The 72,089-nt window shown below is 33.9% G+C and overlaps 1 protein-coding gene across 1 annotated transcript; it reads right to left on the reverse strand.

Annotated features, from left to right (window-relative positions):
- Positions 1-17,261: 17,261 nt before the first annotated feature.
- LOC113690182 (putative calcium-transporting ATPase 13, plasma membrane-type) lies at positions 17,262-22,943 on the reverse strand. The gene is made up of 2 exons (XM_027208008.2): positions 22,782-22,943; positions 17,262-20,555 (listed from the first exon to the last, which is right to left on the reverse strand). Exon 2 carries the CDS (start codon positions 20,547-20,549, stop codon positions 17,451-17,453), a length of 3,099 nt encoding a protein of 1,032 aa, XP_027063809.2. The 5' UTR covers positions 20,550-20,555; positions 22,782-22,943; the 3' UTR covers positions 17,262-17,450.
- Positions 22,944-72,089: the final 49,146 nt, after the last annotated feature.

Genomic DNA, 72,089 nt, shown 5'->3' on the forward strand with positions numbered 1-72,089 from the left:
ATTTTAAAGCAGAATAACTATCATAAAGTTACAAAAGTTGAAGGAACAATTTGTTCGCCAAATTGAACATTATCATCCACCTGCTCTCATAACCAGATTCAGGTTTTCAATTCTTCAAATGAGTAAGAAGAAACATAACCACCATTTCTCTCCTTTTAGAAACTATAAGCAACCTGTTATAGTCTAGCTTTGTCAAATGTTACTATTTGACTAGCCATCATCCATCAGCCAACAGCCAAAAAATATAAGTACAAGGGAAGAAATTAGGTCCACACATTATGTGCGCATGAGAGAAGTATATTCACTACTATATAATCTGGAAGTATATTCACTACTATATAATCTAGAAGTATATTATCAACTCAAAAATAAATTAGAATGGCCATGACTGTTGTCAATTTTCATTGGAAGAGCCTTAGTATGTGATTTTGTTAATGGCAGTAATGACTGAACTCTTCCCTATTATATTTGGTGCCTTAGAAAATCTATCCCACCCATTGTACCCTTTCTCTTTTCTTCTGCGAGGCAGCCAATACAATCAAGAAAGGGAAGTAAACTTAAGGTAATCCTGAAGCTCGCAAGAACTGTCAAAATGCAGATTAAGGGAAAACTTAGAAATCTCATCTAGCAGCAATAAGAAACCAGTCCCAAGCAGATATGCTTGAAACAAAAAACCTGAAATTAAGTAGCATTTCTGCAAAAACTCTCCGTGCCCTTCTATAATGGAAGTTACATTATTTTTGCCATTAGTTCACATCAATTTACTACTAACAAATGTTAAAGACTATATTATATCAACTATTCCACAGAGAGCTTCATTTTTAAGCATTGCAATAAGATTCCTGATACTAACTGCAGTGGCTTACATAGCTTGAAACACCTGAATCAGACAGCTCCTTCGGCCTAGGGACTCAAACAATGGCTCAGGTCTTAAGGCAAAAGCATCTTAGGAGCAACAGAAAATTATTGTGTCTTAGGTATTCAGCAACACTCATCATAACAATGTTTTATCAAAGTTAAATTTATGCTCGTGCAATGTAAGGTGCATATTTGGCCTCATTCTGGTTGTCCACTGGTTATTTAACTTCCACGAACATGTCCAGTAAAATGCTCCAAAAACAATTCTAACTTTTAGTATTTGATCAAAAATTTTCCAAGAAACAATTCATGGCTAAACCAATACTTGTCTAAGAAGGTTTGCGGTTAACCAAGCATCAAAGCATGGAAAACTTTCATTAGAGATGACTAACTTAGGTAGATGTCTGTCCTCAGATTCATCTGGACCTGAGGCGTAAAGGCAGTTATGTAGCTAATAGGGTTTTAAAAAGGCAAGGGCTGGTCCTTACTTTGAAATGGAACTGGATATTCTGAGGTAACGGAGTTGCCAAAGAACTAGTTCTGGCAGTGAGTTAGAAAGTGATTTCCAAAGAGTTATAGTTCTGGCAGTGAGTTAGAAAGTGATTTCCAAAGAGTTAAATGGAGAACAATTCAAAAAAGGGCAGAGCCATATAAAAGAGGTTTGACACAAAGATGCAGGGATGAACCTGATTCATAAGACTAGAAATTACTAATAAGACAAAATGATAAAACATCTGATAGCCATCTTTAGGGGAATTAAAAAATAGTAGAACACCTGAAAGCCATCTTTAGGGGTTTTGGGCATGGCATTTTATCTCAGTTGAGGTAAGGTTAAAGCACCGAGTAGGGCATTAAACCAGAATTTTCTTTTTAAAAAAACAATACCAGAATTTATTGCAATGCAACTGAAAATATTAGACAAAATAGACCCACTGAGACTAGAGTCTTGGTTGCTGCTAATTCACAAGAACTGGGCAGTGGACATAAATGATTCCTTCGTCCATTCCCTCAATTTCTGTCCCCTTTCATGGCAACCTTATCGGATAAGGGGATATATACCCAAGAAAACGAAAAAGATTTTGGTCACGGTTACACCTAACTCTCAACCAAGACATGTATTACGTAATTAGCAATAGGGCCACAAAAATTTAATATATCAGTATTTCCAACGACAGCAAACCAAAACCATGGAAGCTCAAAACTTCGCTTACTGGGTAAGCCTACAAAAATTAATTGCGCTGTCAATGAAATAACCTTGAACTACTCACCTAATTGGCCAGTTATTTAAACAAAACTCGATCCCTTCTCTCGGAATGCCCAACATAGGCTTCCATTCCAATTTTCAACAATTCTGTCTCCTCCCTCTTTAATGCATTTCAGAAAATAAGGAGCACTGGCTCCTCGGACCATCCTAAACTACCCTAACCTGTGGTCAGATAACCCGAAATATTGAAGCTAAAACAAGTAGCTACACAGCTTAATCCGGGCGACTCAGTAGCGATAACAAAAAGGATCTTACATATTAGGGATTTGGAAAAATTGGGGAAAATGTATAGGAGAGAGAAAACGAACCTTTCCACCTGAAAACCTTGTACTTTAATGCTGGACAGCCATGGTGATGCTAGTGAGAAGCCAGAGAAGTGTGGGTGAAAGTATCAGGCCGTGCGGAAGCTCTGTTTTGTGCTCAGTGCGGAAGCTCTGTTTTGGTGCTTAGTGCAGAAGCTTTTGTTTACTTCAGCTCGGTGAAGGTTTGTCTCAAGTGTTCCGTTGCTTTGGATATTGCTTTGGTCTTGCTTTGGATATTGTTTTTGTTGCGCGGCACTTTCACTAATGATTTGATCAAAATTTTGACTTCACTCATTTTCCCTCCATTTGATACCAAAAATCATGTTTTTTTCTAGATTTGTAATATGGTTTGAACCATAGATTTTAATGCTATAGTATTATTCTTTATTTTTTAGCAAAAAATAAAAATTTTCATCAACATAGGTGGCAAAAATTGTTAATTTCATATAATTGAAAATGTACTTTTATAATTTGCTAATATTTTATACTAATTTCTTATAATTGCAGCACTAAAGAACATCTTGTAATTGAAAATAATTAAACTCAAATTATATGGTTATAACATAGTTTCAATAAAAATAATCATTTTCCCAACATTTGAGACCAATCATCATGTTTTTTTTATTTTTAATTTGGTTTGAAGCATAGATTTTATTGCTATAGTATTATTCTTTATTTTTTAGTACAAAAACACAAATTTTCATCAATATAGGTGGCAAAATTTGTTAATTACATATAAGTGAAAATATACTTTTATAATTTGCAAATATTTTAGCCCTGCAATTTTTTATAATTCCAGCACTAAAGTACATCATTAATTGAAAATAACGAAAGTCAAATTCTATGGTTATAATAGACTTTCATTAAAAATAATCAAATGCTATTAATAAGACATTATTGTTAAGTCAAAATCAAAGAAAATTTAGTGATGACATAATGTTATCACTAATTTATTCAAGATTATAATGACAAGAAAAGTCGTCACTAATTAAATTGCTAGTTTTTAATATTTCTTTTTTTTTTAATTAAATTGCTGTACCCTATAATTTCTTTTTTTTTTTTGCTTTCACATATTTAATTAATGTTAAATACAAAACCTACCAGTTTCCCTTTCATAAAAATATTAGTGCAACACTTTTTGAATTTTACTTACAAACATTTATGTATTTAACATAAATTACATGATTCAGAGTGAAATACCCATAAAGAGCAAAATATTTGTTCATGTAAAGGAAACCCACAAAGAGTTGGTATTTTATGGGCCATTTCTTTTTTTAAAAAAATTTAATTTATGTTGAAGAGATAACCTGCCAGTTTTCGTTTTGTAAGAAATCAGTGTAACACTTTTTGAATTTTACTTACAAACATTTATAATTGGGATAATTTCAGAAACCTCCCCTGAGGTTTCTGACAATTTCACTGACCTCCCTTGAGGTTTCCACAATTACACTAACCTCCCTTGAGGTTTCTGATTTTGTAACAAAATCAGCCCATGACCACAAAAGTAAACATAAAAAAGTGTTTTCAGGAAAGAGAGGAAATTTTGTTCCCATAAATGCCCTTAAGGTAGGTGTACAAGTTATATTAGTGAATTAATGAAAACTAATAAAAATCAGAAATAAATAAGAAAAAGTGAGGGGATGGGTATGGGAATCATAAAATTTTACTTATGGATATAAACAATTGGGTAACGCAACCGACCCAATTAACCCATCTACCACCACTCAGGTCATTTCACAAATACATTCATCAGACAAAACTTTCCTCTTGTCACAAAAATTCAAAGCAATGTGGCACATGTTCACAAGCAAGCAGGTCAAAATCCCGCCTGCATAATAACGTTGAAACCCGCAAGCAAGATTCTGTGTTTTTTCTATTTCAAGGTTAGCTCGCATGCGGGTTAATGTTATATTTGAGCGCGAGAAGAAAAAATTGGTAATTAGGCTCTTTGGGCATTATAAATAAATATTTAAATTAATGGCAGTTTTGTTACACCAATATTATTGTATTATCATTATTATGATTATTGTATTATTTCTTAGGCAAATATAACATTTAATTATTTAAATTTGATTTTATTTTTACAATTTATAAAATTTTTATCACTTATATAATATTTTTAAAACCCTAATACATCTAAATTTGATTTTATTTTTCAAATTTATAAGATTTTTATTTAAAAAAATGGGATACGGATAAGATATCCGGTTGGTTCGATTTGCATAGGTGCATATGAGAATATCCGAATACTCTTTAAACCCGCATGCGGGTTTAAGGAGATTATGGCAACTCTCTGACACACTAGTTACCCGTCCAACTTGTGTGTATTAAAATATATTTAAATATTATATTTCATATTTTTGTTATTTAGAGTTTAACAAAACATTAATATTGGGTAGATTTGAGGGATATGCATAATTTTGCATATTTGTAGGAATATTAGAAAATGGAAAATTTGGATAAATTCCCAAAATTTGGAGGTAAGGTGTAATCCAAGAACTAAAACAGTCATTTATAAAACCTTAACAGTAATAAGGTGCAAACCAAAACTGCAATCCAAGAGTAATATCATTACAAATTTCATAACCATACATTAAATAAATAGAAATGCAATCCAATACTATCCAAAACACCATCTGCCTTATCATATTTTAGTCTTGGGTATAATAGTAATTTTGCATTAAATGATGTCAGCAATTGGGTCCCAAGTTCTGCCAGGGGAGGTCAGTGTAATTGTGAAAACCTCAGGGGAGGTCAGTGAAATTGTCAGAAACCTCAGGGGAGGTTTCTGAAATTATCCCTTTATAAATTTATCATAAATTATATGTTTGAGAGTAAAATGCCCATAAAAAGTTGGTACTTTGAATAGATAATGCTCATTTGCCCATAAACTACACTCCCTGAAGGCTATCTTGTTAATTACTTTGTAGTACTTTGTTATTCTTTTGCTAATACTACTTGGCATGTAGTACAAAGGATAAATCTGACATAAATTTCTTATTCCATTGATAAAAAGACCTGCCTGCCTTATAACTATTGTAATGAAAGATATATCTTTAGAGTTTATAACAAATTATTACTTAAGTTTGAGAAAATTATAAAATATTTATGCATAGTTTATCAAGATACCATTCGCAATTTCCTAATAAAAAAATAGGGGCTAAATTGTAAAAGTTAGGGTGCCATAATAGAAATAATAAAATTGGTGTATTACATATGGGGGTTAAATTGCAAAAGTTAGAGTGCCAAAGTAGAATTAATGAAATTGGTAAATTACATATGGTGCTAAATTACAAAAGTTAGGGAGTAATAATAGAATTAAAAAAATCGGTGTACTATATATGGGGCTAAATTGTAAAACTTAAGGTATCATAATGGAATTAATGGAATTTTTTATAACATTTGGGGCTAAATCGCAAAAGTTAGGGTGGCACAGTAGAATTAATGAAAGTGACTTACAAATAAGTACTTTAAATAGTGACGATAAATTCTTGTCACTAAATCTGAATCAAGAGAGTGACAGTGACGATATTAGAAGTTGTCACTGAATAAATCATTTTAGTGACAACATTTTCCAAGGTCGTCACTGAAGACACTGTCTATTTGAGCAATTATGACAACTCTACTTGTCGTCAATAAACATTTAGTTGCTTTGATGGAATTGTGACAACTTTAGGTGTCGCGACTAAAGAATCCCCTTTTGTGACGAAATATTGTCATCACTAAAAAATGTTGTCACTAATAACTTTTTTAGTGATCAGTGACGACAACAAAAAGTCGTCCGTAAATAAGCCATTCAATAGTGATGATGTTCTTAATGTCGTCACTATTGTATGTTCTAAACACTCCCGCCTTCTTGCTAAATCTTGACGGGAATTTACTAGTGACGACTTTTCTAAGTCGTCACAAATGAGTTGCCTCCCATTAAAGGTTTGTGACGAGATAGAAAGTCGTCAATAAAGGATAGACTTTTGTGACAACTTCTTTTCGTCAAAAATAAAAGTTGTCACTGATGACCAATTGTTGTTGTCACTAACTACACTATAGTTTTATTGACAAAAATTGGTCGTCAATAAACATAAACAGTGACAACAACGAAAAGTTGTCAAAGAAAGTGGTAGAATTACTGACAACTTTTATCAAGTCGTCACTATCGCAAAACTCGCGCCTTCTAAATCCCATGGCGCGAAGTAGTTTTGTGACGACAATTAAAAGTTGTCACTGAAAACTTAGTTGCTTTGAGTCAATTGTGACAACCTTCAAAGTCGTGACTAAACAACCTCATTTTGTGACGACTTTTTGTCGTCACAAAGAAATGTTGTCACTAATGACCTTTTTTCTTGTAGTGCTAGAATCACTTATCAAGGACATTTGATGATGGAACCTATTGCTGTATTAGACAGGTGCTTGGTCAAGAGAGGAAGAGTTGCAGCTACTCAGGTTTTGGTGCAATGGAGCAACAGCTTTCCAGAGAACTTCACTTGGGAATTTTTACAATATTTGCAAAAGCAGTTTCCCAATTTCTATCCTTGAGGACAAGGACCATTTGGAGAGGACTCCACCTGGGTATTTATTGCATTTGATTTTAATTGATAAATTTGATTGCTTATTTTGTATGCTGTATTGACCAATATAAAGAGTAATTAGGAGAAAGTTGTTGCAGTTAGTTAGTCAGTTAGTCAAGAACCTTACTGACATCAGCAATTAATTAGTACACGTCAGTAGTTAGTTAGCAGCAATAACCAACTTGCTTATAAAGCAAGAAATGTAAAAAGGAAGAGGAAGCTTTTGGTTGATGAATTGAATCCCTATTCATTGAATAATCTCCTTGTATCTTTCTCCTAATCAATGCAATACAATACATTCTTGGTCCTCGAACTATTTCTCCATCAAATCTATAATTCCTAGATCAAAAATTTGGGATTTCCACTGTTCTCTGTATCAAAGGCCAAGTTGCCAAAGAAAGGTAAAGGGTAGAGGTGAGAAGACAGAGCACAGAGAGAGAGAGAGAGAGCAAAAATGACAAGTGAGGAAGGAGAAGCCAAAATGGGAATATGGTGAACAGGGATTGGCTAAAGAGAAAAAGCATATGTTGGCGTAGCTGCAATAATGGAAAGAGTAGTTGGAGGGAAATTGTGGATGAGGGAGGTGATAAGGATTTTTTTATGCGAGGGAGTGATGAGGATTAGTACATAGATGGTAGAAATTGGAAAGGAAGGAGCGCATGTGAGTGCCGCTGAGATGAAGGGATTGAGGCGCATGAAAATTAGCAGTCGGAGTTGCAAAGAGGCAGGGATTTTTCGCTTCTAATCTTCTGTCCGCAAATTAGTCTTTATCTTCTCTGTCCCTTCTTTATACAGTTGCCACGCTGCCTCTAACTTTTTGATAATCCAAACTCAAACAAACCGATAATAATCAGTTAACAAGTTTACTCAAAACCAATTAAAATGGAGGGCAAATTATCCAATTGGCCCTTTAACTCTTTGTCTAGGTAAAATTAAGCCCCTCATCTATTTTTTACTGACTTTAAGCCCTTGAACTTGTAAAATGGGGAACCCGTGGCCCTTTTAGCCAGTTTCTCCGGTTTTGCAACTGGAGGACCAATTCACACGAATGCCAGTGTGCTTCTTTCAAGGGCATTTTTGTCCTCATATTCTAAGCAAAAAGGGCACACATAGTCCACCTTTCTATTTGATTTCCCTCACCTCCCTTACTCTTCCCTGCGCAACCCCCACGCAATCCCATGGCCGTCTCTGTCGCCACCGCAGCAGCCGAGGCCTCCCAGAAGCTTTCTCCGCTTACAACCCCTCCTCATGACAAGCCCTTCTGCTCTTCCTTCTCAAAAACCCTCCTAAAACCCTGCCACCCTATCACCCACACCCGCAAAGTCCACTGGACCGGTGTCTCGGCCGCTTCCAAGAATCATATCTCCGACGTTGTCTTCGATGTCTCCGACGATTATGACAACAAACCCAGAGAGGAGTGAGGCGTGGTGGGCATCTATGGTGACCCCGAAGCTTCTCGCCTGTGCTATTTAGCCTTCCACGCGGTCCAGCACCGCGTCCAAGAAAGCGCCGGCATCGTCTCCGTCCATGACAACGTCCTCAAATCGATTACTGGAGTTGGTTTGGTTTCTGATGTCTTTAACGAGTCCAAGCTTGCATCTTTGAGGATATTGGTTTGGTTTCTGATGTCTTTAATTTCTGGTGAGGTATTGGTTGTGGATAAAGACGGGGTTGGACCCCTTTGTCTGATGTCTCATCTGGAGCCTAAGTCTTGCATCTTTGAGAATATTTATTTTTCTTTACCCAATTCAGTAGTTTTTGGGAAGTCCGTTTACGAGTCTAGGCGGGCATTTGGGGAAATTTTGGCCACTGTATTCCCCGTTGATTTCTAAGCCAGTGGAGGGAAGGTGGACTATGTGTGCCCTTTTTGCTTAGAATATGAGGACAAAAATACCCTTGAAAGAAGCACACTGGCGTTCGTGTGAATTGGTCCTCCGGTTGCAAAACCGGAGAAACTAGCTAAAAGGGCCACGGATTTTCCATTTTACAAGTTCAAGGGCTTAAAGCCAGCAAAAAATAGACGAGGGGATTAATTTTACCTAGACAAAGAGTTAAAGGGCCAATTGGATAATTTGCCCTAAAATGGATAAGTCAAAACTTTTTATTTTCTTTTTGAACAAAAGAAGTCTTGTTGGTCGTAAACATGAAAATCAACTAAAACTCTTCTTTATTTTTTACCCCAAATCATCTTTTTCTTAAACGCTAACAAGTACTTTGACTCATTCATTATATTTTTAATCTTGCAACAAAAATGCTCAAAGGATCAACAAGCAATAATTAGTTTCATCTTTATCCAGGTAAAGTAAATCACCCTTTTTCTCAACATTATAGAGTCCATTTCAACATGTTTCTTGTCACCATCGCCTACTTCATCCAAAGAAAATCTCTATACCATCAGTAGAGCTGAAGGCACTTCGAATTGCAGATGCATCTTTGTCCATAAAAATGGTTTTAGCTAAAAATACATTCAAAACTGGAACCAAACAATATGTCAAGCAGTTGGTGTGCACCTTTATACAACAAAAATAGTAGGCCCTCACAATTATCGTGAGTAATTGTGGGAGTAAATGACATAATCCAACATGGTACACAGAGTTAAAGACAATGATATCACAAGGATTTGGTGAGCAATTGAATCAAAAGGATAAGTAGTTCGAGGATCAATTGATGGATGTAATGTTGCAGACTTGCAATCTTCTTCTTCATGTAAACTAGAGTTGAAGGAATTCTAATTAAGGAACCACCGCGATTTATCCAAAGAAAAAAACAGTTTTGAGTTATCAGAATCACTTTATTTATCCAAAGAAAAAAATTTTGAGTTATTGGATGAATTGGATTTGAGTAAACTTGTCAACCGATTATTATCGGTTTGTTTGAGTTTGGGTTATCAAAAAGTTAAAGGTGACGTGGCAGCTATATAAAGAAGCTAGGAACAAAGGGGACAGAGACTAATTTGGGGACAGAAGATTCGAAACGGGAATTTTTGTTGTCAATAGATCCTTTTGGGTTGGACAAAACTTATGTTTTGAAACTCAAATCGGATAGCAACTCGGTTGAACTTAGAGGTCAGAGGTCAATGGATTCAACAGGTTAGATTAGGAATCAAATCGGATGATGTCATAAATATATATTAATAATATATAATCAAAATAATATACAAAAGTTATCCTTAAATTGATGGTTTACAACTTTATTTACATATTTGATAAGTTTATATTTAGTTCAAAAGGATTCAATTCAAAAATTTTAAAACTTATAGGTAAAAATGAAACTTGAAAGATATATTAGGTTATTTTACACTTTGTTAAAATAATGAAAGGCTTAACATAAACTTTTAGGGTATTCATCAATGCTAACAAATGTCAAATCTAATCCATCTTGTTCCTAGGGATGGCAATTGGGTAAAATTCTTCTCATATTGAAAAACGGGCCAGGACATAATTAAGTACTAGTGTTATGGCCCCATTAAATTCCTTCTAGTGTAAGATGCTCAAGGCGGACATGTGGACGGTGGATAGGGGGGCTACGTGTCGTCCATCTGAAGGATGGATGGTCAGGATTACCTTGGGTAAGAGGACAAAATTGAATTTTGAGAAGTTGGGACTAGGATTGCAGAGCACTATTGTTGGAAATTACTAATTAAATTTTTACTGACTATATATTTTTATTAATTATAAACTTTTTGCGGGTGAAAGAGGGCGGGGGTATGGTTGGGCAACGAGGTGGGGGCTGGTGGAAGGGTCCCCTACCCTATTGCCATTCCTCCTTGTTCCTTCTTTCTGGCAGTCAGTTCCACCTCCTAATCTCTCTCTCTCTTTCTCTTCTTTTTTCTTCGTCTTTCTCTATATCAGAACTCTATTTTTTTCATCACACACAATAAACACCCAAGAAAACTTTCTATTTTCTTCATTATTTTCTTTTCCCCTCCTCTCTCTTCTCTTCTCTTTTTCTATTTTTCCTATTTAATATGAAATCTTTCAAGAACTTAAAGAATTAAGAGAACAGAATTTTTCTCTTAATTTGGGTTCTTAATGAAACATTTCAAATTCAATAAAAGAACAAGTTTAAGCCATGAATTGATCTCATATTCAAGCAAAGAAGAAGGGTTCTCCTCCTTTTCCTCCATATCCTATAAATGACAGCAGAGTTAAGAAGAAAATGATGTATGGCCATGGCGTAAATCATGCTACAATGTGGAGAAAATGTTTGGCTACATTAAAGATTTGAAGCCAATTCAATTGTCCAAGTGAATTGCTTGACATCCACCATTTCATTTCGATTTTTCAATTGTTAGAAAGTTGTAGAGGTATGAAATTCTTTATATGGTCAAAAAGTCAAAGGAAAAAAAAAAGCCATTAGAATCGAAAATGAAAAAATCAGGTTTTAGCCGGCTTTATCAATTTTCGTTCAAACCCTAGTTTTAATGTGATTTAACAGAGTTTTTGACAACCGACTTTCGAGGAAAACTCGGACCGAATGCCTGGTCGGTTCGCGATTCGTCCATCAGACTGATCAATCCTATCTGAGTTTGGAAACATGGGATAGAACCAAACAATTAGCTTTTTCAGATAAGAAAGTAAATATTTTACAATAATTGAAAAAGCCATTGCAATTCCTTTACAGTTAATCAAAAGTGCCAAAGTATGAATTGTGGGAAAAAAAACATGAAATAAAGAAGACAACAACAACCAGATCTTTGACAACGATTGTTATTATTCTATCATTTTTCGTTATGACAATCTTCATAAAGGTCGAGCATAATTAATAAGAATTTGATTTGGTTAAATATCCAATGTGAGGTTGTGTAAGTTTAATGATGAATGTAGGAAGATATGAGTGAGATGAGAATAATAGACCATTCAATAGTGCCTAACCATCTTTTACTAGCATGGTAACCAACTTAACTTGGTTCCATGAATTGGATGTGATGTGTAAGAAAAAAAAAAAGGATCACGATCTCTATTTTGTTTTAAAATTACGTAAAACGTAATTTGATAGACATTTTTTGGTTCTTAAGAATACATATACTACCAAGGGTCAAAAAAATAGAAATCCAAATAACCATTTGCAGTCCTAATACATATGATACACATCTATCTTGCATGAAAAGAAATATTTATAATTCCATGGCGATTATTTATTTCCATATTGTTGAAATGTATAATTAAACGGTGAACTATACAAATATCACTTTTCTATTCACTTTGTTGATCATGCTATGTCTAAATGCTCTGAATTAGACCTTGATTAATAACGCACTTTACATATTTTTCTTTAGTATGACAAACTTTTCTTAGTCAACTTTATTTTATATCAGTGCCTATACAAAAGTTTTTGTTATGCAAATGTTATCTTCTTCTATTGGTACATTCATTTGGTATCTGGTACAAGTCTTTTTCTAAATTAAATATTTTTCATTAGTTCATGACAATCGAATAACATCAACTCTGGTACCCTTGACCATTTTAAAGTGAAATTCCATTTACACATATTACATAATGATAAGTGTGTATTATATATGATTATTACTAGGATTATATGTTTATTTTTGGTACAAATGAGGAATTTTAAGGTGTAACTTGCTCTCCTAGACTCTAAATTTTATGAGTTTCATTTGAATAGATTAATGTGCAATTTTGGCTATAATTGCTGGATTTGAGACATAATATATGCATTGAATCAAGGCAAATTCATTTAAGCGCCACTAGTGCATGATTCAACAACAAATTGGAAAGGAAATAGAGCGTCACATGCAAGTATTATCGGTAAAATGCATGAGCATCAACATGGACATCTTGGTTGTGATCTTAGAGGTGAACTGGACAGAAAGGAAGCAAAAAAACGAGCCTGAAGAGAAAACACACCCTCAGAATACGCAAGCTCAGGTCACGTATTTAGAAGTTGTGTATTGGCTTCTGTTTTTCTACAACTTGCCCTATTTTCACACTATTTTCCAGCTCAATTCCAACACAGAATTTCAGCTGCACATGCTTAAGAATCTCTAGAATAGTGCAAAGGAAGCTTTATGTCATATCATTAAGTACTTTCTGGCTCTCTTAACACTATATATGTAAGAATCATTGGAAAAGAAAAAGTTCTTAGTCATTAGTTAAAAGTCTTAGTTTTTCTAAAAAATAAAAGAGGTTAGTTATAGCTTATTCTTATTCTCTCTAACTAGGAACTTGTAAGAAACACTTGGAGAATCCATTGTACAACTCATTTTGTTGAAGAAATAGAAGATCTTGGGAGCTTGTTCATCAACTTGGCTACGCTTTCCCTAGCTATCTTTTATTTGTGATTCAATATGTGTTCATGCAATGAACTTATGTTCTTTCTTGCAATAGTTGCTCCTCGTGTGATCAACACGATATATGTTTTAAACTACTATTTGATTTGTATACTTGCAGTCAAATGGATATATTTTCGATTTCAAGTTGCACTTGTACCAAAAGCCCGTCACTAGCTCCTTTTCATTTTTTTTAATTAGCCTTTGCTGAAAAGTATTCTCTTTATTAGCTTTTCTCCATTTCATTTTTTCAAATATACTTCATTGAGTTTTTGAATGATAAATACGAAAACTCTGTTAAAATATCTGTCTGCCATCAAAACATTAAAGTAAAAGTATATATTATGATATTTTGATTCTCTTGCTATTGCTAAAACTGAATACTCTTACAACTTGTAGTATTTAATGAAATTGATTTGGGCATAGTTTCAAACAGTCTCCACTATCAAGTCTTTAGTTGAATATTTGCACCCATGTTGCATATTTTCTATTTGTACTTGATTTTAATTCTTTGTTATAAGTAACTAGTTATTCATCCGGGCATTTGCATGGGCGCTTTTTATGCTCTAAAATTTTTATTTTTTGAATGAAAATTGATATAAAACAACTAAAAATACTATTTTATAAAATTTTATACACAAATTGTAAAACAAGAATTTAAATTAAATAGACAAAAAATAGTTAATAACAACTTAAAAATTAGTTTCAATCAAATCTTACCTCATGAAACAATTATGTTTAGTCTAATTAATGGTGGTATGTCAACATATGAGTAAAGAGATATATTAGGAAATAAATGCACTTAATATTTAATTCTTTCACGACTAAAAAGAATTTTAAAAAGAAAACTAATAGATAATGAACTTATTATTTGATCAAATTATTAAAAACTACCAAAAAATTAATTTGGGAGAACTTTTACAATTCCGTGTTTATATGGATATCAGTTTAGCTTAAATTAAATTCCAATGAAAAGAGAGGATAAAAATGAATAGAAGTGAATATTTAAACAATTTAAGTGGATTTTTATGAGTAAAATGTTAAAGTTGGGGAATATAAATTCATTGAAAAATGAACATTTTCAAAACTTTAGAATTACAAATAAATAATCAAGTAAATAATAGAAATATAGTTAATGTAATTGAAGAAAATTTTAAAAAATAATGATGACTGATTAAAAAAAGAAAAGCATATTCAATGTAAACATATATAAGGTAGGAAATTAATAGTTTTGAATTTGCTATAAATAACAAGTATTAGAATGATAAAAAAATGAAAGTTCATCCAAATTTTAATAATGATAATACATTATCAATTCAATAATAGGAATAAAGAATGTGATTATAGAGAATTAAAAAAGGAAAGCTATTAACAAAAAAATAAATGAGGCATAAATTATGCAAATGTATATAAAGTAGGTAATTAATTGATTTTTTGAAATTTATTATAAATAAAAAAATAATAAATGACTATCATTAGTTGTTACAAAAAAAGAATAAAATCCACCAAGATATATAAGCAATCATAGTATTTGTCTACATGGTGAAAAGATAAAACTTCCATTTGGCAAAAAACCAGAATAGCTAAAGTTTTTTCTTAGTATAGCCAACTTAGTAACCTGCAAAGAGGAAAAACTATCTAAGTGAGCATTAATATTGCATATTTTATCTAAGTTTTAGCAATGGTAATAAATAATCAAGCCAGTAACAGGAATAGAAAACGTGATTGAAGAGGGTTAAAAGGAAACAAAAAAAATAAAGAAGATACAATTAAGGGTTATTATCACTTTACCCCTTTAAACTATATTACTACAATCAATTTGATCATTAACGTTATCTTTTAGTCACTTCACCCCTATAGGTAATTCAATTCAGCACATTGTCTTTTAGTTACTTCACCCTCATAGGGCGAAATTGATAGTGACACCAAATGTGTTAAGTAGCTAAAGTAATAATAACCCTACAATTAATATAAACTTAGATAAGGTAGGTCATTAGTAGATTGAATGAAATTGACTATGAAATTGACTATAAATAAGGAACTGAAAAGGAACTATGATTACTTGTTGCCAAAAAATAAAGGAATAAAATCCACAAATATATAAATACACGTACTTGTTTTTACAATGTAATTTGTCATGTGGCATGAAGACAAAATGTCCACTTGACAGAATATGAGAATAGACAACTCAATAACCTATCAAAATCGAAACTGAACATCATTTTATATATGATTGTAACCTTGACACATGTTTACCCGATTATCTATGTGTCCTTAGAAATCTAAACTAAATATCATATTTATTTAGAATGTAGGATTTGGGTATTACCAAACTACTAATGACTACAAGATTATCAAAATCTTCCACATCTATGATTATGATTATTGGTTTGCTTGTAAATGGAGAGTCGAAATTTACCATCTCAATACTGATTTTCGGAGAGGATTGGACATCATCATCCCGCGCATCATGCTATGGGAATGTAACCGCCTTATGGAACGGATCCTTGTATTGCCGTGCCTCCTAAGCAGAATGTCGTGAGTAGATCCTTTCTTTTGACATCAGCACTCAGGCACTTAGAAATTAAGTATCCTGATATAGATGTAGATATCAGTGGCAAACGACAAACGCTTGTTCTCTTGGACTAGTCACTTGCCTTGATAATATTCCAACTGCCAGAAGAATACCTTGGTGGCCATGGAATAGACAATTCAGGCCAAATTATTCATGTATGGTTGATGATGGACAATGGAGCGGAAAAATCTTGGATTAAGAGATATTCAATAGGGCCTTTTTCAGGTATATGCCGTGTAATTTGTTCTTGGGACAATGATAAACTCCTTGTTGAAACCAGCAATGGACAGTTGGCCTCATGCACTCTCTTGGATAATGAATGAGGAGGTGGGATTAAAAAGTACAATGTTTATGGTCTTCTGAATTCGCTACATGCCTTAAATTATGTTGATAGCTTGGTATCTCTTACTGGAAGGACTGATCAACGATTGAACTGATCAGGCGAGGAGGAAACGTATGAGGTTCATATCGTTTTAGATCTGCAGAATGAAGGGCAGTTGTATTGATTAACTCTGTCGGTCTCATCTCCGTATTTTGTTTCCTCATATGTTTATCTTTGTGTCTTCTTTCTTCAGTTAAAAGACTTTGTTAACAAACCAACCACCAGCCGATTGATATCATTTTAGCACTTATCCACCCTTTTCCACTTTATCAGATTAGGTGGCAACCTCTGTATTTCTTTTCCACATTTCTATTGAATTTTGCAATCTTAGCATAAATTACCAGAAATTGGTGTGGGAATCAATTTAATATTTATCTTGTAGTAATATTTTAGCTGCCAACGGTTTCAAAGGACAGAAGGAACACAAGTATTACCAAGTCTAGTAATAATGTGAAAGCCATTCTTGTAATGAATGCAGCAGCCATGAAGCCACAGGTGAAATGAATGCATGCCAAAATGATGCCATTTTACTATGAATTCAGGCCTACTATGAACCTTTATAATTTTGTTTAACAAATTTTTGAAAAATCTGCACAAAAAATCAAGAATTCTGTTCCATTATACAGGATTAAGTTATTTATTTTATGGTGCATATTTTCTTACCTTAATTAGGTGATGGTTTGAAGTCTCTTTCCAGCTAAATTGACTAATTGGAAATAAGCTTTGCCTTGTACTTTTTTTTTCTCAACCTTATCTTATCCAACAGAGAATAATATTCATAAAAATCTTACCACAAGAGGCCACTTGTTTTGCAATAACCATTTCATTTTCTTACGTTCCAACAAGTTGATTAGCTGATATTTTACCACAATAATGTATCTTTTACCTAATGTGAGTAACTCATTATTTCCGTATATTTCTTTCATTTTCATTTTTAAACTTGCAAGAAGGAGAAACTTTTGGAAAATGATTCTTGTACGGAGGGGCAGTTACATAAATAAACCAGCAAGTCACCATAAGTTTCCGTGATAGTTTTAACAGAAGTGAAAACAAATTTCTTGTGCCAATGATAATGTAAATATTGACCTTAACAAGAATGAACTTCAAAAGTACATTACTTCAAACACACTAAGAAATATTTTTCTTTGAAAAAGAAAAGAAAAGAAAAAGAACCAATAAGAAATTTTTGATGGAACGTTGAGCAAACTGCTGATCATACTACATTCCTTTCAAGTTCTTCCACATGAGATAACTGAACACTGGTCTCTCTGGAACAGGTATGCACTTAACAATCCAGCCAATTGGCCAAGAGGCAGCTGCAATTCCTATGCAAGCTCCCCATTGCCCCCAATTCAATCTCTCTGTATTAGCAAACCTCTGCAGAAATTCCACCATCACCACTTGAAGAATAATTGTCACCCCAATAATTCCCAAGAACAACTTGTTCCTATGTATCCCCTCAAACACATTCTTCCTCTCAAGCTTCCTTGCATTGAACTCGTTGAACACTTGGCAAAGAACAAAAGTGTTGAAGATCAAGGTATTGTTTACCTTTTTGCTGACACCAAAGATTGATTCACCTCTGAACTGTAATGTCAGAAGAACTGCAATCTGATACAAGGCTTGAGAGACTAAGTTCCTCCACATGATGTTGGTGATGAGGGGCTCGGTACGCCCAACTGGAGGCTTGTGCATGAGATCCTTCGTTGGCCTTTCTGTTGCTAGAGCTAAGGCGCCAAGAGTATCCATGATGAGATTTACCCACAAGAGTTGAACTGCTGTTAATGATACTTCTCCGGCTGAAAATGCTGCTACAAAGTTGATCACCAGAGCTGCCACATTCACTGTCAGCTGGAACTGAATAAATTTCTGGATGTTGTTGTATACACATCTTCCCCATGTAAGAACTGTGGCAACAGAAGCAAAATTGTCATCCAGAATGACAATATCGGAACTCTCTTTAGCAACTTCAGTTCCCTGAATCCCCATAGAAAGTCCTATATCAGCCTCTTTCAATGCTGGTGCGTCATTTGTTCCATCTCCAGTCACTGCTACAACATGACCTTTAGCTTTTAAACAATTCACCATGAGATGCTTGTCAAAAGGAGATGATCTTGCCATTACAACAATTTTATCAACCTTTTCCATCCTTTCCTCATCTGTGTAGTTGCGAAATTCCACACCTTCCACCACCAATCCTTCGTTGGCCTCTTGATTAACCTTAAGTATCCCACATTCAGTGGCTATTGCCCTTGCAGTGAATACGTTGTCACCAGTGATCATTTTGATCTTCACACCAGCATATTGACAATATTCCACAGCTTTCTTCACGCTGGAGCGACAGGGATCTTTCAGGCCTACAATACCCAAAAGGATCAAGTTCTTATCTTCTAATGATTGTTGTATTTCTCCAATGTCGCCACTAGTTTCTGATATTTGCTTGTAAGCAAATGCAATACATCTCAGACTGCTGGCGCCCATGCACTGAATTATTTCTTCAAATTTCTTTCTCTCAAGATGATCTAGTAATTTCACTTCTCCTTCAGCATCATAGTAGTGCGAGCACATTGCTAGTATCATTTCAGCAGCTCCTTTCCAGTGGACATTAATCAAATTATCTGCAGTCCTCTTCATCAAGACGCCACTTCTCTTCTTATCTGAATTGAATGCTTCTACATGAAGAATTGAGCAATTCTGTTTTATTCTTTCCATATCCATATTTAATTCCATCACAGCCCAAGATAGAATTGCTTTCTCAGTAGGACTTCCTGAGAACTTGAGGCCCTCAGTTCGTGAACTAATTGACCCAAAAACACTTCCTGTGGTGTTCAGGCTCACTGCTTCGTGTAGCAATTTAAGAACATTGGTTGAGATGGAAATGTAGCTATCTTTGTCCATTGAATCTTTTCCCAGCCAAAACTCCGTAACTGTCATTCTATTTAAAGTAAGAGTACCTGTTTTGTCTGTACAGATGGTTGTAGCAGAGCCCATTGTTTCACAAGCAGAAAGCTTTCTCACCATTGCCTGATCAGCCATCATTCTCTTCATCGAATAAGCAAGTGTAAGTGTTACAGCCAGAGGCAAGCCTTCTGGAATTGCAACAACTACAATTGTTACTGCTGCAGCAATAATTTTCACAACAGCATTAATCACATCATCAGCCTTCGTTTTGCTGCCATTGAACTCTTTATTTCCATATGTATCCTTTGTATGACCTGTAAAGTAGCGAACCAAAAGCACCACAAGAACTAAAAAGGCAACTGCTAAGCCAACTTTACTGATTGCTGAAGTGAGCTTATTGAGGCGAGATTGAAGAGGGGTTTTCTCATTAAAATCGTGGCTAACACAGCTCATCATTTGCCCCCAAGTTGTGTTCATTCCAACAGAAGTAACAAGCATTTGACCATATCCATCAGCTACTTTAGTGCCAGAAATCAAGAATGGATTCTGACTGTGATTTACTTCAAGATGATCACTTTCTCCAGTCATGCTTGATTCATCAATGCGTAAGGAATGCCCCTCCAAGAATAATCCATCAGCAGGTACCTGATCACCAGTCTTCAAGTAAACAACATCTCCTACAACAATTTCAAAGATTGAAATTTGCTGTCTCTTCCCATTTCTCACTACTTCAACTGGGATATTGCTGCTAATCTTGGAAAGCCTCTCAAATTGTCGATTCTGCCTAAAATTACTGATTGCTGAAACAGAAATAACAAGAAATACAGCAACAAAAATACTTCCACCATCATACCATCCTTCTTTTGGACCATTCTCTTTTATCCCAAAACCAAGAGACAATGCAGCACATGCCAAAAGAATGGAAATTGTAGGATCTTGAAAAGCTTCCCAAACAAAAGGGAAGAATCCCTTTTTGGGCGGTTTACGAAATGTATTGCTACCAAAAGCTTCAACTCTACGTGAAATATCTTCGTAATCATTAAAATTTAATCCATGCTGAATTTTTGTATTGAGAGAAGTAGCTATACCTAGAACACCACCTAATTCGTTAAGCTGATGAATGCTTTTCTCCTTGACAAGCTTTGTGAGGCTTGGCTGATAAGTATTGTAAAAGTTGGGGTAATCTTTGACATTGATTATCACATGGTCAGAAAGGCTTGAAATCTTGGTTGTTTTCTTCGTTGCTCTTTGTGATGGAATAAGCAAAACTTTGCTATTTCGAGCGGCGAGAGCTTGTTCAAAGGCCCTTGAACAACATATGGTCACAAAAGCTGAGTGCCATCTCCTTCTGTTCAGTGCACTAAGTTGATTAACAAAGCTCTTGCAAAGTAAGTTTGCATCAATTATTGAGGACATATTCTCCTAAAAGTTCAAAAGAGGGAAAAAAAAAAAGAGAAACATTAATGATATCATACAAACTCATTAAATTCCACACATGTCCGGCATTACAAGAAAAATACTTTGACTGAATGTGATAATGACAATTGTAGAATTAGCAATCTATCGTTTCTTCAGAAAATAAAATTAACATTAAAATCTCAAAAAGATGATATTAGACAACAGCAGCATTTAATTTTAGACAGATTTGTTTTTTGCCTTAAGGATGTAGACACTATAGTAAGGTAAATTACACACAACCTCCCTATGGGTTCACCTATTGCTAACATGACTTTCTTAATGTTTTAAAATATCCACTTCATCATTTATGATTTCATGTAAAGTGAAAACTTGATAGAAAATAGACTCTATAATGTCATCACTTGAAATACTAGTAGTGCTTCTACTTAAATACTGAATTGTCCAACAACCATAGAGGGATTATAATACCCATTATGATACTTTTTTTTAATCAAACGGTAATATCTACTCTATAGATAACTTTTTTTTTCTGGAAAAACCACATATAATGACACAATGATGAGAGACAAGATTTGAACCTTTGACCTCCTACCCTATTAAAACTTAAAATCTTGGATGGTGGCCAATAATCCAAAGGCTGTTGGTTATATTATTGCTGTTTGATATAATGAAAAACCACAGATTGAGTATATATCTGCATCACAAAAGGATATGTTGCTATAATTATTATAATTATAGCAACAATTACATTTGACGTGCATATATTGTGAATGTGTTTCTTGAGTATGTAATGAAAATAAAGGCTAGATGTAACTAATAATAGTTTCTTCTGCTGTTGCGGTAATGTAGGCCAAATTGCTAATTCCTTGATTTTTCAACATCCCGCAACGGACCCATGATTTTAGGATAGGAAGGCGAATGGTCAAACATATAATAAAAAAAATGTTATACCAAACAAAGCATAATAATAAACCACTGGGCCAATGGCTCAGTGGCCACCAGGGAGGGACTTAAGTCCCTCTTTGGGCTGTTGGTGAGGGTTTGAACCCTCACCAGCAGCGAAAAAAATTTAAGGGTTGTGCCACTAGCTTAGGCTCCTTATGCTCTATACCCAAGTCTGTATACCCACTAGCCCCTACAACAGCCTCCTTAGACTCCCCCTCCCCCTAGATTAGGATAGAGCAGGTTGTACAAATGTATCGTTGCTGACAAAAAAAAAAAAAAAAACAAAGCATGATAATAAGATATTTTTAGTTGTAAAAGACAAAATACAAAAAAAATATATAAATATTAGACTCTCTAGTCATTTTATTTCTAATATGCCAGTTGTCGAATTAACATAATTTGCTTGAATTATTTCTTTTTCAATGTCACATGATCTATGTATGTGCAAAAACATCATCATTAAAAGTCTAAGTGGAATTGGCAATAATGGATACTTCATAATACGTCGAAAATCTATTACAACTTGCGTTTGTTTTTAATTAATAATCCTGCTCTTTTTTTTTTTTAATCCAGGTCAATCTTACATTTTGGAGTTAGTTTTCATAGTTTTTTTAATGGGTTCGGCTAACTCGTATCCCGGAGGCGCTTGTTAAGATAGTTTCATGTGCTAACTTTTTTTTTTAATAAGACCCGAACTTATCCGAAGAAGAATCTGAATACAGGAGGTCAATAAATGTGAGTGTGTGTATTCATGTGGTAAGTTAACTGTCTTATTGAGTATCCTTACATTAAGAAAATTCCTTTGTTAATTCAAGTCAAAACTTACATTAAGAGTTGCTTTGTTAAAGACACTTGCATAGAGGCAAATTATTGTTTTCTTGATTAGTTGCTATTTAATAGCTATACTAGCTACAGATGATTGTTTACTAACATTAATATTAATACCAATCACAAGAAAAGTTGGCTAATCATAGGATACATTTAATAAAGAAAACTTGCAGGGGCTAAAGAATAATTTATTACAAAATTGGGGGACAAAGTAATATTATTTTACTTAAAAACAAATAGGCCCGATAGAGATTTTAGAAAATTTTGGGGGGTGGCTGCCTTGCCCCCCCCCCCCCCCCCTTCGGCCTACAGTTTCTTGAGGAAAAAGAAAAGAGAAAAACTCTAGCTTAGTTGAGTTAACCAAGGATTGCATACTATGTATATACTTAAAATTGAAAAGAAGGGGAAACAAAACATACTTGAGAAAAAAAAAGGTGAAGAAATGGGAAGACTCACAGTATATGACTGACTGAAAATGTCCAGTCCAGCCTCCACGCTCTCTTTTACGGTGCTTAATGTAAATGCCTTCCTAGCTAGTTCCTAGAGAAAAAGTTCCTCCTCCTGAGAAAAAAAGTGAAGAAGTGGGAAGACTCAATCAGTTTATTGCGTGAAGTTGATGATCTGAAGAACAATTTGATGGTACAGCAATTCGGATTTTGGTCGCATTATATAAGGGATCCAAAAAGGACTTTGCTGCAACGACTTTGCTGGGGCGTGGGTCCATTCTTTTGTAATTTCTAATGTGAATATTAATTACTTGAGATGGAGGAAAAGTACAGATGCTGTTGTGAGTGTTATTTCATGGTAGTTCATGCACCAATTCTCAGAAGGATAAGGATGTGTAAACAAAGAATTGGGAACGCAAGATTGACTGCAATCCGTTTAAGTTTAACTTTCTTGATTATGATTATAAATAAGGTTGATCCTTAGCTCCAAAAGTACTCTTGACTTGGCCCACTAATCGTTCTACGCGCAGCAGATAGTAACTATATAAAGATTTAGAATCTTAACTTATTTATATTCTATATGTAACTTATTTACACCTTATTTCAACATATTTATACTTAAGAATAAACTTGTGCAAAATGAAACTTGTGGGGCTCATTCCCCATATATGGTAGAGAGTGAGTGAAGTTTCTTAAAAAAAGAGAGAAAGAATAATCCAAAAAAGTGAAACTTATTGGTACCATTTTTTATGGGCATAAAGATTGGATAAGCTGCAAAAGAGAGAGCGGAATCGAATGTATTCTATCAGAGTATTGAGAACATTGGTTTTGTTTGCAATCATATGGCGTTATTTGTGAAATAACTTTCTTGTTTATGTAATTTCTTGATTGATAGAATCCGAAGGATTTAAGTGATATAAGTCGAACAACTCAGCATACGCTTTTTTATTGGAATAATTTCAGAAACCTCCCTTGAGGTTTCTGACAATTTCACTATCCTCTCCTAAAATTTTGAAAATATCACTTACCTCCCCTATAAGTTATTTGGAGTTCAATGCTTGTCTCATCGATGGTCAAATGACTTTACTATCCTTACAACTTAAGAAATATTACATATTTATATGGAAAGAAGCAATTGAGTCAATTGTACCACATTAACCATGATTTAGAATATAAAAATTTTGAAAATATTGAATATTAAATTTTATAACAATAATTTTTAACATTTTAAAATTCTTTTTTTTTTGTAATTTTGTAGTTCTTGTAATTTCTTTCTCCTAAAAAAGATTAAAATTCCTATTAAAATATTATTATTTCTTAAATTTTTCATAAGAATAACAAGATGAATATGAAAATATGCAAAAAAGAGGGTAAAGTATTAAAAATATGTTTACAATTAGATTTTATTAAGTTATGGATAAAATGTAACTACACATAATCTATTCTTTTCCAAAAATTAAGTTTAATTTTCTTGATTATAATTATGAGTAAAGTTGATCCTTAGCTCCAAAAGTACTTTGACTTGGTTCACAAGCCCTTCTATGCACAAGTAGTAGCCTTATAAAGATTTAGAATCTTAACTTATTTATATTCTACATATAACTTATTTACACATTATTTCAACATATTTATATATGTAGAAATAATTTTGTGCAAAATGAAACTTGTGAGGCCCATCCCCCGTCTATGTTAGAGAGCAAACGAAGTTTCTTAAAAAAAAAGAGAGAGAAAGAATAATCCGAAAAAGCAAAACTTATTGGTACCATTTTTTATGAGCATAAAAGTTTGGATAAGCTGCCAAAGAGAAAGAGGAATCGAATGTGTTCTATCGAAGTAATTGAGAACATATAGCAGGTTTTGTTTGCAATCATATAGCATTATTTATGAAGTAACCTTCTTGTTTATGTAATTTCTTGGACATTTCTTGATGGATAGAATCCTAGGAATTTAAGCGATGTAAGTGGATTCAACTCAGCATAAACTTTTTTCGTTTACGGAAAGCAAAATCAAAGTAGAAGATTGCTTTTAAGGGAAAAAGATCATAGAAATGGTAACTTTTCTAAAGAGTTTAGAATAATATGTTATCCAGACCGAAAGCATAATAAATTAACTGTTTAATATACAATATAATCAGTCATCATGAAACTGTCAAGGAACAGTAAATTCTAATTTGTATATGGGAACGGGATAAAATTTAACACTCCAATTAAGTGTAGGTGTTTTAAATGGTGCAAATATTGGAAAAACAGCTACTCTTTCTTAATAGACTAATTTTTATTGGATGACGTGGTGCATTGATTTTGTGAATAATTTCTCAGTTTTTAATACCTTAAAAGCATGTTAATCAATATTACTCTTTGATGTACCAATTTTTAAAACCCGAGACAAATTGCAATTTTGGCTACCGAACTTGGAAACTTTTTCTGGTCACTTTTCTTTCTTTTTTTTGGCTGCTAGTTCTGTCGCAATCCCATCCTAGCCTTTTCTCTTCCATTGCATCGTCAGGGCTGAGCAAGCAGATGAGAAATTGCCAATATAATCCTACTTTCCGGTTCCTTAATACCGACGTCAATGGATAGTTCAAATTCACATGTACCAATAGATGCGTGTTAATATGAATATACTCAAAAGTTGATTCTCACACATATACATGAAAAATTGTTCTTAGGGAAAAAAATCAAAAAAATAAAAAATACATACAAGTAAAATTTAAATCCAACACTTTAATTTCAATCAGTGGCGGATTTACACTGGGGGGCAGTGGGGCCCTTTAAATTCTTATGATACCTATAAAATTTTGATATAATTTCAACTGTGCTCCTGGAGTTTTGTGTATCTATTGGTTAATAGGCCCCCACTGTCCCCCTTAAATTTCTATAATATCTATAAAAATTCGATGTAATTTCAAGTGTGCCCCCTGGAGTTGTGTATCTATTGGTTTATATGCTTTTAAAGTTATTTTTTATTTTACCTGTTGTTACAACTACCGTAGAAAGGGTTTTTTCAATAATGAATATAGTGAAGAATCAGTTACAAAATAAAATGGAAAACACTTGGATGAATAATTATTTAGTTACTTATATAAAGAAAAATATATTTCGTGAAATTCAAAATGAAATAGTTGTAAACCGTTATCAAAATATGAAAACTCGTCATGAGCAATTGTAAATGGTTTAGTTTGCTTTTGAAATCAAATTATTATTACATTAATAATTTTGAGTTTGTTTTTTGATATTTTTCATGAAATGTATGCATCATTTGTACTTGTTGATGAATATTTTTTCCTTAAAAAACTAAAAAAAGAGTATGTAAAAAATTTTAGAGTTGTTTTTGCTCCCACTGAAAAATTTTTCTGGCTCCGCCCCTGATTTCAATTGCTTTTATATGTGGATAAGTTGGGTTTTTAGTACAATGAGTTCATAGCTAACTTTTCTTTGAGCGTATAGAGTTGTAGGATTTGACTAACGCATGCTTACAAGCATCTTGTCAATGTTAATTTTTCGAAAAAGTGAAATTAATTTTAAAAAACTTAAATGTAGGAATCTAATAAATGTGGTGTGTGTATTAATATGATAAGTTAGTCATAGATATACCAACGAGTGTAAAACTCCTATTAGAAAAATTCATAATTATATCTATTACTTCCATTGCATTTAAATACTTAACCCATTTAGCTATGTGTGAGTGAATACATGCAACTCATAGTCAAGCACCAAGTCAACCCTGATTCAATAGTTGATTTGACTGAATGAACTTTTGGGTTACACTGCATAGGTCTCTTCCAAGAAAAATTTTCTAAGGATTTTTTATTCCTGATTTGCGTTGGCGTTACTCCTCAGCTACTTCATGAAAAGACTGAGACTCTTCCAAGAAAAGGGCTGATTCTAATAGTGAACTGTCTCCACGCCAAGGCTGCGATTTCTTCGAAGAAAAATTTGTATGGATTTTGTAATACTGAACTGTCTTCCATGGCCATGCATTTCATTTCAAATAAAGTTTTTTAGTTGGTTGACCCATTGACTTGCGGTTGCTGAACCACTCAGCAATGTCATGGATAATGAGTCATGAGAAAGTGAGATGACAAGGCATCTAATTCTATTCTACGAGCACAACTTCCATGGATTTGCACGATAAAATTCTAGCTGAGATAATCCAAAATGGATGAGACAGACCGCAGTCAATAAGTTATTTTTGCACAATTGCAAGACTCATGACTTGTTGATTTGGACAGTTGCAGAGTCCGGAAAGAGGATTGGGATATCAAAGTTAGATAAGAGAAAATTGAGATGTTTTAGCGAATTTGAGAAAATTGCAAAGGTGTTGGAGTATCCAAGATGAAAGAAAATAAGAAGATGAACAAATTAGCAATTTGGCATTCGATATGTTGCACAAATACTCAACCAAAAAAAACAAGTAAATTATGACATTGAATTAAATTTCATAAAAGATTAGTGAGATTATACTATCTACTAGTAATCATTAAATAGCAATATCACAAAAGCCACCACATTATTCTTTTTTTTTTCAAAAAAAGAATCAATAGTAATTCTTTACTTATTTCTTGATGAGTCGAACTATGATCTCTCGATTACAATATTGTTCTTTTTTTTTTTTATTAAGGATCAATAGTGATTTCATTTCCCCCTTTAATAATTCAAATTCGTGACCTCTAGGTCATTCTAAAGAACTTTAATAAAAAAAAAAATTTGATGACTAGACGTCTTAACAAAGAAATAAAGAAAGAAGAGTCAGTTGTTGTTATTTTTTGGGACTGAAGTGTTGGTAACGTTTTCGTCAACTCCAAGGATTCAAGTCTAGCACTCAATTAAAGCCGTGAAGACTTGTCGCGGAGACAACGTTGCTGACCGAAGATTAATACCATCAGCATGACGACATGGCAATCCATCAGCATCGTGACCTTCTAATTCTGAGCCTAATAAGGGGCTGCATAAGCCGAAAACAAGACCTTGCTCATCTACTTAGTTATATCTGTTGAATCTGAACATTAGATAATTTCTTCTTATGATAGTTCCCCCTCCTGGCATGTAAAAAGTCTGCCTCAGCAATGAGAATGAGTGCCGCTGAGACCAATAGACTAAGATTTCAGATCTAATTAAAGACAACCTGTTCTTCATATTCTAACACCAAGTATTTCTCTAAGATAGCAGCGATCTGCGCCTAACAAGTGCTGCATTTCGTAAAAGTATTTCAATCACTTCTATACAAGAAAATCAACATTTTGTAGCTCTATAGGTGCTGTTAGATGTCCATCCCTAATAGCCTGCAAATCCCTGGAGTTGCCTGCCAAGTAATTTCTCGTGAAAGCAAACGTAATTCCTCCAACAAATCTCCACATGGGGTCTCTGGACTCCCCATTTTTATGCAAACAATATGCGACCTTGCCTCGAATCCATGAAATATCGTCATCTACCATGTCAAGGAGGCCATATTCCTTAGCTTCTGTTGGGTCTGTTCCCGCCATGCTGTATAATTGATGCAAATGCTATGCGAGTGAAAAAAGATTTTGAGTCAAGGGATGAAAGATCATGATTTCATGCTAGTGTTACAGACAAATGCAGTTTTTAAATTGTTATAAGAAATGTTTCCAGTTCTAGCTGAAAGAAACTCAAAGATGATGATACAGGCAGCAGGCCAATACAAAATCTAGATGATGATCGCATTCCAGTTATAACAATAATTTAGGCCGATATTCTTACGTCCACAAGGAATCCCAATATCCAAAATGTAGTAGAAATGTTAATGCTATTGTAATAATTGTGTATTAGAAGTCTACAGAGAAACTTATGTATGTGTTGAGTGAATAGGGGTAAAAGAGTGATAAGCATGGTTTAAAGTCTCGGCCGCTCGGGGTAAAAGAGTGATAAGCATGGTTTAAAGACTCGGCCGCTCGGCCGAGACGAGACAATTCGGCCGAGTCGTCCCAGAATGGGGCTTTCCATTCCGATATTGGAACGAAATAATTCCAAGACAATGGATCGTCGAGAATTCAGTTGAAACGTCTTCGAGACGAATAAAAATGACTGAGTCATTTCAAATCAATTCGAATTTTTATTATTTTTACTAATTTTTTTTAATTTATCATATTTTTTACAATTTTTAGACTATTAAATGATTAAAAAGTTTGTGTCTCTTCAAGACCGTAAGCGATATGTCAAGACCGATATGGAACGGTCCGATCCATGACCGCGACTTTGAACCATGGTGATAAGTGAGATGCATTAGGTTTTGATATCAACCATTGGACCGCAAAATTTCGCAATGACGATACAGCCATGAGAACCAATATGTTGCCAAACCTGGGAGTGGAAACAGTTGTGGAGAAGATAGCCATGAATGAACAACAACACTGGGAAAACTCCGTCTTCTGATGGTATGCTAATTAAGAGTGGCTTTGGAGGACAAGGAATGCCCCGTATAGCATTACTGATGCTAGTCTGCAGTTCAAATTTTAGCAGCTTATATATGTACTTTCCAATACCAAAAACGTTTCTGGAGATAGAGGAGGCGACAGATGAAGATTGTGAAAGGAAAAAGACTATCTTCACGTTATTCCAGAGCAAGAACAGCAGTTCTTTTTTCCCCTAAAAGAATAAAAAAACTCCAGGCTTTTCAACTTTTTTTTTTTGGGATTATCCAGTCAACATTAATATTGGATATGCTTTTGGAAAGTGTGCGATCGAGGTTGTCTTCATTAAGACTTGAGAGCATAGTGTGTGTAGTAGTCCCAAAGACGTGGGTTGCATCTGCACTTTCCAAATTGACCAATAATGGTGTTGCATGTAACACCTTTACAACTGGAAGGTCCATTTTCTTATTATTTTCTTATTTATTGCACATTTTTCCATTTTTCTAACTGCATTATTTTTCAAGTATACATTATTGCGGATGCATGTTGGACGATGCCATTAAATTCATGCTTGTGTTTACTTGTCCAAATTTTTTCTTCTTTCTTCCTTATTTTCTGTTTTCTCACGAAGAAACACATTCTGATGAAAGTCGTGTGCTTTAGTGTTGTTTCACTACTACAAAAGTGTCCTTTTATGACATTCAAAAGCGTCATTATAGATCTATGTCATGACGTTTAGGCTCTAATGACGCTCTACTAGAAGCGTCGTCCATTCTAGCGTCACGATAGGTTTATGACAGTTTTAAGTGTCCCAATTTATCGTTATTATGACACTATTAAATGTCATTATCTATGCATATTATGACACTTTCAAATGACAAGAAATGTTGGGGTACAATAACATATCATGACACTTTTTTAGTATAAGTAGATAGAAATATTATGACACTTTTGAAGAGTAACTAGATCAGGCTTTTATGACATTTTCTACTTGTCAGTGTAGCATCTAAATTAAAGTGTTCCAACTTCTTGCTGCATATCATATGACAGCAGAAACCACATTTCATCCTGCCATACAAGCATCTCCAATCCTAAATTTTGAAGGATTGTAACGTAGCTAGTACAATAATATAAAGGGAAAAGAGTTCCAATGGCCCTCCAACTCTCACTCAGATAAAGTTTTGACCCTCCAACAATTAAAGATACGTTTTTGGCCCTCGATCTAACAAAATAGCATATTAGTGGCCCTTCTGTCAAATTCACCAGTTAACTATGACGGAAAGCTTCATCTCGTGAGACGCGACACCAAATATGAAGGGCATTATGGCCTTTACATGATGATTGACCAAGCAAAGAGAGAGTAAAAAGGTTGCTTCTTCTCTTACCTCAAGTTAGAGCAACAAAAATCTCCATCCAACAGATTCATCCATCCATTTATTAGGACTACTCCGTAAAGCAACTGAACGACAGAAACTGTTTTGGTGGTTTGTGCTTTTCTCGGTTTTCACAAATCTGCTGGCTATGGCTATGGCTGTGGCTGTGAGAGGAGGATGAGATGAGGCCTCTTTCTTTACAAAATTGGATGCGTGGGGATGCTTTCACCGCCGGGCCGAGAGAGTCCAAGAATTCTTGGAATCAGACAATAGAGACAATAAAAAGTTAGCAGAGAAACTGACTTGGAATCAGACAACAGAGACCGTTTGCCCGGGGTCTGGGGTGGATTTAACCCATTCAAATTTTTTCTCCCAGTTATGCTTTTGTACGCGTCCAAAGAATCGGCAGCGAACCCAGAAAAAATGAAAATCGATGCTAAAAAACAAATCAGAAGAAGCACCGAAGAGAACTTCATCGGCGATGTCAAAACTTGAAAGAGAACAAATCGGGTCAAAATATCATCGGGGGCAAGAGCTTCGCATAATTTATGAGGAATAATCAAGGAGGTAGATTAAGGAGGAGGAAATCTACGGGAAGGAAAATGATAGGCGGAAGAAAACGGATATTCCAAGCTTCCGAGAATAGCATTAAAGGCGACGGATTTCTCGGAGTCCGACGTCGAGGAGGTGGTGGTGGTGGTGGAATTCAGACTCTTCAGTGGTTCTCTTGCCCGGCCTGCCTAGTCGTTCCTTAAGAATTAAGACTGACGTAGTCAAACTTCGATCGTGGGTTGTCGTCGATTAGTAGGACTTGAATCGTTTTGATTGGTTGCATTCAAATCACGCATATGAACTTTCAAGTAGATAAGATAAGAAGCAACATTTTTACTCTCTAACATGAGGTAAGATAAGAAGCATCATGTAGAGACCATAATGCCCTTCATATTTGGTGTCGCGTCTCACGAGATGAAGCTTTCCGTCATAGTTAACCGGTGAATTTGACAGAAGGGCTACTAATATGTTATTTTGTTAGATCGAGAGTCAAAAACGTATCTTTAATTGTTGGAGGGCCAAAACTTTATCTGAGTGAGAGTTGGAGGGCCATTGGGACTCTTTTCCCTAATATAAAAGAAGCAATACAATCATCCAAACTTGTGCAAAAGTACATCATCCAAACAATCCACACCAAAAGTGTCTACAAATTATATACTAATTTAGAATAAGGGAAGCCCTAAAGATGGATCAGAAAATTTATTATTTGAGCCACCAGCAACAGCACCACTAGTGCCACTGCCATCGCCACCAACGGAGGGCTGAGACACCATAGGTGGCTGCACCTGAAGTGAGTGATCATCTTCATCCAAAGACAATCTTTCATATGCTACATTAGTGAAAGAAGCAGCAATAACAATCACAGGTCCAGAAGCAATCAAAACTCCCACAACATTTCCTCCAACAACTTGACCGTATCTTCCAGCCAAATATATGGTCAAATTGGTGGCACCCGGTGGAGCTGGTGGTGGAAGGAAGGAGCCCGACAATGATAAAATTTCGAACCAGCCATGTAACGTCATGACTGAGCCGGGAGCAGCCAGTTGCCTCAAGCTCACATTGTTGACCGTGCCACTACTACTCAATATGCAAATACCTCTTTGCCTTTTTCTAACATATGTTGCAGCTAATTCAAACACATCACAGCCGCTGCTGACCTCTAATTTATGTGCTCGGAGCGTGTTGGCACTCTCTTGAGTGATTATCACCGGGGGTTTAGGATTGTTTTTGGAGCTAGGTGGCCGGCCTCTTGGCCGACGAGCTACAACATTGCCTGAGCTTGTGTTTGATGTGACCAGCTCTATATAGACAAAAACAGCTAAATATCTCAAACAGAAAATGCATGTTCAAACTAAAGATCCGAAGAGAAAACATAAAGACACATTCAACCATGTTGCAGTATTTCAGTTCTCTATTCAACTCAAGATTAGTTTATAAAATAAATTTCAAAAAAAGAAGGCAGAGCCTTGGCAAAAAACTAAAGGACATGCTGCTTGGAAGAATTGAGTAAACTAGAGAGCAAATCCATTTAGCAAGCAATGAAAAGCTCGTTTAGTCAATTTATCAAACATGTGGTGGGTCACAGATGCTACCAAACTGAAGCTAAAGAAGGCTATAACATTTACTTGGAATCTTTCGACGGTATCCATTTAGACCTAAAGTTAAAATTATCTCTTAAATACAAGAAATCAAAAAGAAAACAACCTTGATGTTAACAAAAAATTGAATCATTGATATTCAATAAACTAAACAAACATCTTAATCATCATACCTCCATCGGTGGGATGAATCCTAGTTGCTTCCTCCTTGAAAAATTAGCAGATTGGCAAGAAAATTGGCTAAATCTACCCTAAATTGAGAGAAACAAAAGAGGGAGGGAAAGGTCACAGTACAAAAAGAGAGAGAATGCAGCGGGTGAGGAGAGATGTGATGAGATGTGGTAAATAAGAAAAGGGAGGAAATATTAGAATTTTGGGTGAAAATAATCACGCGCTAAAACATAGAGCCAATTTTCAAAATTAAGGGTGATACGGTGTAGTTTTGTCTATTTTTGGCACCTTTTTAATGACACTCCTTACTGACTGTCATGTTAACACCCTATTATGACACTTAGGAAAAAATGTCATAATACAAGTGTCACTAAAAGCTATTTTTCTAGTAGTGTTTATATTAATTTTTGGTGAAAATCATCACCTATTAAACTCAAAATTTTTATGGTGACTATTAAAAAATAAATTAATAACAAAATTATAAAAACGTACCTAGATTCATGTTGATTAACTGGTACTTGAATTCTCAGAGATTTTTTGGATAACCTTTCAGATCAACACGTATTTGCTAATCGCTTAAGTGAACTCTTTAATTTCTCTCTAATATCTGACGATAGGATATCAGGAAAAAACTATTTTTTATGATACTAAAAATACGACAATAATAATACGTGTGACTTGAAAACCATAACCCTATTTATAGATAACTTTTCAATTACCTTTTGGATTCCTATTTCAACCCATCATAGAAATAGAAATTACCCTTAAATTTCTATACATTAAAGGCCCACATCTTATTAGATGCATTAAAACCCAAATCATCATTAATCACTTTAATTGGATTTAACCTTATTTGACAGTCTGCAACATATAATTATTCACATATAAGTCAAATGTTGAATTAAAGATCCAGCAATCTCTCACTTGAACTATATGTGTAACTTTATAATTATATTTTGCAATTAACCATATGAAATAAACTTTACTACCATTACTAAAATATATTTACAACCAATTCGCTCCATCAATTATACCAACATAGGATCAAAATGACTTTTGTTACAATTTTGTAACTTGACCCATCAATAGTTACATATATTGATACAATTAAATGATTTGAATCATGATGTTGATGTGTACCATGAAAATTTCATGCAATGTGATCATAACATGCTTATTTCTAATTGGTCCACCTTAAAATTTGTGAGATCAAATCATACCAAAATCAGAGTGTAATAAATCGAAATCTTATTTATATATAAAATATCCTTAAACATTAAAAATAAAAAAATACAATATCATAAGAGTATTTAAAATAACAAATTCTCACTAAAACTAAACATCATTTAATAACATGACACCCATACAAGCAGTATGCTCATGTAACACTTTGGATGACAATTGCTTAGTAAATGGATCCGCAACTAGAGAATTTGTTCCGATATGCTTTATCGATAACTGTCCATTCTGTACTCTTCTTTAACAGTCAGGAACTTGACATCTATATGTTTAGATTTTGTCTAACTCATATTTTTATTGGAATATAGGACTGCTGACTTATTGTCACAAAATAATTTGAGTGGTCTTTCGATACTATCTACTAAACGTAATTCTGTGACAAAATTTTGCAACCAAATTTCATGATTGGACATCTCATAACAAGTTATAAATTCTGCAACCATAGTGGAAGAGGGTATACGAGAATGTTTATCACTATTTCAAGATATGTCACCTCCAACTAGGGGTGGCCATCGGGTCGAATTCGGGTTGACGGGTCGGGTTGAGACCCGACCCTAATAGAAAACCTGCTAACTCAAACTTGACCCGCCAACCCGAAACGGGTTAGGATACCTGACACAAACCTGAAAATTTCGGGCTGACGAGTCAACTCGAAATGACCCGAAACTTAATTTTAATTTATTAATTTATCACTGTAATTTCTAATAAAATCAATTTCTCACAAAACTAATTACATAATCAAGTAATAAAAATTTAAATAAATAATTCCAAACCAAATCTAAAATAAATTAAACACCATAAAAGTGTTTTATCCCAAACAAAATATAAAATAAATTAAAATAGTATAAAAATAAAAAAATAATGTAATATATTATTTATCCAAATATAATAATTTCGACTTCACACAAATTAAATAAATTCATTTAGGATTAAGTAATTAATGCCTTTGAAAAAAAAAGAATAACTTAGTTCACTTAAATAAAATAATTTTTATGTTTATTAAATTATTTTTAATTCATAAACGGGTCATATCGGATCATATCAGGTCACCCACGGGTTGACCCGAAATCGACTTATTTTCTTTTCTGGTTGATCGGGTTCGACCTGATTCTGACCCGAACCCCCGAAACCTCAACCCAAACCCATTAATTTCGTATTAAGGTCGTGTCGAAAATTACCACCCCTACCTCCAACTAACAAGTAGATACAGTTTGATATTGATTTCATACTATTTTGTCATCCAGTATAATTGGAATCAGTATACCCAATGATTTCGAACTTATCTGACTTCCAATATGTGAGCATATAGTCTTTTATTTTCTGTAAATATCGCAAGATCCGTTTGATTGTCTTCCAATAATTTAATCCAGAATTACTTAAATGTCTACCCAAAATTTCAATAATGCACATAATATTCGGATGCGTACAAATCTAAACATATATTAAACTCCCTGCTGCTGACACATTAGGAATCTTTTACATTTTCTTTTTCAAAAGTATTCTTAAAATATTAATCGAGAAAAAACTTATCTCTTTTAACCACAGGGGTTTCACCTAATTTACAATTTTGTATGTCATATTTTTTAAAAATCTTTTCGATATACCCCTTTTGTGATAGTTTTAAAATACCCTGAAAACGATTCTGGTGTATCTGTATGCCTAACACAAAAGATACGTCACCAAGATCTTTCATCTCAAAATTCATAATTAGAAATTTTTTGATTTCATGCAACAGATCTATATCGTTTTTGACAAGCAAAATGTCATCAACATACTATATTAAAAAAATATATTTGCTCCCACAGGACTTATGTTATATACAATCATCAACTAAATTCATCTTAAAACTAAATGAGATGATCATTTGATGAAATTTGAAATACCATTATCAAGATGATTACTTAAACCCATAGATGAATTTTTTAAATTTGCAAACCGCATTCTTTGACTCTCTCGATGCAAAGTTTTTTTACTGTATCATATAGATCGTCTCATCAATATCACCATTGAAAAACGCTGTCTTTACATCTATTTGGTATAACTGAAAATTAAAATGCGCCACTAATGCCATTATAATTCTCAAAAAGTCCTTCAAAAAGACTAGAGAGAATGTTTCTTTAAAATTGATACATTTCTTTTGTGTAAAATTCTTAGCAACAAGATGATTTTTATATCTTTTCACATTACCTTACAAATCTCTCCTAATTTTAAATATTCATTTACAATCAATGGGTTTCGCTCCTTCTAACAATGGGACAAGATCTCAAACATTATTATTTTTCATGGATTTAATTTTTTCATTTATAGCATCGATCCAATTTTAAAAATTTGAACTTTTTATAACTTTACGGAAGTTAATTGGATCATCTTCCATCAATCCAGTGTCATACTCATGTTTTTGAAGAAAAATAATGTAATCATCTGATACTGCACTTCTCCTTTCTCTAATGGATCTTCTTAATGGCACTGGTTCTTAAAGAGATGGAGTTTGCTAATCTATAACAATTTATTCTTTGATATTGTCTTGATTTATTGTGTCATGATCAAGATTAGGAAAAGAATCTTGAACAAAATCAATGACAACTGTGAAAATATTAACATATTCCTTTTTAAAGACAAGATTTCTAACATCATTTTCTCCCCCAAACTCGACATCTTTAAAGAATTGAGCATTTTCAGTCTCGAAAATCGATTTATTAGTGGGATCATAAAATTTGCAACTTTTGTATCTTTCAAAGTATCCAATAAAATAATAACTAATCGTTCTTGAGTCCAATTCTTTTCATTTGGCCTATAAAGTCTTGCTTCAATTGGACATCTCTAAATATGTAAATATTTCAAACTAGACTTTTGTTCTGTCCAAAACTCATAAAAGGTTTTGATAATTATTTTAGTTGGAACTCTGTTAAAAATATATGCTGTAATTTTAAATACTTTTTTCCAGAATGAGTCTGGTAAAATAGAACGATATATCATATTCCTTACCATGTCCTTAAACATTCTATTTCATATTTCAATTACATTGTTCATAGTGGGTGAATCCGATATAGTGTACTATGGGACGATACCGCATTCCTCTAAATATTTAGTAAATGGTTCTAAACATTGTTCACCTAAACCGTTACATCTACCATAGTACTCACTATCACGGTCAGATTTGACGCTTTTGATTCTTTTGATGAGTTGGTTATCAACTTCATTTTTAAAAATTTTAAACACGTCCAATGGCTGTGATTTTTAAGAAATAAGATATATGTAACCGTATCTTGAAAAATCATCTATGAACATTATAAAATATTGTTGACTGTTCCAAATAGATATAGGAAATGATCCACAAATATCTGTATATATAAATTCTAAGACGCCCAATGACCTATTGATTTCAAATTTCCTTTTATTAGTTTGTTTCCCTTTTATAAAGTTAACACAATCATCAAAATCTATAAAATTCAAGAGATTGAGAATTTTATTTGATACAAGTCTTTCCATTTTTCGCCTAGAGATGTGATCCAATCTCTTGTGCCATAATGCAATCAAATTCTCATTGATTAATTTTTTTTTCTCCTTTAGTACTCAAATGCAGAGATTCATTAAATGAGATAATTGTATCAATTAAATAGAGATTATTGTAGTGCATTAAAGAACCAGAATCAACCAATTTTCAATCATAAAATAATTTAAACTTTTCATTTTCAAGTGAATAAAAATAACCAAATTTATCCAAAGAAGAAATAGAAATCAAATTCCATCGAAAAGACAGTACAATAAATATTTCATTAAGATTCAAATAAAATTCGATTTTTAACAATAATCTAAATACTCCTATTGTCTCAATCTGAACTGTTTTGCCATCGATTACATAGATATATCTTTTATTATCATTAGACTTTTGGCAATTTAGATAACCCTGTATAGACACATTGATGTGAGTTGTTGCATTAGAATCTAACCACTATATGTGTCTAGGTATCGAATTTAAATTCAAAACAAACTAAATTAAGAAGTATACCTTTTTTAGCATGCCAAACATGATAGTTGGTGCAATGTTTTTTTTTTATGCCCTTCAACTCCACAGAAATAACAACTATTCTTTCCCGAATCAGCAGATTTCTTTTGTTATTTCTTTTAAATTGTTGTACCTGCAGTTTTTTTATTCTTTATTCTTTTATATCTCTTACTTTTATTATTAAAGGTTGAAATAAAATGAACACTTTCTACTTGATCTTGCTTCAACTTTTTCTCCTCCTCTACACAGTGTGAGATGAATTCATTTAAAGATCAAGTCTCCTTTTCAGTTCATTTCACAACTATCAAGAGTTTTCTTTCCAGAACTTGAAGTTTGTGCCATTCGGTATTAGAATATCATTGACATTGATAGTAATATTTGTAAGATCATTTGTAACTGAACATAAAACATGAAATAATTAAAACAAACTCACATACATCAAAATAATAATAAATTCAAATATTATAATAGTAACCTCATCTCAAGATAGAGATCTTTCATTAATATTTTATTTTTGAACAAAAATATTAATTTCTAAGTGATATTTTGACATAGTAATAAACATTAATAATAATGATATATCAAAAAATAAATTTTTCTTTGAACCATTTTATAATTCACATGTAATTTTTTGTTTGGATCAATTTATAATTCACATGTAAAAAAAAAAAATTTAAACACCACTAGCGCATGCAATTTTGTTAAACATTGACATTCTTTTGAACTGATCAATATTCACAAAATTATAAATACTCAATTAGTTATATTCTAAAACAAATTAATTTTCACAATAGAGGTCACTTGGTGACATATTGTTTCAATTAATTTATTTCAAAATATATATAATCATACCAATATTCAAATTTAAGATTATATAAATTACACAAAAATTTTGATCAAAATCAACTTTGGTCAACTCTAATCAAAATGTGGTTAAACCAGTCAATTTTGGTCAAACATAATCAAACCAGTCAAATAGGTCAAAACTCATTAGACTAAAAGTTCATATCCATAATTTGACCCAAATTTATCATTCAAACCCAAAATTTTCTAGAAATTCATTAATGCCTCATAAGACTATATATTTAGTGGACCAAACTTATGGACTTTGTAAGGTTTAAATGTCTTATTTAACTTTATTAGGATTCATTCAAACTAGAGAAACCCTAATTTTCTTAACATTAATATTTGCATATTTATTCTTAAACAAAGAAACAAGCCAAAGAAATAACATTTATGCCTTAACATATTAATAAGTTACATATCATACGGGCCCTATCAATGAACATGCTTGCAAGGCTTTCTATTGAAATAAGAAAAAGATGAACAACTTCTCGAAACCAGAAACCAAGCATAAATTACCACATGAATTGGACAGTGTCTTCACTAAAAGCATAAGCAATAAAATTACATTAAAGTTGCAATTCAAGGTTGTCAACAGCCATACAATCATGTGCAGAACTACGGAACAATCATGACCAAAACAAACTATGACCAAAATTTGTTGGCCATGCAAATAAAACCAATATTAATCATAGTTCTTTATTACAAAAAAAACTATGAATTACTAAATTCAAATTATTTCCCAATAATCAATCATATCTAATTTTGATACCACTTGTTGATGGTTGTTCATATTAACTTTTGGTGAAACCATCACCTATTGAATCCAAGATCTTTATTTAATTATTAAGAAATAAATTAATAGTAAAATTGTGGAAGCGTACCTAGATTCATATTGATTAACTGGTACTTGAATCCTCAGAGATTTTTGGAATAGAATTCTAGATCAATATGTATTCGCTAATCTTTTGAAAGAGCCCTTTAATTTATCTCTGGTATCTTTTTTGACGATGAGATATTAGGAAAAATCTATTTTTTGTGGTACTAAAAATACGACTGACGTGCGCGGGGGTATACATATACAATTAAGGTCATCCCAATCAAGTTTTACATTTGTAATTCCTAAATACTCCACACGCGATTTATCGCAAGTATACAAATCGTGAGCGAGTATAGGGTATTAAGGGTCGATCCTACAAAGAAGATCGCAATTATGGGCACTACTAAAGCTTCTCTATTATTTAGACTATCAATGAATTATAACAAGTAAAACCTACTGAACTTATGCAAGAAAATAACAAATAAAAACTCCTTAGGTTATGGTATCCCTAACTACTCATGCAAGTGCTAGATTTAGATCATTGAGTACTACATCTAGACTAGTTATGGTGTAATTTTCTTATGCATTTGAATCCTACTTTCGTAGTGAATCAATTATACTCATAACTAATCCATACCTATTCTCATGGTTATGAAATTAGCTACAAGTTCATTTCTTCAATGAAATTACATGAAATGAATCACTAAAAATCACATAGGTGCACCTCTACTTTCGTGAGTGTACTCCCTATGTTTAACACTTCTTGAACTAGTGTTAAATCTCAATTTTCATTACAGAAACAACACCTTAGATAATCACAATTAATGGTACCAGATTAATCATGATTTAAAGAGCCAAAGTGCTAAATAACTTGCTCAAATCATAGCAATCAAATAACCAAATAATAAATACTAACAATCATAGAAAGTTCAACCAAACCCAAGGCATAAACTTTAAAGATACATATTAAACACAAAATCCCGAACTTGTATATTAACTAAACTTGGAATCAAGTACAAAAGATAAAGAGTTTGGAAGGAATGTAACCCTTGTCACATGGGTTCATCTCCTTGCCTTCTTCATCCTTCATCTTCATCTTTGCCTAGCTAATAAACAAGACTGGATGAACTATCTAAACTACTATCCTACACTAAGAAAAATGGAAGAGCTACATTTTTGCAGTCTAAGTTCTCTCCTGTATCTCTCTCTATTCTCTTGCAAGATTTGGCTATTTCAAGACAAAGGAAGTCAAGAAAATGAGGCCTAAACTTCCCTTTTACAGCTGGTAATGTTTCTCACATGTCTAGCATTGCATGTGACTTGTTGGAGGTGAAATTGAGTTTTCCGCGTAAAGAGCAGCCTTCTCTAACCACAATCCTGCCATAAATCCGGCCAAGTTCCGGCCGGATTGCTACAGTGACATTTTGGTGCACTTTTGTTCAATTTCCAATTCTGCTCCGATTTTATGTCAAATTCAACTGAACTTTTCTTGAAGATAAAAGTTGATTTAGCTCTTGACCAAAACATGAAACTTGTAGCCCTTTGAGTTAACTTTCCAATGCATCAATAATCACCTCATTTGGATCTGTGTAGGCTGAGAAATGACTAAAATACCCTTGACTGCTCATTGCCCTGTTTCAGTTTCGACCAAATGAAATTGGCTACTGTACTTCGGCTTTTTGACTTGGAAAACCTTCAAACTGAATTCAGATGTCTTCACCAAAGTTGTAGATCTATCTCTTATCTTCAAATTGGTTCAAGAATCATCTTAATCCAATTACTGTAGCTCAAGTTATAATCGAAATACGAAATGTGTCAAAACTGTCAAAATACACAAAATCCAAGTAAAAAGTGATAAAAACCTCATTTAACCACTTAAAAGCATTTTTTTACCAATTATAGTCAAAATGATTCATTTTCTTCCAATTATATAACCAAAGTGATTAAAAATAATATAAAATGTCATACAATTATTACGTAAATTAGTCACTTATCAAACTCCTCCACACTTAAATCATTGCTTGTCCTCAAGCAATTCACACATAATCAATTACAATGATTCAAGAGGTAAAACAATATATGCACTTTTGTCAAATACTCATAATATCAAGTAAAGGAAAGATAATTATGCCCTAAATTCAACAAGTTAAACTTAATCTCTTATCCTAACCTAATTTCACAAGTAATCAAATCACACAGGCAATTTATAGCCTTTCTCCTCCTATAATCATCTTTTTCTCAAAATTTTACAACTAAGAGGGACTTATTCTTATTTGATTTTATTTAAATAGTGAAAATGCCTTTTGACGCGAAAATTGACACTTTTAGGTGAAGATCCCCAGTTACTCAACATTTCACTTATGCATACTCTTAATTCAAGTACTTTTTTATGCGAAAGTTGACATTTGTAGATGCCAACCTCCAGTTACTCGGTACAAGAATCATTGGAGTAGAACAATTTTTATTTACTTCCTTTTCTTTTTTTTTTCTCCCTTTTTTCTTTCTTTTCCTTATTTTCCCTCATAGAAAAATATATAGAAATAATCAAAGGAGGAGTATAACCTTTATAGACTATATCAGTTACTTACTTGCAAAATTAAGTAAAGAGAAGAAATCTCCTTAAACATGTAAAATTATAGGCATAATTTTCCTCTCTTTACCGAATATACTTTCTAAAATGTAAAAATCCTAAGTGAATAATAGCCATTTCCAAGTTAAATGAGGACTAAATGTTCCAAAATACGTATAAAGTTTCAACCAATAGAAGAATTAGACACTTAAAATTGGAACAAATTAGCCCTTTTTGAATGAAAAAGCAAAAATTTGAAGAACTTTTGGGCCATAGTGAAATATTGGAAAAGATTTTAGAAAAATTTTTACAGAGTTTCTCCTTATAAATAGATGAAAACTCCCTACCAACAAACCTAATTTCAGACAAATTATCCACATGGCAAATAATTCAAACACAATTCCAACATTTTTAAGCATTTAGGTCCACAAAATATCATCACATAGCATTAAAATGCAAGTTCAAATATTTCCTCTCTCACACTTAAACTTCACATTGTCCTCAATGTGAGAAAAGGAAAATAAATAAAGAATAAAAGAGAATACTCCCCTTATGACTTGCGCGATCCAAATCCATGGCAATGTGATGAATTTCCAACCGTATTTGAGAAAGAATGGAGAGTTCATTTATTGCACCCTGAAAAAGACAAAATCAAAACAAATAAATTTCTTAAAAATAAAAGATTGCAATCAACAAGAAGAAAACGTGCAAGTCAAGGAAAAAGGAAAAATGATCAAGCATGTGGAACCATACAATGTTTATGGGATAAAAACATGAAATGAGCTAATCTTTGCTAATCAAATATATGCATTAGTATCCAAAGCAATGGGAAGCTAATTTCACAGAATAAATCCACAATCATGAACAAAATAAGTTCCATTTATATATTTTGTCATCAATGATCAAGTCCCATCAAGTACAAAAGTAATCTCAAAATGGAGGCAAACACACCAAACCAAAATATAAATGACCTTCATGATAATTCATGAAATACTAAAAATCATTGAACCACAGAGATTATAAGTGCATTTATGAATTTCATAAATTAAGGCCATCTTCAATTCAACTCTTCTTTTAGATTTACCTAAGAATTCAAGAAATCATTCAATCAAGCACCTTTTCATTCATTAGGTAATCTAAATTACTCACATGAATATCAAAAACTCCCACTAAGCTAATTAAAATGCTACATTTGGCTACTTAATATGCAACTTTGTTACCAAGTCAAATTAAGCATAAAACTAGCAATAATTCACCAAATAAATACAATAAATGCAAATCATAAAATTTATTTATCACTAACAATCACCAATAGTATCAATAAGCTCAAATAAATACACATAACTTCACATATTAAAAATTGCCTAAAAATAGAAAATATTCAATCATGGCAAAATTTAAATAACAAAATTAGGTGAAGATTTGTTACCTCAAAGTGGATTGGTGATGTTTAGTGATGAATATGATGTGAAAACCCCCAAGAAACTTACTCCAATTTTACCTCAATTGAGTGATTTCAAGAAGGTAGAACCCTAACTAATGGTAAACTTGAAATCACTTTAGAGTTGTTTTTGCAAGAATATGAACTATGAAATTCACTCTAGAGGATGGGAGAAAGTGATTTGGTGAAGGTTATTTGAACATTAAATGGTGAAAAGAGGTGTTTTAGTGAGTGGTGTGTGTTTGAAGTGTTAGTGTGTGAGTTGGGTTGAAGAAGAAGGGAGAAAAATTGTGAGGAATCCGTGAAGCGGATTCATCTTACGCTGGTTACTGTTCATAATCCGGCCAGAAATTGAAGGGATTCGTGGAGGGATTGCTGGAGGGATTTTGGGTAGATTTTTTTTTTTTTTTTGCTGTTGCATATCCGGCCAGAAACTTTTTCTTTTTACAGTAAATTTTTTTCTTTTTTTTTTTTTACAATCTGGCCAGTTTTTGGCCGGATTTACGGCCGGATTCTGGCCAGTGAGCCCGAAAAAATTTTTCTTTCTTCCCTGACTATCCGGCCTTCAATCCGACCAAATATATTGGCCGGATTTGCTGCAGAAAAAGCTGTTTTCTGCAGTTTTTCCTCCAAATTTGCTTGGCCAACCTTCCGCATTCCACCTACTTTCATGTTCTTTGAATAAAATCCAAGTTTAACATTGAAAATGTGTCTTTCTTACCCAAATACACTTGAAAATACATGATCATGCATGAATATAACTTTAACATGAAACACTTTAAATGCATGAAATGTAGCAAATGAACATGAAAACTCCTTTTTTGCCTCAATATAGACACTTTTGTCATTGAAATAATTTGCATGAACCCTTGCCATTGCCACCTACAAAACACACAAAAACATTAGTTAAACAACTAAAACTTACTAAAAATAAGAAATTGCTAGGTTGCCTCCCAACAAGCGCTTCTTTATAGTTATTAGCTTGACTATATAACCTCATTATCAAGGAGATTTAGTTAATGAATAATCCACCGTTTTTGGACGTGGTGAATCATTAAATGGTGACTTTATAGCAAAAGTCACATAATCTAATAATGTGAAAAATGAAAGTGACTTACTTATCCCAAGTGTTTCATAGATATTACTTTGAGTATGCACCACTTGAGAACTTACCAAAGGAGATGCCATGAGAATATCCTGGGCAGCAATACCCTTAGAACCTATACTTTCAATGCACTCCTCAAGAAGGGTGAAAAATGAGTCATTAAAACTCACCTCTTGAGGTTCAAAGTTAGTTCCAAAGATATTATCATGTGAAATGGATATTTGCTCATTAAAGCACACTTGAGATTTATCATTTCATCAAAAATGCAACCCATTTTCACATACAACATTCCCACCATTCATGCTAGGATCATTTTGCAAATTATTAGAGGAAATAACTTCACACAATGCATTCAATTGCTCATGTATTCTACCAAAGTGAGAAGCTAATTCATCTATTCTTTCCTCAATCCTATCAAAACGGTCGGAAGTTGCATTTACTAGCTTTTCTATTGTTAAATCAAATTGATTAGAAAAATTTTCTACAGCTAGCTCCCAAGATGCATTAGAATCATTAGTTAATTGTTCGCTTTCTAACTCCCAAGGTAGAGATGCATTAGCTAACTTCTCTATTGCCAACGCCCAAGATGGTTTTGATTCATATTGAACACTTTTAGGTTGGTAATCATAAAAATATAAATAATCACTATAAGTACATTGATTATCCCAACCATAAATAGGAGAATTGCTCCAATTAGCACTATATCGATCAAAACAAGGATTGTAATGCTCTAATTCATCATGATAATCCACATATTGTGCTTGCATACATGTATTAGTAGCATGATAACCTCCACACAAGCCACAAATCACATGATAAGAATTAAAAGTATTAACATTCCTCCCTTACTCAATTTCATGCATAATTGTGTCCATTTGAACTTATAGTATCATAACATCAAATTTAGTCTTTAAGCACTTTAAACTACCTTCAAAAGACATACATTCAGTAAATTCTTGATTACCTCTGTTAAAGGAGCTCTGCACTTGGTAACCATCCATTGCCAATCTTCCACTCCTAATGCATTGTCCTCCAAATTGACCTATCCTTTTCATCATCTAAAATTGCTTTTAAACAACCTCAAAAGCAAAATTAGTAAGAAAAATAGGTAATGAAACACATACTGTGACGACCCCATCTTCCCCTAAGGCGAACCAGAGGGGTCGACGGACCGCCTGCCCAGCTCTCGCCAGGACTACGGATCGCAAACAAATCGAATTTCAATGAATATATAAAGAAAAGATCAACAAGGTGAACGATTTAACCTATCAACTTGTTCTTATACCCATATTATCATCATGCAAGAAAGTATAGCGCTCGAGCACTTCAAACGGACAAGAAAACGAAAAACGAAAATTTGCCGCGGATGAACAGTAACCGGCCACGTCACTATCCGGCCAGAATCTGGCCGGATATCCGGCCGGATTCTCGGCCGGATAGGAGGCAGAGGCCGGACCAAAAATTTTCGAAATGTCCCCTGCCAATCCGGCCAACAATCCGGCCGGAAGTTGGCCGGATTGCTCTGGCCGGATTCTGGGCAGTAGCCAGAGTCCAAAATTTTCTTTTTTTTTTCCTTTTCCCCTGCCTATCCGGCCTTATATCCGGCCAGAAACTGGCCGGATTCTAGGCCGGATTCCAGGCAGTGGGTTTTCCAAAATTTCCTGCTTTCATTTTTAAAACCGGCGATTGTACACATACACCATATAACGAATCCAAGACTTGATAAACCATACATACATGTCATCTATACATGAGAAAGTGTCCTTATACAATTCAAACACAAATACTTGAGTTCAAATACATCAAAGTTCCAAATGTTCGAGGAGCTTCCAAAACTAACTATGTCACTAGCTCATCTCATATCAAAATGTGGTTCAACATCACTCCTGTAAGGAAAACAAAACAACGGGGGTGAGCTTACGCTCGTGAGGTACCAAATGCACAATTTCATGATACAACTATTAACACATATACATAACCACCTTCATACAACATACACATATAAAAGGATACATGCGACCCTCAAGGGCCGATTCCCGATTGCCATACTTGATCTCACACGTTGACACTCCGTCAACCATTTAAACAAGCCAAGATCCGTAGACACCACTTCGCACCATTTCCTTCCACCATTCACCCCCTATTCGGGCCCGCCGCCTCATAGTTCAAAAGGGTAATACTCGAGTATACCACAAGGTCGAGGAGTTAACACTCCACTCGCCTATCAAGAACCCAAAGGCTCATTAACGAATCGCCCAAGCCCTTGCCGACTCGACTCGAATAACGGTCTAAGGGCATGAGCTCAATTTCACATTAATATTAAGGCATTGCCCCATCAAATGTCAAATCATGTATATATACCACTTCACATCCAAACAATAATGGTAAATGCAAATAAGTGGTCAAGAGCGATCAAGTACACTCTCGACCCAAATCAAGACATTTAAAATCACATCACAAGTATGTTCATCATATAATGGTACACTCACCAAATTTTCAAGCAAGTCACACGTTTGAATCAGGTGTAGGTCCCGGCCCACCGGTACGACCTAGAACAAGCAAATAACCATATTGAAGACTCAAACACAATTCAACGTATAACTTTAACTTACTAATACAAGTTACACAAAACAAATAAAATGGAGTAACAACAGTGTGGAATGTGAACAAACTCCCCAATTCATCCATTCTATTCAAATCCTTCTCAATTCAAGACCTCCCATATCTACAACCAATTGGGCAGCATTTCCCCTTAATTTCTTCACATTTCCAACCTAATGAACAACACCCAACTTGTGCCATTACACTTATGGTTCTTAAACTAGTCCATTCACCCCATTTGAATCACAATACAACCATATACACATCAATTGATAGGATGAAAACCATACATGGAAAAGCCCCAATTTCATCAAACCCTAAAACCGGAATTTTCTCACAAATGCTGAATTTTTCCACAATTAACCACCATTAACACATATAAGCTCTAAATCAAGCCATATAAAGCCTTCACACCCAACTCAACCATGATATATCATATAAAACAGAAAATTCCTAAATAAATAGAAAATTGCCACATCTCAAGTATAAGTCATGAAATACTCCATAAAATAGCCTCTTGAACTACTATCACCCATAACTTTCATCTTACAACCAACAAGGAAACAATTCCATATTTACTCACCTTACAATTCTTGATACAAGGTAGATGAGAGCCTTTCCTTTCAAACAAAAACCACCAAGCACTTCAAACACTCCTAGCAAGAGGGTTTTATGGAGGATTTTGAGAGATTAGTGGTTGGATTCCATGATTTGACAAAGAAATGAAGCAAGAGTTGAAGAGCTTTCTTCCTTCTTTTCTCTCTAGTTGGCCGGCCAAGAGGTAAGAAATAATGAGGAATTTTGGTCAAAATTTTAATTTAGTAAAGGTGTAGACAAGTCAAAAGTCCAAGGTCCAATAGGAATGCAACATGTGTTTTTTTCCAAGCTTATCTCATTCTTGTCTTACAACACTTAATTAAACCAACTAACCTCCAATTAACTCATAACACAAGATGATAAAACTTCCGTATATAAAATTTCCCAAAGCTACATTTAACTGTACCGCCCGTCTTAGTGGGTCCCGCAACCGCTGTACACCCTTAACAACACAGAATTTGACCTAAACCCAGAAAACGATGTAAAATTCATATTTTCTCATAAAATTCCCCAGAAAACCTACATATAATAGAAAACCCTAAAATATACTCAAAAGTCCCCAAAATAAATGCCCGGAAAATAAGAAAATTTTCGGGGTCTCACACATACACACATAAAACACAAAAATAACAAAAAATAACATTCACACTATAACTAATAAAATGTCTAAACTAATAAAGTTGCTCTTCACACCGATATTGCCAAATCTTCCCCGGCAACAGCGCTAAAAGCTTGATGTGCGCGGGGTATACATATACAATTAAGTTTATCCCAATCAAGTTTTACATTTGTAATTCCTAAATACCCCACACGCGATTTATTGCAAGTATACGAATCGTGAGCGAGTATAGGGTATTAAGGGTCGATCCCACAAGGAAGATGCAATTATGGGCACTACTAAAGCTTCTCTATTATTTAGACTATCAATGAATTATAACAAGTAAAACCTACTGAACTTATGCAAGAAAATAACAAATAAAAACTCCTTAGGTTATGGTATCCCTAACTACTCATGCAAGTGCTAGATTTGGATCATTGAGTACTACATCTAGACTAGTTATGGTGTAATTTTCTTATGCATTTGAATCCTACTTTCGTAGTGAATCAATTATACTCATAACTAATCCATACCTATTCTCATGGTTATGAAATTAGCTACAAGTTCATTTCTTCAATGAAATTACATGAAATGAATCACTAAAAATCACATAGGTGCACCTCTACTTTCGTGAGTGTACTCCCTATGTTTAACACTTCTTGAACTAGTGTTAAATCTCAATTTTCATTACAGAAACAACACCTTAGATAATCACAATTAATGGTACCAGATTAATCATGATTTAAAGAGCCAAAGTGCTAAATAACTTGCTCAAATCATAGCAATCAAATAACCAAATAATAAATACTAACAATCATAGAAAGTTCAACCAAACCCAAGGCATAAACTTTAAAGATACATATTAAACACAAAATCCCGAACTTGTATATTAACTAAACTTGGAATCAAGTACAAAAGATAAAGAGTTTGGAAGGAATGTAACCCTTGTCACATGGGTTCATCTCCTTGCCTTCTTCATCCTTCATCTTCATCTTTGCCTAGCTAATAAACAAGACTGGATGAACTATCTAAACTACTATCCTACACTAAGAAAAATGGAAGAGCTACATTTTTGCAGTCTAAGTTCTCTCCTGTATCTCTCTCTATTCTCTTGCAAGATTTGGCTATTTCAAGACAAAGGAAGTCAAGAAAATGAGGCCTAAACTTCCCTTTTACAGCTGGTAATGTTTCTCACATGTCTAGCATTGCATGTGACTTGTTGGAGGTGAAATTGAGTTTTCCGCGTAAAGAGCAGCCTTCTCTAACCACAATCCTGCCATAAATCCGGCCAAGTTCCGGCCGGATTGCTACAGTGACATTTTGGTGCACTTTTGTTCAATTTCCAATTCTGCTCCGATTTTATGTCAAATTCAACTGAACTTTTCTTGAAGATAAAAGTTGATTTAGCTCTTGACCAAAACATGAAACTTGTAGCCCTTTGAGTTAGCTTTCCAATGCATCAATAATCACCTCATTTGGATCTGTGTAGGCTGAGAAATGACTAAAATACCCTTGACTGCTCATTGCCCTGTTTCAGTTTCGACCAAATGAAATTGGCTACTGTACTTCGGCTTTTTGACTTGGAAAACCTTCAAACTGAATTCAGATGTCTTCACCAAAGTTGTAGATCTATCTCTTATCTTCAAATTGGTTCAAGAATCATCTTAATCCAATTACTGTAGCTCAAGTTATAATCGAAATACGAAATGTGTCAAAACTGTCAAAATACACAAAATCCAAGTAAAAAGTGATAAAAACCTCATTTAACCACTTAAAAGCATTTTTTTACCAATTATAGTCAAAATGATTCATTTTCTTCCAATTATATAACCAAAGTGATTAAAAATAATATAAAATGTCATACAATTATTACGTAAATTAGTCACTTATCAAACTCCTCCACACTTAAATCATTGCTTGTCCTCAAGCAATTCACACATAATCAATTACAATGATTCAAGAGGTAAAACAATATATGCACTTTTGTCAAATACTCATAATATCAAGTAAAGGAAAGATAATTATGCCCTAAATTCAACAAGTTAAACTTAATCTCTTATCCTAACCTAATTTCACAAGTAATCAAATCACACAGGCAATTTATAGCCTTTCTCCTCCTATAATCATCTTTTTCTCAAAATTTTACAACTAAGAGGGACTTATTCTTATTTGATTTTATTTAAATAGTGAAAATGCCTTTTGACGCGAAAATTGACACTTTTAGGTGAAGATCCCCAGTTATTCAACATTTCACTTATGCATACTCTTAATTCAAGTACTTTTTTATGCGAAAGTTGACATTTGTAGATGCCAACCTCCAGTTACTCGGTACAAGAATCATTGGAGTAGAACAATTTTTATTTACTTCCTTTTCTTTTTTTTTTCTCTCTTTTTTCTTTCTTTTCCTTATTTTCCCTCATAGAAAAATATATAGAAATAATCAAAGGAGGAGTATAACCTTTATAGACTATATCAGTTACTTACTTGCAAAATTAAGTAAAGAGAAGAAATCTCCTTAAACATGTAAAATTATAGGCATAATTTTCCTCTCTTTACCGAATATACTTTCTAAAATGTAAAAATCCTAAGTGAATAATAGCCATTTCCAAGTTAAATGAGGACTAAATGTTCCAAAATACGTATAAAGTTTCAACCAATAGAAGAATTAGACACTTAAAATTGGAACAAATTAGCCCTTTTTGAATGAAAAAGCAAAAATTTGAAGAACTTTTGGGCCATAGTGAAATATTGGAAAAGATTTTAGAAAAATTTTTACAGAGTTTCTCCTTATAAATAGATGAAAACTCCCTACCAACAAACCTAATTTCAGACAAATTATCCACATGGCAAATAATTCAAACACAATTCCAACATTTTTAAGCATTTAGGTCCACAAAATATCATCACATAGCATTAAAATGCAAGTTCAAATATTTCCTCTCTCACACTTAAACTTCACATTGTCCTCAATGTGAGAAAAGGAAAATAAATAAAGAATAAAAGAGAATACTCCCCTTATGACTTGCGCGATCCAAATCCATGGCAATGTGATGAATTTCCAACCGTATTTGAGAAAGAATGGAGAGTTCATTTATTGCACCCTGAAAAAGACAAAATCAAAACAAATAAATTTCTTAAAAATAAAAGATTGCAATCAACAAGAAGAAAACGTGCAAGTCAAGGAAAAAGGAAAAATGATCAAGCATGTGGAACCATACAATGTTTATGGGATAAAAACATGAAATGAGCTAATCTTTGCTAATCAAATATATGCATTAGTATCCAAAGCAATGGGAAGCTAATTTCACAGAATAAATCCACAATCATGAACAAAATAAGTTCCATTTATATATTTTGTCATCAATGATCAAGTCCCATCAAGTACAAAAGTAATCTCAAAATGGAGGCAAACACACCAAACCAAAATATAAATGACCTTCATGATAATTCATGAAATACTAAAAATCATTGAACCACAGAGATTATAAGTGCATTTATGAATTTCATAAATTAAGGCCATCTTCAATTCAACTCTTCTTTTAGATTTACCTAAGAATTCAAGAAATCATTCAATCAAGCACCTTTTCATTCATTAGGTAATCTAAATTACTCACATGAATATCAAAAACTCCCACTAAGCTAATTAAAATGCTACATTTGGCTACTTAATATGCAACTTTGTTACCAAGTCAAATTAAGCATAAAACTAGCAATAATTCACCAAATAAATACAATAAATGCAAATCATAAAATTTATTTATCACTAACAATCACCAATAGTATCAATAAGCTCAAATAAATACACATAACTTCACATATTAAAAATTGCCTAAAAATAGAAAATATTCAATCATGGCAAAATTTAAATAACAAAATTAGGTGAAGATTTGTTACCTCAAAGTGGATTGGTGATGTTTAGTGATGAATATGATGTGAAAACCCCCAAGAAACTTACTCCAATTTTACCTCAATTGAGTGATTTCAAGAAGGTAGAACCCTAACTAATGGTAAACTTGAAATCACTTTAGAGTTGTTTTTGCAAGAATATGAACTATGAAATTCACTCTAGAGGATGGGAGAAAGTGATTTGGTGAAGGTTATTTGAACATTAAATGGTGAAAAGAGGTGTTTTAGTGAGTGGTGTGTGTTTGAAGTGTTAGTGTGTGAGTTGGGTTGAAGAAGAAGGGAGAAAAATTGTGAGGAATCCGTGAAGCGGATTCATCTTACGCTGGTTACTGTTCATAATCCGGCCAGAAATTGAAGGGATTCGTGGAGGGATTGCTGGAGGGATTTTGGGTAGATTTTTTTTTTTTTTTTGCTGTTGCATATCCGGCCAGAAACTTTTTCTTTTTACAGTAAATTTTTTTCTTTTTTTTTTTTTACAATCTGGCCAGTTTTTGGCCGGATTTACGGCCGGATTCTGGCCAGTGAGCCCGAAAAAATTTTTCTTTCTTCCCTGACTATCCGGCCTTCAATCCGACCAAATATATTGGCCGGATTTGCTGCAGAAAAAGCTGTTTTCTGCAGTTTTTCCTCCAAATTTGCTTGGCCAACCTTCCGCATTCCACCTACTTTCATGTTCTTTGAATAAAATCCAAGTTTAACATTGAAAATGTGTCTTTCTTACCCAAATACACTTGAAAATACATGATCATGCATGAATATAACTTTAACATGAAACACTTTAAATGCATGAAATGTAGCAAATGAACATGAAAACTCCTTTTTTGCCTCAATATAGACACTTTTGTCATTGAAATAATTTGCATGAACCCTTGCCATTGCCACCTACAAAACACACAAAAACATTAGTTAAACAACTAAAACTTACTAAAAATAAGAAATTGCTAGGTTGCCTCCCAACAAGCGCTTCTTTATAGTTATTAGCTTGACTATATAACCTCATTATCAAGGAGATTTAGTTAATGAATAATCCACCGTTTTTGGACGTGGTGAATCATTAAATGGTGACTTTATAGCAAAAGTCACATAATCTAATAATGTGAAAAATGAAAGTGACTTACTTATCCCAAGTGTTTCATAGATATTACTTTGAGTATGCACCACTTGAGAACTTACCAAAGGAGATGCCATGAGAATATCCTGGGCAGCAATACCCTTAGAACCTATACTTTCAATGCACTCCTCAAGAAGGGTGAAAAATGAGTCATTAAAACTCACCTCTTGAGGTTCAAAGTTAGTTCCAAAGATATTATCATGTGAAATGGATATTTGCTCATTAAAGCACACTTGAGATTTATCATTTCATCAAAAATGCAACCCATTTTCACATACAACATTCCCACCATTCATGCTAGGATCATTTTGCAAATTATTAGAGGAAATAACTTCACACAATGCATTCAATTGCTCATGTATTCTACCAAAGTGAGAAGCTAATTCATCTATTCTTTCCTCAATCCTATCAAAACGGTCGGAAGTTGCATTTACTAGCTTTTCTATTGTTAAATCAAATTGATTAGAAAAATTTTCTACAGCTAGCTCCCAAGATGCATTAGAATCATTAGTTAATTGTTCGCTTTCTAACTCCCAAGGTAGAGATGCATTAGCTAACTTCTCTATTGCCAACGCCCAAGATGGTTTTGATTCATATTGAACACTTTTAGGTTGGTAATCATAAAAATATAAATAATCACTATAAGTACATTGATTATCCCAACCATAAATAGGAGAATTGCTCCAATTAGCACTATATCGATCAAAACAAGGATTGTAATGCTCTAATTCATCATGATAATCCACATATTGTGCTTGCATACATGTATTAGTAGCATGATAACCTCCACACAAGCCACAAATCACATGATAAGAATTAAAAGTATTAACATTCCTCCCTTACTCAATTTCATGCATAATTGTGTCCATTTGAACTTATAGTATCATAACATCAAATTTAGTCTTTAAGCACTTTAAACTACCTTCAAAAGACATACATTCAGTAAATTCTTGATTACCTCTGTTAAAGGAGCTCTGCACTTGGTAACCATCCATTGCCAATCTTCCACTCCTAATGCATTGTCCTCCAAATTGACCTATCCTTTTCATCATCTAAAATTGCTTTTAAACAACCTCAAAAGCAAAATTAGTAAGAAAAATAGGTAATGAAACACATACTGTGACGACCCCATCTTCCCCTAAGGCGAACCAGAGGGGTCGACGGACCGCCTGCCCAGCTCTCGCCAGGACTACGGATCGCAAACAAATCGAATTTCAATGAATATATAAAGAAAAGATCAACAAGGTGAACGATTTAACCTATCAACTTGTTCTTATACCCATATTATCATCATGCAAGAAAGTATAGCGCTCGAGCACTTCAAACGGACAAGAAAACGAAAAACGAAAATTTGCCGCGGATGAACAGTAACCGGCCACGTCACTATCCGGCCAGAATCTGGCCGGATATCCGGCCGGATTCTCGGCCGGATAGGAGGCAGAGGCCGGACCAAAAATTTTCGAAATGTCCCCTGCCAATCCGGCCAACAATCCGGCCGGAAGTTGGCCGGATTGCTCTGGCCGGATTCTGGGCAGTAGCCAGAGTCCAAAATTTTCTTTTTTTTTTCCTTTTCCCCTGCCTATCCGGCCTTATATCCGGCCAGAAACTGGCCGGATTCTAGGCCGGATTCCAGGCAGTGGGTTTTCCAAAATTTCCTGCTTTCATTTTTAAAACCGGCGATTGTACACATACACCATATAACGAATCCAAGACTTGATAAACCATACATACATGTCATCTATACATGAGAAAGTGTCCTTATACAATTCAAACACAAATACTTGAGTTCAAATACATCAAAGTTCCAAATGTTCGAGGAGCTTCCAAAACTAACTATGTCACTAGCTCATCTCATATCAAAATGTGGTTCAACATCACTCCTGTAAGGAAAACAAAACAACGGGGGTGAGCTTACGCTCGTGAGGTACCAAATGCACAATTTCATGATACAACTATTAACACATATACATAACCACCTTCATACAACATACACATATAAAAGGATACATGCGACCCTCAAGGGCCGATTCCCGATTGCCATACTTGATCTCACACGTTGACACTCCGTCAACCATTTAAACAAGCCAAGATCCGTAGACACCACTTCGCACCATTTCCTTCCACCATTCACCCCCTATTCGGGCCCGCCGCCTCATAGTTCAAAAGGGTAATACTCGAGTATACCACAAGGTCGAGGAGTTAACACTCCACTCGCCTATCAAGAACCCAAAGGCTCATTAACGAATCGCCCAAGCCCTTGCCGACTCGACTCGAATAACGGTCTAAGGGCATGAGCTCAATTTCACATTAATATTAAGGCATTGCCCCATCAAATGTCAAATCATGTATATATACCACTTCACATCCAAACAATAATGGTAAATGCAAATAAGTGGTCAAGAGCGATCAAGTACACTCTCGACCCAAATCAAGACATTTAAAATCACATCACAAGTATGTTCATCATATAATGGTACACTCACCAAATTTTCAAGCAAGTCACACGTTTGAATCAGGTGTAGGTCCCGGCCCACCGGTACGACCTAGAACAAGCAAATAACCATATTGAAGACTCAAACACAATTCAACGTATAACTTTAACTTACTAATACAAGTTACACAAAACAAATAAAATGGAGTAACAACAGTGTGGAATGTGAACAAACTCCCCAATTCATCCATTCTATTCAAATCCTTCTCAATTCAAGACCTCCCATATCTACAACCAATTGGGCAGCATTTCCCCTTAATTTCTTCACATTTCCAACCTAATGAACAACACCCAACTTGTGCCATTACACTTATGGTTCTTAAACTAGTCCATTCACCCCATTTGAATCACAATACAACCATATACACATCAATTGATAGGATGAAAACCATACATGGAAAAGCCCCAATTTCATCAAACCCTAAAACCGGAATTTTCTCACAAATGCTGAATTTTTCCACAATTAACCACCATTAACACATATAAGCTCTAAATCAAGCCATATAAAGCCTTCACACCCAACTCAACCATGATATATCATATAAAACAGAAAATTCCTAAATAAATAGAAAATTGCCACATCTCAAGTATAAGTCATGAAATACTCCATAAAATAGCCTCTTGAACTACTATCACCCATAACTTTCATCTTACAACCAACAAGGAAACAATTCCATATTTACTCACCTTACAATTCTTGATACAAGGTAGATGAGAGCCTTTCCTTTCAAACAAAAACCACCAAGCACTTCAAACACTCCTAGCAAGAGGGTTTTATGGAGGATTTTGAGAGATTAGTGGTTGGATTCCATGATTTGACAAAGAAATGAAGCAAGAGTTGAAGAGCTTTCTTCCTTCTTTTCTCTCTAGTTGGCCGGCCAAGAGGTAAGAAATAATGAGGAATTTTGGTCAAAATTTTAATTTAGTAAAGGTGTAGACAAGTCAAAAGTCCAAGGTCCAATAGGAATGCAACATGTGTTTTTTTCCAAGCTTATCTCATTCTTGTCTTACAACACTTAATTAAACCAACTAACCTCCAATTAACTCATAACACAAGATGATAAAACTTCCGTATATAAAATTTCCCAAAGCTACATTTAACTGTACCGCCCGTCTTAGTGGGTCCCGCAACCGCTGTACACCCTTAACAACACAGAATTTGACCTAAACCCAGAAAACGATGTAAAATTCATATTTTCTCATAAAATTCCCCAGAAAACCTACATATAATAGAAAACCCTAAAATATACTCAAAAGTCCCCAAAATAAATGCCCGGAAAATAAGAAAATTTTCGGGGTCTCACACATACACACATAAAACACAAAAATAACAAAAAATAACATTCACACTATAACTAATAAAATGTCTAAACTAATAAAGTTGCTCTTCACACCGATATTGCCAAATCTTCCCCGGCAACAGCGCTAAAAGCTTGATGTGCGCGGGGTATACATATACAATTAAGTTTATCCCAATCAAGTTTTACATTTGTAATTCCTAAATACCCCACACGCGATTTATTGCAAGTATACGAATCGTGAGCGAGTATAGGGTATTAAGGGTCGATCCCACAAGGAAGATGCAATTATGGGCACTACTAAAGCTTCTCTATTATTTAGACTATCAATGAATTATAACAAGTAAAACCTACTGAACTTATGCAAGAAAATAACAAATAAAAACTCCTTAGGTTATGGTATCCCTAACTACTCATGCAAGTGCTAGATTTGGATCATTGAGTACTACATCTAGACTAGTTATGGTGTAATTTTCTTATGCATTTGAATCCTACTTTCGTAGTGAATCAATTATACTCATAACTAATCCATACCTATTCTCATGGTTATGAAATTAGCTACAAGTTCATTTCTTCAATGAAATTACATGAAATGAATCACTAAAAATCACATAGGTGCACCTCTACTTTCGTGAGTGTACTCCCTATGTTTAACACTTCTTGAACTAGTGTTAAATCTCAATTTTCATTACAGAAACAACACCTTAGATAATCACAATTAATGGTACCAGATTAATCATGATTTAAAGAGCCAAAGTGCTAAATAACTTGCTCAAATCATAGCAATCAAATAACCAAATAATAAATACTAACAATCATAGAAAGTTCAACCAAACCCAAGGCATAAACTTTAAAGATACATATTAAACACAAAATCCCGAACTTGTATATTAACTAAACTTGGAATCAAGTACAAAAGATAAAGAGTTTGGAAGGAATGTAACCCTTGTCACATGGGTTCATCTCCTTGCCTTCTTCATCCTTCATCTTCATCTTTGCCTAGCTAATAAACAAGACTGGATGAACTATCTAAACTACTATCCTACACTAAGAAAAATGGAAGAGCTACATTTTTGCAGTCTAAGTTCTCTCCTGTATCTCTCTCTATTCTCTTGCAAGATTTGGCTATTTCAAGACAAAGGAAGTCAAGAAAATGAGGCCTAAACTTCCCTTTTACAGCTGGTAATGTTTCTCACATGTCTAGCATTGCATGTGACTTGTTGGAGGTGAAATTGAGTTTTCCGCGTAAAGAGCAGCCTTCTCTAACCACAATCCTGCCATAAATCCGGCCAAGTTCCGGCCGGATTGCTACAGTGACATTTTGGTGCACTTTTGTTCAATTTCCAATTCTGCTCCGATTTTATGTCAAATTCAACTGAACTTTTCTTGAAGATAAAAGTTGATTTAGCTCTTGACCAAAACATGAAACTTGTAGCCCTTTGAGTTAGCTTTCCAATGCATCAATAATCACCTCATTTGGATCTGTGTAGGCTGAGAAATGACTAAAATACCCTTGACTGCTCATTGCCCTGTTTCAGTTTCGACCAAATGAAATTGGCTACTGTACTTCGGCTTTTTGACTTGGAAAACCTTCAAACTGAATTCAGATGTCTTCACCAAAGTTGTAGATCTATCTCTTATCTTCAAATTGGTTCAAGAATCATCTTAATCCAATTACTGTAGCTCAAGTTATAATCGAAATACGAAATGTGTCAAAACTGTCAAAATACACAAAATCCAAGTAAAAAGTGATAAAAACCTCATTTAACCACTTAAAAGCATTTTTTTACCAATTATAGTCAAAATGATTCATTTTCTTCCAATTATATAACCAAAGTGATTAAAAATAATATAAAATGTCATACAATTATTACGTAAATTAGTCACTTATCAAACTCCTCCACACTTAAATCATTGCTTGTCCTCAAGCAATTCACACATAATCAATTACAATGATTCAAGAGGTAAAACAATATATGCACTTTTGTCAAATACTCATAATATCAAGTAAAGGAAAGATAATTATGCCCTAAATTCAACAAGTTAAACTTAATCTCTTATCCTAACCTAATTTCACAAGTAATCAAATCACACAGGCAATTTATAGCCTTTCTCCTCCTATAATCATCTTTTTCTCAAAATTTTACAACTAAGAGGGACTTATTCTTATTTGATTTTATTTAAATAGTGAAAATGCCTTTTGACGCGAAAATTGACACTTTTAGGTGAAGATCCCCAGTTATTCAACATTTCACTTATGCATACTCTTAATTCAAGTACTTTTTTATGCGAAAGTTGACATTTGTAGATGCCAACCTCCAGTTACTCGGTACAAGAATCATTGGAGTAGAACAATTTTTATTTACTTCCTTTTCTTTTTTTTTTCTCTCTTTTTTCTTTCTTTTCCTTATTTTCCCTCATAGAAAAATATATAGAAATAATCAAAGGAGGAGTATAACCTTTATAGACTATATCAGTTACTTACTTGCAAAATTAAGTAAAGAGAAGAAATCTCCTTAAACATGTAAAATTATAGGCATAATTTTCCTCTCTTTACCGAATATACTTTCTAAAATGTAAAAATCCTAAGTGAATAATAGCCATTTCCAAGTTAAATGAGGACTAAATGTTCCAAAATACGTATAAAGTTTCAACCAATAGAAGAATTAGACACTTAAAATTGGAACAAATTAGCCCTTTTTGAATGAAAAAGCAAAAATTTGAAGAACTTTTGGGCCATAGTGAAATATTGGAAAAGATTTTAGAAAAATTTTTACAGAGTTTCTCCTTATAAATAGATGAAAACTCCCTACCAACAAACCTAATTTCAGACAAATTATCCACATGGCAAATAATTCAAACACAATTCCAACATTTTTAAGCATTTAGGTCCACAAAATATCATCACATAGCATTAAAATGCAAGTTCAAATATTTCCTCTCTCACACTTAAACTTCACATTGTCCTCAATGTGAGAAAAGGAAAATAAATAAAGAATAAAAGAGAATACTCCCCTTATGACTTGCGCGATCCAAATCCATGGCAATGTGATGAATTTCCAACCGTATTTGAGAAAGAATGGAGAGTTCATTTATTGCACCCTGAAAAAGACAAAATCAAAACAAATAAATTTCTTAAAAATAAAAGATTGCAATCAACAAGAAGAAAACGTGCAAGTCAAGGAAAAAGGAAAAATGATCAAGCATGTGGAACCATACAATGTTTATGGGATAAAAACATGAAATGAGCTAATCTTTGCTAATCAAATATATGCATTAGTATCCAAAGCAATGGGAAGCTAATTTCACAGAATAAATCCACAATCATGAACAAAATAAGTTCCATTTATATATTTTGTCATCAATGATCAAGTCCCATCAAGTACAAAAGTAATCTCAAAATGGAGGCAAACACACCAAACCAAAATATAAATGACCTTCATGATAATTCATGAAATACTAAAAATCATTGAACCACAGAGATTATAAGTGCATTTATGAATTTCATAAATTAAGGCCATCTTCAATTCAACTCTTCTTTTAGATTTACCTAAGAATTCAAGAAATCATTCAATCAAGCACCTTTTCATTCATTAGGTAATCTAAATTACTCACATGAATATCAAAAACTCCCACTAAGCTAATTAAAATGCTACATTTGGCTACTTAATATGCAACTTTGTTACCAAGTCAAATTAAGCATAAAACTAGCAATAATTCACCAAATAAATACAATAAATGCAAATCATAAAATTTATTTATCACTAACAATCACCAATAGTATCAATAAGCTCAAATAAATACACATAACTTCACATATTAAAAATTGCCTAAAAATAGAAAATATTCAATCATGGCAAAATTTAAATAACAAAATTAGGTGAAGATTTGTTACCTCAAAGTGGATTGGTGATGTTTAGTGATGAATATGATGTGAAAACCCCCAAGAAACTTACTCCAATTTTACCTCAATTGAGTGATTTCAAGAAGGTAGAACCCTAACTAATGGTAAACTTGAAATCACTTTAGAGTTGTTTTTGCAAGAATATGAACTATGAAATTCACTCTAGAGGATGGGAGAAAGTGATTTGGTGAAGGTTATTTGAACATTAAATGGTGAAAAGAGGTGTTTTAGTGAGTGGTGTGTGTTTGAAGTGTTAGTGTGTGAGTTGGGTTGAAGAAGAAGGGAGAAAAATTGTGAGGAATCCGTGAAGCGGATTCATCTTACGCTGGTTACTGTTCATAATCCGGCCAGAAATTGAAGGGATTCGTGGAGGGATTGCTGGAGGGATTTTGGGTAGATTTTTTTTTTTTTTTTGCTGTTGCATATCCGGCCAGAAACTTTTTCTTTTTACAGTAAATTTTTTTCTTTTTTTTTTTTTACAATCTGGCCAGTTTTTGGCCGGATTTACGGCCGGATTCTGGCCAGTGAGCCCGAAAAAATTTTTCTTTCTTCCCTGACTATCCGGCCTTCAATCCGACCAAATATATTGGCCGGATTTGCTGCAGAAAAAGCTGTTTTCTGCAGTTTTTCCTCCAAATTTGCTTGGCCAACCTTCCGCATTCCACCTACTTTCATGTTCTTTGAATAAAATCCAAGTTTAACATTGAAAATGTGTCTTTCTTACCCAAATACACTTGAAAATACATGATCATGCATGAATATAACTTTAACATGAAACACTTTAAATGCATGAAATGTAGCAAATGAACATGAAAACTCCTTTTTTGCCTCAATATAGACACTTTTGTCATTGAAATAATTTGCATGAACCCTTGCCATTGCCACCTACAAAACACACAAAAACATTAGTTAAACAACTAAAACTTACTAAAAATAAGAAATTGCTAGGTTGCCTCCCAACAAGCGCTTCTTTATAGTTATTAGCTTGACTATATAACCTCATTATCAAGGAGATTTAGTTAATGAATAATCCACCGTTTTTGGACGTGGTGAATCATTAAATGGTGACTTTATAGCAAAAGTCACATAATCTAATAATGTGAAAAATGAAAGTGACTTACTTATCCCAAGTGTTTCATAGATATTACTTTGAGTATGCACCACTTGAGAACTTACCAAAGGAGATGCCATGAGAATATCCTGGGCAGCAATACCCTTAGAACCTATACTTTCAATGCACTCCTCAAGAAGGGTGAAAAATGAGTCATTAAAACTCACCTCTTGAGGTTCAAAGTTAGTTCCAAAGATATTATCATGTGAAATGGATATTTGCTCATTAAAGCACACTTGAGATTTATCATTTCATCAAAAATGCAACCCATTTTCACATACAACATTCCCACCATTCATGCTAGGATCATTTTGCAAATTATTAGAGGAAATAACTTCACACAATGCATTCAATTGCTCATGTATTCTACCAAAGTGAGAAGCTAATTCATCTATTCTTTCCTCAATCCTATCAAAACGGTCGGAAGTTGCATTTACTAGCTTTTCTATTGTTAAATCAAATTGATTAGAAAAATTTTCTACAGCTAGCTCCCAAGATGCATTAGAATCATTAGTTAATTGTTCGCTTTCTAACTCCCAAGGTAGAGATGCATTAGCTAACTTCTCTATTGCCAACGCCCAAGATGGTTTTGATTCATATTGAACACTTTTAGGTTGGTAATCATAAAAATATAAATAATCACTATAAGTACATTGATTATCCCAACCATAAATAGGAGAATTGCTCCAATTAGCACTATATCGATCAAAACAAGGATTGTAATGCTCTAATTCATCATGATAATCCACATATTGTGCTTGCATACATGTATTAGTAGCATGATAACCTCCACACAAGCCACAAATCACATGATAAGAATTAAAAGTATTAACATTCCTCCCTTACTCAATTTCATGCATAATTGTGTCCATTTGAACTTATAGTATCATAACATCAAATTTAGTCTTTAAGCACTTTAAACTACCTTCAAAAGACATACATTCAGTAAATTCTTGATTACCTCTGTTAAAGGAGCTCTGCACTTGGTAACCATCCATTGCCAATCTTCCACTCCTAATGCATTGTCCTCCAAATTGACCTATCCTTTTCATCATCTAAAATTGCTTTTAAACAACCTCAAAAGCAAAATTAGTAAGAAAAATAGGTAATGAAACACATACTGTGACGACCCCATCTTCCCCTAAGGCGAACCAGAGGGGTCGACGGACCGCCTGCCCAGCTCTCGCCAGGACTACGGATCGCAAACAAATCGAATTTCAATGAATATATAAAGAAAAGATCAACAAGGTGAACGATTTAACCTATCAACTTGTTCTTATACCCATATTATCATCATGCAAGAAAGTATAGCGCTCGAGCACTTCAAACGGACAAGAAAACGAAAAACGAAAATTTGCCGCGGATGAACAGTAACCGGCCACGTCACTATCCGGCCAGAATCTGGCCGGATATCCGGCCGGATTCTCGGCCGGATAGGAGGCAGAGGCCGGACCAAAAATTTTCGAAATGTCCCCTGCCAATCCGGCCAACAATCCGGCCGGAAGTTGGCCGGATTGCTCTGGCCGGATTCTGGGCAGTAGCCAGAGTCCAAAATTTTCTTTTTTTTTTCCTTTTCCCCTGCCTATCCGGCCTTATATCCGGCCAGAAACTGGCCGGATTCTAGGCCGGATTCCAGGCAGTGGGTTTTCCAAAATTTCCTGCTTTCATTTTTAAAACCGGCGATTGTACACATACACCATATAACGAATCCAAGACTTGATAAACCATACATACATGTCATCTATACATGAGAAAGTGTCCTTATACAATTCAAACACAAATACTTGAGTTCAAATACATCAAAGTTCCAAATGTTCGAGGAGCTTCCAAAACTAACTATGTCACTAGCTCATCTCATATCAAAATGTGGTTCAACATCACTCCTGTAAGGAAAACAAAACAACGGGGGTGAGCTTACGCTCGTGAGGTACCAAATGCACAATTTCATGATACAACTATTAACACATATACATAACCACCTTCATACAACATACACATATAAAAGGATACATGCGACCCTCAAGGGCCGATTCCCGATTGCCATACTTGATCTCACACGTTGACACTCCGTCAACCATTTAAACAAGCCAAGATCCGTAGACACCACTTCGCACCATTTCCTTCCACCATTCACCCCCTATTCGGGCCCGCCGCCTCATAGTTCAAAAGGGTAATACTCGAGTATACCACAAGGTCGAGGAGTTAACACTCCACTCGCCTATCAAGAACCCAAAGGCTCATTAACGAATCGCCCAAGCCCTTGCCGACTCGACTCGAATAACGGTCTAAGGGCATGAGCTCAATTTCACATTAATATTAAGGCATTGCCCCATCAAATGTCAAATCATGTATATATACCACTTCACATCCAAACAATAATGGTAAATGCAAATAAGTGGTCAAGAGCGATCAAGTACACTCTCGACCCAAATCAAGACATTTAAAATCACATCACAAGTATGTTCATCATATAATGGTACACTCACCAAATTTTCAAGCAAGTCACACGTTTGAATCAGGTGTAGGTCCCGGCCCACCGGTACGACCTAGAACAAGCAAATAACCATATTGAAGACTCAAACACAATTCAACGTATAACTTTAACTTACTAATACAAGTTACACAAAACAAATAAAATGGAGTAACAACAGTGTGGAATGTGAACAAACTCCCCAATTCATCCATTCTATTCAAATCCTTCTCAATTCAAGACCTCCCATATCTACAACCAATTGGGCAGCATTTCCCCTTAATTTCTTCACATTTCCAACCTAATGAACAACACCCAACTTGTGCCATTACACTTATGGTTCTTAAACTAGTCCATTCACCCCATTTGAATCACAATACAACCATATACACATCAATTGATAGGATGAAAACCATACATGGAAAAGCCCCAATTTCATCAAACCCTAAAACCGGAATTTTCTCACAAATGCTGAATTTTTCCACAATTAACCACCATTAACACATATAAGCTCTAAATCAAGCCATATAAAGCCTTCACACCCAACTCAACCATGATATATCATATAAAACAGAAAATTCCTAAATAAATAGAAAATTGCCACATCTCAAGTATAAGTCATGAAATACTCCATAAAATAGCCTCTTGAACTACTATCACCCATAACTTTCATCTTACAACCAACAAGGAAACAATTCCATATTTACTCACCTTACAATTCTTGATACAAGGTAGATGAGAGCCTTTCCTTTCAAACAAAAACCACCAAGCACTTCAAACACTCCTAGCAAGAGGGTTTTATGGAGGATTTTGAGAGATTAGTGGTTGGATTCCATGATTTGACAAAGAAATGAAGCAAGAGTTGAAGAGCTTTCTTCCTTCTTTTCTCTCTAGTTGGCCGGCCAAGAGGTAAGAAATAATGAGGAATTTTGGTCAAAATTTTAATTTAGTAAAGGTGTAGACAAGTCAAAAGTCCAAGGTCCAATAGGAATGCAACATGTGTTTTTTTCCAAGCTTATCTCATTCTTGTCTTACAACACTTAATTAAACCAACTAACCTCCAATTAACTCATAACACAAGATGATAAAACTTCCGTATATAAAATTTCCCAAAGCTACATTTAACTGTACCGCCCGTCTTAGTGGGTCCCGCAACCGCTGTACACCCTTAACAACACAGAATTTGACCTAAACCCAGAAAACGATGTAAAATTCATATTTTCTCATAAAATTCCCCAGAAAACCTACATATAATAGAAAACCCTAAAATATACTCAAAAGTCCCCAAAATAAATGCCCGGAAAATAAGAAAATTTTCGGGGTCTCACACATACACACATAAAACACAAAAATAACAAAAAATAACATTCACACTATAACTAATAAAATGTCTAAACTAATAAAGTTGCTCTTCACACCGATATTGCCAAATCTTCCCCGGCAACAGCGCTAAAAGCTTGATGTGCGCGGGGTATACATATACAATTAAGTTTATCCCAATCAAGTTTTACATTTGTAATTCCTAAATACCCCACACGCGATTTATTGCAAGTATACGAATCGTGAGCGAGTATAGGGTATTAAGGGTCGATCCCACAAGGAAGATGCAATTATGGGCACTACTAAAGCTTCTCTATTATTTAGACTATCAATGAATTATAACAAGTAAAACCTACTGAACTTATGCAAGAAAATAACAAATAAAAACTCCTTAGGTTATGGTATCCCTAACTACTCATGCAAGTGCTAGATTTGGATCATTGAGTACTACATCTAGACTAGTTATGGTGTAATTTTCTTATGCATTTGAATCCTACTTTCGTAGTGAATCAATTATACTCATAACTAATCCATACCTATTCTCATGGTTATGAAATTAGCTACAAGTTCATTTCTTCAATGAAATTACATGAAATGAATCACTAAAAATCACATAGGTGCACCTCTACTTTCGTGAGTGTACTCCCTATGTTTAACACTTCTTGAACTAGTGTTAAATCTCAATTTTCATTACAGAAACAACACCTTAGATAATCACAATTAATGGTACCAGATTAATCATGATTTAAAGAGCCAAAGTGCTAAATAACTTGCTCAAATCATAGCAATCAAATAACCAAATAATAAATACTAACAATCATAGAAAGTTCAACCAAACCCAAGGCATAAACTTTAAAGATACATATTAAACACAAAATCCCGAACTTGTATATTAACTAAACTTGGAATCAAGTACAAAAGATAAAGAGTTTGGAAGGAATGTAACCCTTGTCACATGGGTTCATCTCCTTGCCTTCTTCATCCTTCATCTTCATCTTTGCCTAGCTAATAAACAAGACTGGATGAACTATCTAAACTACTATCCTACACTAAGAAAAATGGAAGAGCTACATTTTTGCAGTCTAAGTTCTCTCCTGTATCTCTCTCTATTCTCTTGCAAGATTTGGCTATTTCAAGACAAAGGAAGTCAAGAAAATGAGGCCTAAACTTCCCTTTTACAGCTGGTAATGTTTCTCACATGTCTAGCATTGCATGTGACTTGTTGGAGGTGAAATTGAGTTTTCCGCGTAAAGAGCAGCCTTCTCTAACCACAATCCTGCCATAAATCCGGCCAAGTTCCGGCCGGATTGCTACAGTGACATTTTGGTGCACTTTTGTTCAATTTCCAATTCTGCTCCGATTTTATGTCAAATTCAACTGAACTTTTCTTGAAGATAAAAGTTGATTTAGCTCTTGACCAAAACATGAAACTTGTAGCCCTTTGAGTTAGCTTTCCAATGCATCAATAATCACCTCATTTGGATCTGTGTAGGCTGAGAAATGACTAAAATACCCTTGACTGCTCATTGCCCTGTTTCAGTTTCGACCAAATGAAATTGGCTACTGTACTTCGGCTTTTTGACTTGGAAAACCTTCAAACTGAATTCAGATGTCTTCACCAAAGTTGTAGATCTATCTCTTATCTTCAAATTGGTTCAAGAATCATCTTAATCCAATTACTGTAGCTCAAGTTATAATCGAAATACGAAATGTGTCAAAACTGTCAAAATACACAAAATCCAAGTAAAAAGTGATAAAAACCTCATTTAACCACTTAAAAGCATTTTTTTACCAATTATAGTCAAAATGATTCATTTTCTTCCAATTATATAACCAAAGTGATTAAAAATAATATAAAATGTCATACAATTATTACGTAAATTAGTCACTTATCAAACTCCTCCACACTTAAATCATTGCTTGTCCTCAAGCAATTCACACATAATCAATTACAATGATTCAAGAGGTAAAACAATATATGCACTTTTGTCAAATACTCATAATATCAAGTAAAGGAAAGATAATTATGCCCTAAATTCAACAAGTTAAACTTAATCTCTTATCCTAACCTAATTTCACAAGTAATCAAATCACACAGGCAATTTATAGCCTTTCTCCTCCTATAATCATCTTTTTCTCAAAATTTTACAACTAAGAGGGACTTATTCTTATTTGATTTTATTTAAATAGTGAAAATGCCTTTTGACGCGAAAATTGACACTTTTAGGTGAAGATCCCCAGTTATTCAACATTTCACTTATGCATACTCTTAATTCAAGTACTTTTTTATGCGAAAGTTGACATTTGTAGATGCCAACCTCCAGTTACTCGGTACAAGAATCATTGGAGTAGAACAATTTTTATTTACTTCCTTTTCTTTTTTTTTTCTCTCTTTTTTCTTTCTTTTCCTTATTTTCCCTCATAGAAAAATATATAGAAATAATCAAAGGAGGAGTATAACCTTTATAGACTATATCAGTTACTTACTTGCAAAATTAAGTAAAGAGAAGAAATCTCCTTAAACATGTAAAATTATAGGCATAATTTTCCTCTCTTTACCGAATATACTTTCTAAAATGTAAAAATCCTAAGTGAATAATAGCCATTTCCAAGTTAAATGAGGACTAAATGTTCCAAAATACGTATAAAGTTTCAACCAATAGAAGAATTAGACACTTAAAATTGGAACAAATTAGCCCTTTTTGAATGAAAAAGCAAAAATTTGAAGAACTTTTGGGCCATAGTGAAATATTGGAAAAGATTTTAGAAAAATTTTTACAGAGTTTCTCCTTATAAATAGATGAAAACTCCCTACCAACAAACCTAATTTCAGACAAATTATCCACATGGCAAATAATTCAAACACAATTCCAACATTTTTAAGCATTTAGGTCCACAAAATATCATCACATAGCATTAAAATGCAAGTTCAAATATTTCCTCTCTCACACTTAAACTTCACATTGTCCTCAATGTGAGAAAAGGAAAATAAATAAAGAATAAAAGAGAATACTCCCCTTATGACTTGCGCGATCCAAATCCATGGCAATGTGATGAATTTCCAACCGTATTTGAGAAAGAATGGAGAGTTCATTTATTGCACCCTGAAAAAGACAAAATCAAAACAAATAAATTTCTTAAAAATAAAAGATTGCAATCAACAAGAAGAAAACGTGCAAGTCAAGGAAAAAGGAAAAATGATCAAGCATGTGGAACCATACAATGTTTATGGGATAAAAACATGAAATGAGCTAATCTTTGCTAATCAAATATATGCATTAGTATCCAAAGCAATGGGAAGCTAATTTCACAGAATAAATCCACAATCATGAACAAAATAAGTTCCATTTATATATTTTGTCATCAATGATCAAGTCCCATCAAGTACAAAAGTAATCTCAAAATGGAGGCAAACACACCAAACCAAAATATAAATGACCTTCATGATAATTCATGAAATACTAAAAATCATTGAACCACAGAGATTATAAGTGCATTTATGAATTTCATAAATTAAGGCCATCTTCAATTCAACTCTTCTTTTAGATTTACCTAAGAATTCAAGAAATCATTCAATCAAGCACCTTTTCATTCATTAGGTAATCTAAATTACTCACATGAATATCAAAAACTCCCACTAAGCTAATTAAAATGCTACATTTGGCTACTTAATATGCAACTTTGTTACCAAGTCAAATTAAGCATAAAACTAGCAATAATTCACCAAATAAATACAATAAATGCAAATCATAAAATTTATTTATCACTAACAATCACCAATAGTATCAATAAGCTCAAATAAATACACATAACTTCACATATTAAAAATTGCCTAAAAATAGAAAATATTCAATCATGGCAAAATTTAAATAACAAAATTAGGTGAAGATTTGTTACCTCAAAGTGGATTGGTGATGTTTAGTGATGAATATGATGTGAAAACCCCCAAGAAACTTACTCCAATTTTACCTCAATTGAGTGATTTCAAGAAGGTAGAACCCTAACTAATGGTAAACTTGAAATCACTTTAGAGTTGTTTTTGCAAGAATATGAACTATGAAATTCACTCTAGAGGATGGGAGAAAGTGATTTGGTGAAGGTTATTTGAACATTAAATGGTGAAAAGAGGTGTTTTAGTGAGTGGTGTGTGTTTGAAGTGTTAGTGTGTGAGTTGGGTTGAAGAAGAAGGGAGAAAAATTGTGAGGAATCCGTGAAGCGGATTCATCTTACGCTGGTTACTGTTCATAATCCGGCCAGAAATTGAAGGGATTCGTGGAGGGATTGCTGGAGGGATTTTGGGTAGATTTTTTTTTTTTTTTTGCTGTTGCATATCCGGCCAGAAACTTTTTCTTTTTACAGTAAATTTTTTTCTTTTTTTTTTTTTACAATCTGGCCAGTTTTTGGCCGGATTTACGGCCGGATTCTGGCCAGTGAGCCCGAAAAAATTTTTCTTTCTTCCCTGACTATCCGGCCTTCAATCCGACCAAATATATTGGCCGGATTTGCTGCAGAAAAAGCTGTTTTCTGCAGTTTTTCCTCCAAATTTGCTTGGCCAACCTTCCGCATTCCACCTACTTTCATGTTCTTTGAATAAAATCCAAGTTTAACATTGAAAATGTGTCTTTCTTACCCAAATACACTTGAAAATACATGATCATGCATGAATATAACTTTAACATGAAACACTTTAAATGCATGAAATGTAGCAAATGAACATGAAAACTCCTTTTTTGCCTCAATATAGACACTTTTGTCATTGAAATAATTTGCATGAACCCTTGCCATTGCCACCTACAAAACACACAAAAACATTAGTTAAACAACTAAAACTTACTAAAAATAAGAAATTGCTAGGTTGCCTCCCAACAAGCGCTTCTTTATAGTTATTAGCTTGACTATATAACCTCATTATCAAGGAGATTTAGTTAATGAATAATCCACCGTTTTTGGACGTGGTGAATCATTAAATGGTGACTTTATAGCAAAAGTCACATAATCTAATAATGTGAAAAATGAAAGTGACTTACTTATCCCAAGTGTTTCATAGATATTACTTTGAGTATGCACCACTTGAGAACTTACCAAAGGAGATGCCATGAGAATATCCTGGGCAGCAATACCCTTAGAACCTATACTTTCAATGCACTCCTCAAGAAGGGTGAAAAATGAGTCATTAAAACTCACCTCTTGAGGTTCAAAGTTAGTTCCAAAGATATTATCATGTGAAATGGATATTTGCTCATTAAAGCACACTTGAGATTTATCATTTCATCAAAAATGCAACCCATTTTCACATACAACATTCCCACCATTCATGCTAGGATCATTTTGCAAATTATTAGAGGAAATAACTTCACACAATGCATTCAATTGCTCATGTATTCTACCAAAGTGAGAAGCTAATTCATCTATTCTTTCCTCAATCCTATCAAAACGGTCGGAAGTTGCATTTACTAGCTTTTCTATTGTTAAATCAAATTGATTAGAAAAATTTTCTACAGCTAGCTCCCAAGATGCATTAGAATCATTAGTTAATTGTTCGCTTTCTAACTCCCAAGGTAGAGATGCATTAGCTAACTTCTCTATTGCCAACGCCCAAGATGGTTTTGATTCATATTGAACACTTTTAGGTTGGTAATCATAAAAATATAAATAATCACTATAAGTACATTGATTATCCCAACCATAAATAGGAGAATTGCTCCAATTAGCACTATATCGATCAAAACAAGGATTGTAATGCTCTAATTCATCATGATAATCCACATATTGTGCTTGCATACATGTATTAGTAGCATGATAACCTCCACACAAGCCACAAATCACA

This window comes from Coffea arabica, chromosome 5c (assembly GCF_036785885.1).
Source record: "Coffea arabica cultivar ET-39 chromosome 5c, Coffea Arabica ET-39 HiFi, whole genome shotgun sequence".
In the NCBI taxonomy this organism is placed as follows: Eukaryota; Viridiplantae; Streptophyta; class Magnoliopsida; order Gentianales; family Rubiaceae; genus Coffea; species Coffea arabica.

Bases quoted from the DNA above. Each gene is read 5' to 3' on its own strand.
- LOC113690182 (XM_027208008.2), bottom strand. From the start codon at position 20,549: ATGTCCTCAATAATTGATGCAAACTTACTTTGCAAGAGCTTTGTTAAT.